This window comes from Rosa chinensis, chromosome 1, assembly GCF_002994745.2.
Source record: "Rosa chinensis cultivar Old Blush chromosome 1, RchiOBHm-V2, whole genome shotgun sequence".
NCBI lineage: Eukaryota > Viridiplantae > Streptophyta > Magnoliopsida > Rosales > Rosaceae > Rosa > Rosa chinensis.
The window spans coordinates 65,779,157-65,845,635 of record NC_037088.1 but is presented as its reverse complement, the minus strand read 5'-3'; the positions used below and the strand labels follow the sequence as shown (position 1 = coordinate 65,845,635).

Below are 66,479 nucleotides of genomic sequence, written 5' to 3'. Positions count from 1 at the left end.
TCATTACAGTACTACATTATGGACCTTCAGCCTACCCTTCAGCCTACTCTCACTCATCATTCGGTTCTGGTAGTTCTATATGTCTGACATTGACACTATTTTCCATTTGGGCTATTTAGGGATGTCATTTCATTAAAGCCCAAAGCAAGGCAGAAGTGTAAGCCAGATGGCTATTTAGGCCTTCCCTAGTTTTTTTTTTTTTTTTGGTTACATAAAAGTTTAGGAGAGAAAGAGACTACCGCCACTACCAAGGTCGGAGGCTCAGAACAAACCCCAAATCTTTATCAGGAATGACGTATGCAAATAGGATCAGGATCCTCTCCAAAGCACCTTCCCCTCCTATCCTACCTAAGATTTACAAAGAAATTTTACAGATTACTCACCAAACACAAGATTGCTGGCAATGGGACTTGAAAACTAGTAGGGTGTCACCATCTGTTAGCCCCAACCTTACAAACTGAACCAATCTATGTTGGCAACCATCCCTAGAAATTGATAATGCCCTAACAAATTTCAAAGCCGAATTAGGCATCAAAATCACTTACTTATTTAGTTAATTGACCTTACTTCGTACGACAACGAAGTGTGAAAGGTCCATAGTGCTCAAATTAGAACTCCAATATCAGTTTGAAGGAATATGACCTTTGCTCTTTGGGGATGAGACTAAGGTTTAAATGATATATGCAAATATATTAAGCATATTCGACCAAAATATTAAGAGCAAAATACGTACAAGACAAGACCTTGTCACAACAAGAATCTCCGAAATGAAACTCATATTGACATATTAAGGTCGATTAAACCTTACCCTGTGATGTAAAGATAGCTACCCAATGCCAAAACTAGGAGGAAACAAAAAATGATTTTAACTAAAGGAAAGCTAGCTTCTAAACCCTAAAGTTATTCCGGGGTTCGACCAATTAATATTAACTGCTAGGATACAAACAAGACCCAGAAACTGATCGATATGTTTGTCTAATAAGATCGAGATAAAACTCCATCTCCTAGTATGTCACCACCATCCAATTAATTTAATTGATTGACCAATTAATAACCTTTTATTACACTACCCTTGTCAACAGAGAAATGTTAAGGTCAATCTGTAGCTATAGTAAAATAGCTAGCTGTCACCTAATATATTGTATTTGTATTTGAGGGAACAAGATAGTGTTACTAACTTATTAGACCATAATATAAGGCTTCTAATCACCCACAAAGTATATGCACAGCATATCCTTGATGGGATACCCTTTGTGATTTTCTTGTAGGTCCCCCGAAGCATAGGTATAAACGTCCTACGTTGTTTTAGCTGATAATGATCCATAATCACTTCCTACAATATATATAGTCAGGAGCTAAACCAATGATATAATAAACACAAAACAGACTAGAATTCTAGGCACCAAGCTAGAGCAAGATGGCGATTGCCGTGTTGAATGCTTTGGATACTGCTCGAACACAATGGTACCACATGACGGCCATTGTCATTGCCGGAATGGGCTTCTTCACCGACGCCTATGACCTCTTCTGCATATCCACCGTTTCAAAACTCCTCGGCCGACTGTACTATTATGACCCCAGTACCGGAAAGCCCGGAAAGCTCCCCGTAAGCGTCAACAACTTGGTGACCGGAGTTGCCCTAGTCGGAACCCTATCGGGCCAACTATTCTTTGGCTACCTTGGAGACAAGCTTGGCCGCAAGAAAGTGTACGGCATCACCCTCATCATGATGGTCATCTGCGCCATTTGCTCCGGCCTATCCTTCGGGTCTACAGCGGGTTCCGTGATGACAACCCTTTGTTTCTTTAGGTTTTGGCTTGGTTTTGGCATCGGAGGAGATTATCCCCTCTCCGCCACCATCATGTCGGAATATGCCAACAAATCAACACGTGGTGCTTTTATAGCGGCCGTGTTTGCCATGCAAGGAGTAGGGATTATCTTTGCGGGTTTGGTTTCCATGACACTCTCAGCACTCTTCCTCCACTACTGCGACGCTCCTGCATTCAAAACAAAACCCCCTGTAGAGTATTCTGACGTGTTCTCCACGCAGCCGGAGGCCGACTACATGTGGAGGATTGTACTAATGATCGGGGCTTTGCCTGCTATTGTCACGTTTTACTGGAGGATGAAAATGCCGGAAACGGCGCGTTACACGGCGTTGATCGAAGGCAACGCCAAGCAAGCAGCGACTGACATGGGTCAGGTCCTGGAGATTGAAATCCAAGCCGAACAGGACAAGGTGGCGCAGTTCAAAGCAGCAAACGAGTACACTTTGCTCTCCGGAGAGTTCTTAAGGCGGCACGGGAAGCATCTCATCGGAACAACGACTACTTGGTTCTTGTTGGACATTGCATTCTACAGCCAAAACCTTACTCAGAAGGATATCTTCCCTCTTATGGGTCTCACTGACAAAGCTGAAAATGTCAATGCTCTTATGGAAGTCTTCCAAACCTCCAAAGCCATGTTTATAGTTGCAATGTTCGGAACTTTTCCGGGTTACTGGGTCACCGTCCTCCTCATTGAGAAGCTCGGACGGTTCAAAATCCAACTCATCGGGTTTTTTATGATGTCCTTGTTCATGTTCATCATAGGGGTCAAGTATGTTGAACTCAAGGGCCACAAGTACTGGTTTGCCATTCTATACGGTTTGACATTTTTCTTCGCCAACTTTGGCCCCAACAGCACCACGTTTGTGCTTCCCGCCGAGCTGTTCCCTACCCGGGTGAGGTCCACGTGTCACGCGATAAGCGCGGCGTGCGGGAAGGCAGGTGCGATGGTTGGTGCATTTGGGGTGCAAACCTATACTTTGGATGCAAACCAGAACAAAATTAGGAAGGCTATGTTGTTCCTGGCGTTCAGCAACATGTTAGGGTTTTTCTTCACGTTCTTGGTCACCGAGACCAAAGGCAGGTCCTTGGAGGAGATCTCTGGAGAGGATGGCGGCAATGGTAGCAATGGCGTCACCGGAAGCCAATATGAAGCACAAATGACCCCTAAACCGGTGACCAGCTAGGTAGGGAAGGGTTTTAGTATTTTCTATATTAGGGTAATCGAATAAGTGAGCAATATCTTATTTTGCTCTAATATATACATATGTATTTCTGGAACTACCAATAAGAGCTCAGAGTTTTATAAATATTTCCAGAATGTTACCATACATGCATGGTGCATGTCAATCGTTCTCACGTCAGAGCTGATCGACTATGTCATTAATTAATTATGTCCTTGAACTGTAATGAGTGTAAATTATTACTTATCCGAAACTGCCAATATATCTTATTTTCTCTGATACATGTACTTCTGTATCAGAACTACCACTACGGCCTTTTTTAATAGGAACTTGCTAGGAAGTTGTTATTACGTTTTTTTTTCTTATGTCATTATGCAATCAAAAGTCAATGTTTATTTCCTTAATTTCAAAAAATAAAGTTTTTGTAACAAGTCTTCCACATTAACACTTAACAAAAATTAGATTGAGGTTTTAATTTTGAACGACATTGAAATAGTTTGAAAAGTATCAAAAAGTAAATTTTTAAAATTAAAGTTGAATGATTTTTTCTTTTGGGGACAATGTACATACAAGGAAGTGGAATGTGATCATTTGAGCTCTAGTTTTTCTAAACACCAACAAAGGAGTGCAAGTTACTTTTTCGGAGTATCATTACCATTTCTTAATTTTTATATAAACTCCCACAACTTAGAATAATGCATACATCCACTCTCCCAAAACAATATAGTCCAATTATTAAATGAGTTAGGCGATATCAGAAAATGAGCAATTATATCTCATTGCATTTCGATATTCAGAAAATGAGCAATCAAGCGTAAGCCATGAGAAACCCTAGCGAGAGCGAAAACTCTCGACACCTAAGCGCCGCCGACACCAGGCGTCACCGATGGGAGCCCTCAGCGCCTCCCCACCAGTGGTCCCTCCAGCTACCAAGCACGGCGGAGGCTGCTCCGCCGCCTACCATTTTCAAGCCTTAATTTGCTGCGGTGGATGGCGATGATTGGGCTGGGCGACTTCTGGCTGCGGCCTAAGCGTGAGCGTCTCCGGCAATGTCCTCAATTTCTAAACGGTAGTTGGTTCGGGATTTGGTGGCTATGGTGGATGTGCAGAGTTGAGATGGCGCTGGAAGTGCTGACAGTTATGAAGATGGTGGCGTTGGTTGGAAACCCGGCAGATGGGATGGTCTGCTATTGCTGGGGCTGGCGGAGATGTTTCAACTCTCAAGGAGATTGTGGGCCGCGGAGTTGGTGGCTGGGAAGGTCGAAGACGACGCCGCCCGATGGGCTGCTGCAACTGGTGTCCAGATCAGTCTGGGTTACCTGGATTTTGGGTTGTCTTTAGGCCCATTTCACCCATTTGGTGGGCCAGCTCTATCCATGGGTCTGGATTTCACCCTTTTACTTGGTCTTTTGCGCGCTCTGCTGTCAAGGGTAAAAGGAAGTTCTCAATTTCCTGTTTCTCAGTACCTAGCATTTGGATTCTAGTCTTTTGCTATTTAAGTTCAGCTTCTCTAATTGTACACTAATTGAGGTCTCTAGGCCATTAGGGTTGCTCTGGCAAGGGTTTAGGTAGTGTTGGCTTCTCTAATTGTACACTAATTGAGGTCTCTAGGCCATTAGGATTGCTCTGGCAAGAGTTTAGGTAGTGTTGGATTTGTGTTCATATGGCTAGGTCTCAAAATTGTGCTCATTTTGTTTACAATGAGGGTTACCTGTCATTTGATTGGTAGCTTAGACTATCTTGGTTTTATTTAGTGTCAGACAGCATACAGCATATGATGTACGTGCCCTCTGACTGCGGATAAGCAATGAAATTATCTATTCCTAAAAATAAAAATAAAACAATTATATATATCTCATTGCATTTTCGGACATGACAAAGTACGCATACTTTCTATTCGAAAATGGAGAGAGGTTTTATTGTTTTAATATGGTCTCAGATATTATGACCTTGATCTCGATCTTATGTGACAATCCATATTGATTTGATGGCCTTGATCTTCTGTGACATTCCGAATAGGTCGAACATAATCAGTTCAAATCAAATGAAGCTATTCCCGTCTCTTGGAACCATCAAAGGACACATGATTATAAACTTGGTTGGATCTTCTGGATGGAACCTAGGTTTAAATGACCGATGTAAATTACAGCATATTCGACCGAAATACCAATCGAGACATTGTACCTACAGGTTGTCAAACCCAAGAACTTCCATGAGTGAAAATATCACCGAGGGGGTCAGAGCTGTAAGGTTGATTATACGTACACAATTAGAACTTCATTGTAGTTGATTACCATACCATGATAGTAACCCTCTAAAACCAAAACTTCCAGCTTCATTAGTAGATTAGTGGGCCAAAATTAACAGCCAAAGCATGCAGACAAAACCCAGAAACTGATGTGTTTGTCTTGAATGATAGAAATGAAACCGAGCTCCTTGTATGTCTCAACCATGCACCAATAATTTGTTAGACCTACCGGAAACCAATTATCTTACCCTTTGCAATTTGTAAAAGAAGTTACAAAGACAAACAGAGCTTATATATACGTAATTACGTGTGTACGTATGTTGTAGATAGCTAGCTAAAAGTTAATTAGTTATCAACTTATTAGGTCATAAGAACAGAGTATATGTTTGCAGGATATGCTTGATAGCTAGATACCCGTCTACCTTATGTGATGTTCTTGTTGTATTCCCACAAAACTTAGGTATAAACGTCCCTTGTTGTATTAGCTATATATATGATCGGGTCATTTCTAAACGATGTACCTTATATGAAATCATGAGCTAATTAAGCTAGACAGGAAACCAGTACAGAACAAATTAGTGTCTAAGGCAGCAAGCAAGCAAAGCAAAGCAAGATGGCCATAGCCGTACTGGATGCTCTGGACAATGCTCGAACGCAATGGTACCACATGACAGCCATTGTCATAGCCGGAATGGGCTTCTTTACCGACGCCTATGACCTCTTCTGCATCTCCACCGTTTCTAAGCTCCTAGGCCGGCTTTACTACTACGACCCCAAAACAGGAGCCCCCGGAAAGCTTCCCCAAAACATCAACAACTTGGTGACCGGAGTTGCCCTAGTCGGAACCCTATCGGGCCAACTATTCTTCGGCTACCTTGGGGACAAGCTTGGCCGCAAGAGAGTGTACGGCATCACCCTCATCATGATGGTCTTCTGCGCCATTTGCTCCGGCCTCTCCTTCGGGTCCACACCAAGCGCCGTAATGACAACCCTTTGTTTCTTTAGGTTTTGGCTTGGATTCGGCATTGGCGGAGATTATCCCCTCTCCGCCACAATCATGTCGGAATATGCCAACAAATCAACACGCGGCGCTTTCATAGCGGCGGTGTTCGCGATGCAAGGCGTGGGGATTATCTTTGCCGGTTTGGTTTCCATGACACTCTCGGCAATCTTCCTTAGTCGTTACCCAGCACCAGCATTCGATGCAAACCCTAAAGACTATTCTGACGTGTTATCCACTCAACCGGAGGCGGACTTCTTGTGGAGGATTGTCCTTATGATCGGGGCTCTGCCAGCCATTGTCACGTTCTACTGGCGCATGAAAATGCCCGAAACGGCGCGCTACACGGCCTTGATCGAAGGAAACGCCAAGCAAGCCGCGAGCGATATGGGCAATGTTTTGGAGATCGAAATCACAGCCGAGCAGGACAAGGTGGCGCAGTTCAAAGCGGCAAACGAGTACACTTTGCTCTCCGGAGAGTTCTTCAGGCGGCACGGGAAACATCTCATTGGAACGATGACGACTTGGTTCTTATTGGACATTGCGTTTTACAGCCAAAACTTGACTCAAAAGGACATTTTCCCTGCGATGGGTTTGACTGACCCACCTAAAAAGGTCAACGCTCTTATGGAAGTCTTCCAAACCTCTAGGGCCATGTTTGTGGTTGCGTTACTAGGGACATTCCCTGGTTACTGGTTCACAGTGGCTTTCATCGAAAAGCTCGGACGATTCAGGATCCAACTCGTCGGGTTCTTCATGATGTCTGTGTTCATGCTTATCATTGGGTTCAAATACGCGTGGCTAAAAGATCACCCAGCAATATTCGCAACTCTGTATGGTCTGACATTTTTTTTCGCCAACTTTGGTCCGAACAGCACAACTTTCGTGCTTCCAGCCGAGCTGTTTCCGACGAGGGTGAGGTCCACGTGCCATGCGATAAGTGCAGCGTCCGGGAAGGCTGGGGCGATGATCGGTGCATTTGGTATACAAGACATAACTTTGGATGGAAAAGCCAAGTCGATTAAAAAGGCTATGATGATTTTGGCGTTTACCAACATGTTAGGGTTTTGTTTCACGTTCATGGTCACCGAGACCAAAGGGCGGTCCTTGGAGGAGATCTCCGGCGAAGATGGTGACAACGGCGGCGAAAATGGAATACATATGGATGCACCGGTGTCTAAGTAGCTAAAAGATTTTCTTTTTGATTAGTTAGTCAAATAAATGAGCAATATCTTATTTGCTGGAAAGGTGTTATATTTACAGTAGTAGCAATAAGAGCCATAAGGTTGTGAACCAGTTTGAAGTGCTAGTTTAAGATGAAGTGGAAGGCATCACAATGTATCTTTTCTTTCAACAATGTTTTTTTTTTTTTTTTTTTTTTTTACAGTGAAGATGTGTGTGTATGTTTGCTACAAAATGAAGATTGAATCTTATTCTATATACTTAGTTTCCAGTAATTGTAGAGTTTATTTTATTTTTATCCTTTTATGCAACATTTGATTTTCTATATAAGACGAACCTCTCATCAATAAAATGAAGACTGACAGTGAGATAGTCTGATATCACCACACTAAGAAGTAACTCATTTGCTTTATGATTAGAAACTTGAGACCAAGACAATATTTTGCTTACCGAAAACTGCAAAAACCCCAACCCTAATTTCTTATAGGTTTAGTAAGTAACTTCCGGTTAATAGTACTTACAACTCAAAAAAAAAAAATGGCGACTATTGTGGTTAGAATTCAAGCCTTATTCATCCATTACGTTTATAACTACCACTTTTATGTTCTTTTACACCCCCGCTAGGAATGTTCGTGAGTTTTGGATACAATAATCTTTTTTATCACCAGCACCATAATATGAAGACCTGAAATTCCATATTAAGTGTTGAATTACTTGCATTATCCGTGAAGTGAAGAAGAGAAATAGTAGTTATTTTCCTCCACTTGAAGCTTGGGACTAGTGAATGAGGTTTCTTCTTCGTGATTATCTAGCGGCCCAGAGTCTCCATGAGATGATGGCCCAAAAAAACCCAAACTTGAAATTTGAATGAGATACACCAAAAATAAATACATGATAATGATTTTCCAGCGTTGCAGAAAAGGTATGAAATATTAATATCAACCTGTCCGGCTCTAACAAAGCCACCTGCAAATTCGAAACCCTAGAAATTTGCAGACCTCATCTTCTTCTCCCCCAAACTTCCTCCCTCCATGAAATGGGACATGGAAATCGAGGAAATCGAGGCCGTGCTGGAGAGGATTTGGGACCTCCACGATAAGCTCAGCGACGCCATCCACTCCATTTCCCGCGCTCACTTCCTCAACTCCGTCAAGGCGCTGCGCAACTCGTCGGAGAAGAAGAAGAAGAGCGGCCTCCACCACGTCTACGGTGGAAACGACGCCGTCGCGGCGGCGGAGGAGAAAGGGGCCGGGTTCGTGTTCGTGAAGGACTTCCGACTCGAGCAGGACGATGAGTTAAGGGAGGCGAAGAGCCTCAATGCTATAAGGACCGCGCTCGAGAACCTGGAGGACCAGCTCGAGTTTTTCCATGTGAGTGAGTTTTATGGCTTTGCTAGGGTTTCGTTTTGGTGTTCGAATTTGAAGATTTAAATGTTTGATTGTAATTAAAGGCTTATCCGGATTTGGAAATTGTTTAAAGATTGATGGTGTTTGTTGGTTTAGTTTCTCAGTAAGAAAATTGAACCGAGTTAACATATGGTTTTATGCTGGTTAAATTTCTGCAATGCTGTGTTAGATGGTTATATGATTTTGAGTTTTCGAGTCTGTTCTGCTTGGGTTGCTTTTAGATATGATTTGCTATGTGAATTTTAAAATGCCGAAGAATGGTGTTTCGAGCAGAGGAAAATGAGAGTTCTTAACATGAAGAGAGTAGGTTAGACGGTTAGGAATTAGGATTGTGTGTGATTTCCATGGGGGAAAAAGTGGTGAGGGATGAGAAACAAATGGTTGTGAGGATTACTGACCGTGGGGTAACCTTGACTTGCTAATTAGTTTATTGCTTTTGGAATTATCTATACTTGTTTAGGTGAGGTAAGCGCGTGAAATTCACTTGAGCTGGATTCATTAAGAACAGCAACTTTTAGGAAAGAATTGGGGAATCATGGAGCTTAGGTTCTGGAGGTATAATGAAAGCTAAAGATTTGTATGTCCATTAGTATAAGCTTTGTTTCGGGGGCAGACCTGTCATAGGTCAGGAAGAGGATGAACAGCTAAACATGAAGAAAAAATATAGTTGTTGAACTTTGTATTGTTATACTTTTGCAGAGATGAAAGCTTATGATCTATGGTTCAGTGCAAATAGCTTTATTTGTGTCAATAGGGATGTGTTTCAACTGTTCAACCTTTACTTTTACATAGATTGTTAATGAATTGGGCTGTTTAGTTAGTCTTGAATGATTCTTTTGGGGGTGATTTCGAGTTGAACTGGAATGGCCAGGTGGCTTGGTTCTGGTTAACTGAGTTCGGATTAGTTGATCAGGTCTGCTTTTGGAAATCATGACTGAATGTTGTACTGTGACTTTGCATATAGGTGCAGTAGTATTGCTTTTAAAGGGGGAGGGGGGGGGGGGGGGGGGGGAAGTCCTCTGTTCTGTTATTGTTGTATGGGTTTGAAACTCTCTCTGTGTATTCTAATCCTGGTATTTTAAGACATTCCAAGCTCAGCTATTTATGTCAATTTGTTTTCTCTTAAAGACTGTGCAGGTTCAGCAGCGGGCTGAGAGAGATGCTGCAATTGCACGCTTGGAGCAAAGCCGCATTGTTCTAGCACTAAGATTATCTGAACACCATGGTAAGAAATACAAGGTTATTGAAGAAGCCCTCGCCTTTGTTGGAGATGTCTGTGATGCAAATGGCTTTGTTTCTCCCGAAAATCTCTATGGTCCTCCAGTCACTCCTGGTGACAACTTGGCAAACTCTGAAGGGAAGTCTAATATTATAATGAAAGTTCTTGTTTCAAGTGTAAATTTTGCCAAGAAGACTCTTAAGTTGGATAACATGGGTGGACTACTGGGAAATGCTGCTTTGGTGGCAGTCAGCATGATCGCATTGGTGCATATGCAGCAGGTGGCAGTTAAGGAGCATCCGCAGATGCTGGAAGATAAAATCTACGTGAACAGGAGTGCTAGAAAAACTTCCCGGATGGAGGGGGCTTCATCTACTGGTCGTCTCAGCAACTTGGATGTGCTATTAGCCAGGGGTTAAGGCAGACATCCGAAAATTTTTGTAGCAGGGAGTTGAATGATGGGTGGTCTTATTTCATAGTTCCATTGGGTTTGAAGAATTAGTCGAGAGGTGTGGTAATGTGTAATCTAGTAGGCTGTTCTTATTCAAATTTTAGTTGACACGAACTGTCTCACAAGATATTCGAGGTTGCCCCCCTCTTTTCTGTAGTCATCTGAAATCGGTTGTGCATATTACAAGTTCTGATATTCACTGTTAATGTTGACGTGTTTCTGTTTCTTGCTCCCTTTCTCTCGTTCCTAAGGCTGGGAATGTAACAAACGGAGCTACCCACTAAAACTCCAACCCCATTTGTACAGCACATGTACCTTAGCTACTGAAACCTGCTAGTCTGTGTTCTGAAATGTACCAGACTAGTGGAAGCTCCATAAATACCCTAATCTCAGGAAATGGCACTGCAGATTATGGATGCAAGTCAGAGAAGGCTCGTAACTCTATAACCCAATTCCCAATTTCTAGCAGAGATGACGGTGGAGGGCACAAGATTGTCAAAACTTCCATAGAATATAGTGACTAAGTAGGGTCTGCCCTCTGAGACTTTGGAGCCCCTGACATGTGAGGAACAGGCACGGAATAAAGGCTTGAATCTCATCTCGGTCAGCCCAATTTGAACACAAATAATGTATATATTTCAGTACAAGTTTGTTTAGCCAACTTTAGCCACTAATGTCAAGACTAATTAGAAGTAAAAAATGGGAGTTGTTGCATATAATGGGAGGATAATACCTAATTGCAAAAGGAATGTCGAAAAGCTATGTAATCTTTAGGCTTTATGAGGTGGGATTGTGACTTTAATTTGGTTTTTGGTCGCAGAAGAATGAAAAGGTTTAAAGGGTTTGAACACATAATTAGCCTCATAATTTGCAGCTGCGTGTATAAACACTTTCTTTGACTTGCTATTGGATGCATGACTAAGGGGCCTACTTAATTAGGAAGCGCAAAGAGAAAAGAAATTTCCCTTTCAAGGACAAGGTGAAAAACATTACTTCCATTTTGTCCAACTTTTCTTCCTTTGTCGATCCTTTTGTGATCTCAAAATTGACCACCAAGATTTTGTGTCGTTCGTGGAGAATGTCAACCAAACGAGGCAATAGGTACTAGGTCAACTGGAAAAATAATGAGTTGAATTTGTGAAAGTTTAAGTGTAAATGAATGTCTGAATCGTGGGTTAATTTTAGTGATGTAGAATGTTAAGTAAAATAGTCGGTTTTGCAAATGATGAAGGTGTTGAAACTAAAGATTTAGATTGTTGGGAATCAACTTCAAGGATTTGAACACGGCCAAGGGAAGCTTAGATCTTTCCTAACATTATTTGAAAACCTCAATCTTAAACATTTAAAGAGAGGAAACGACGAAAAATGTACACACAATTATCAGTAACAATAAACTCCTCTAAAGTTGTAAGATCCACAATTATAGAGTCACTCAACGTGGGATTGGAAGCAAGACTCTTTAACTATCTCTCCAGTGCTAGACATTGAATATTCATGCTTCTCCGAAAATCTTAAGATCCACAACCGTAGAGTCACTCAACGCGAGTTTGGAAGCATGACTCTTAACCATCTCTTCAATGCTAGATATTGAAGAATGTGGTTCTCAAGAAAACCTTAAAAACAAATCGTAGCACAACTTTTGAAACTGCTAACAATTTGTTACGTTCATATACTTAGATGATTATAATCTATTGAAATTTTAATATATTAACATTGTAACACTAATATATGATACATTGATTACACGAGATTTAGATGTTACATTAAATACACAAACATAAAGGGAAGAAGCTGGACATTGCTTTGGTTCCAAGCTTCATGAGTACACACACTGTCCAAATCAAATCTTCTCAATCAAAAGGACCATACATGGACCATGCCCCAAATCAATATACCAAGTATATATATATAATTATATAGAGGAAAAGAATTTCCATGAACAAAATTAAATTAAGGAATCTCAGTCACACATTCACTCCCATGACGTTCATAAGCGTCGCTGTCGGTAGGTGAAATAGAAATGGAGGAAAGTTGGATCCTATATTTGGTGGGACCCACTTACACGTGTCTACTTATAAGCAGTGCTGACTCTTCACAGGAGCGCCACGCGAGCAGCACCCAGAGTCGATAGGGGCAATTGGCTGCAGCGGCCCCCATACATATTTTCACGTGTTGCCCCCGCCCCATTTGTCTTCTTGGGCCGGCCTGGCCCACTTGAGTTTTTAGGGTGGAGAAAATTTTAGTGGACATGGCTCGCCGTACATCGAGAACGTGGGGGGCGGGGCGGTGAGCAGAAGTCCGACCGACCGTGATATCCTTAGTCAACCTTTGATCGGATAAAAGTCATAATTGGCTTTTATTAAGCATGATTTGGTGGACTCGACGGGACTATAGAAAGTCTTCTTTAGTCTAGTCCGTTCGACCGTACCATCATATTTGTAAGTTCGTCTAACCGTCTAATCAGATCTAACTACGTTAAAAAACAAAATATATAAACGTCTCATGAATAATTTTGGAAAACGAAACCCTCCAACCCTTGATGGGTTTTAACTTTGTTTTGAAACTTCAACGTACATATTCCACAGTGGTCCCTCAAACCAAAAAAAAGGCAAGAAGGAAAGCAAATGAGAAAGGGAAACCAATGCGCAATCTTACAAAGGGGGCACATCAGAGAGAGCTAGGTGTTGTCACCGTTCATTAATTTGAATTTGTTGTTTACTTGTTACAACACTTGGAATAAGAAACAGTACGTGAGCAAAAACCCACTTGCATATACTCTCGGTCAGCTAGCAAAGTAGGCACCACATCATCCATGCATGGCAAAATGGCAACTTGTTTCTGACATTAAATATACGCACAATCTTAGCATTGAGCCTCCTTCTAAAGGCTGCGACTTTTATCGATCTGATACATCACTTAGCTCCAACTTTTATCGATCTGATACATCACTTAGCTCCAACTTAACTCAGTTCAGTAGTTTAGTGCTTGCTTAATCTGCTAAGTAAGCATTCATAGACATATATTAGAGGAGTGCCTATGGACCAAAACTGTATCTGGTCTCGTACTAGTCATATATATATATATGATCTGTATCCGTATTCGTACCCTTATATATCTTCTGTTAAGTAGATATACCATAGCCACAGTACGTAGTCGATAGTGTATGGAATACATTTTCAATTGATCAACGTTACACATTGTCTTTGACATCGTGTGTGTATGTGTGTATCCGTATATCGTATTACAAACTAATTCTATTATTAATCTACTTTCAGTTTTAAGGTTTGTTAAATTGTATGAAACATGTATAAGAGACGAAAATACTAACCTCATCAAGCATGGAGGATTGTCCATGGCTTGGCTTGCATTTTCTTCAATTATACAATTATAATTGATAAAGGGAAGAAACATTTGTGTTTGTTGAATTACTTGAATACTAGGGAGGTGAGGTAGTGTATCACGCCGTTGGAGAGTGATGGATGACATTTAGGTCAATTTGAAGGCAAGGGCCGCAAGGAAGTGTGTGCCCTCAGGTCATGCACGTTGCAACTATGTAGTATATATAAATATTTCCACATTGAACAGTGTCCCCAGAATAGAACAAAACAAACATAAAATTCAAGAAACTCTTGTAGTTATATATATTCTGTGTACGATTACTGGATTTTTCTTAAGTACTTAAATAGTGGTACTCCGTGCATCTGCCGAAAATCGTTAAATTAATTTTCAGCTTTTACAAGACCAAGTACATGAACGTTGCCTGTTTAAAATAGCCGATGCGTGACAGAAGATGATAATATTTCAAACTGGCCACAGTTGGCTTCTCTATTAGAGTAAATTAAGGTTGACTTGACTGACTGTAAATTATGATGTTGATTTTACAAAACTTGCTTAGCTATGTTTTTCGATCCCTCCTCCTCTTGTGTTTGGATTTTCAGTTTTGTTTCATTAATTCCTTTGTTTTATGGGGTTTGAATAACAAAAAAAGCGGCCGCGAGCTGGAATTTGAATTGGTTTTGTCAAGCTTCTTAGATAAACTAACTACACTATATATATAAATCACGTTAACTTTCAAATATTAGCATCCTTTTTCTGGATAATTAAGTAAACCATCACATGTATATATGGATGAGAACTTAATTGGTCTTTCCCAAAAATCAATCATCAACACGCTTAATATATATGGATGAAGATGTGATGTTTCGTTGCCATGAACTTGAACTTGAAAGAAACTTGTTAAGCTCATCAATGCGTACTGTTGAACCTTGAATTCAAGCTCTTAAGTCTTAACCCTATAAAAAAAAAATTATAAAAAAAAAAAATGAAAGCCATTTTGAAAATCAAAAACCCAAAGATATATATATATATATATATGTGTGTGTGTGATATAAACCACGATGATAATGATGCCCTAAACTTGCAAGTTGCAAACTTATCTGCTAGTTTATATACTTCTATCTAATTAGACAACTAGACATAGCCAGCTAGCGAAAAGTGGATTATGAGAGGAGTCTTTAGTCAAATAATAGAAATTATTTTATACACGGATGGTGCAAATAATTAAACACTTATAAAATGATCTCAATATTTATAATTAATATTTTTATTAATAACCTAAGAGTATATTTAATATAATTTAATCATCCATTTATGTCGGTGCACTAAATTGTCCCTCTTCAAACAGTGGTTAAACTGTTAAATTACACACTTATCATTTATGGACATACCAGAGTGAACAACCCCATAGAAATACGTAATACGATTCACTGAACAGAGTACTAGCTATAGGTAACAGAATAATTGCATGTGTCTATATGTATTTACAAACCCAAGTTACATGTCCTGGGGAAGAGGAACAAACAAAGTTGAAATAATGATGAGTCCATTCCATTTACATGTAGCGATACAAGCAAAAGAGAGAGAGATAATAATGCGTTGGCAACCAGCCTAGATCAATTCTATTAATTGATCAACTATGAACTAACATGGTAGTTAAAAGAAAAGTTGTTGCAACAAATTGAATTGGTTACCAACAAGTGTCAGATTGTGTTTAAGTTTTTGGTAAAAGTTGTCAGCAGTGAAGCTGCTAAGGATTATGACCATCACCAACTTGCTTCAGACACAAAAACTACATACATTTGCAGAAGTAAAATTAAAGTGATTTAAGAAACTGGATTTAACAGGTTCTCACGTGAAAGAGAAAACATCATGAAACAGATACAGAAGCTTGCGGAGCGAAATAACACTCTTAAGCACAGAGATAACGTTGTTTAATTTTCTAAACCCTAGTTTAATTAACTTGCAATCATTCTGTGATGATTGATTCTTGAGAATGCAATCTTTTAATGTAACCATGCATTCATGTCAACTACCACCGAACAGTGACATTATACAAATTACCTTGCATGGTTTGCATAGACACATTGGGTTAACTAAATTAATAATATCTTAAGAGTCTATCATCGCGTGAATACACATTTATAATTAACATGAGAAATTAATTAGTGCACAACAATATTTCAATCGCTTAACATAATGTGTTTATGACATGAATGTGAACATGAGTCAAACTATTCTCATTTTCGCATGGAGCTGCCAGCTACATATACAATCATCGATGCAATTAATTCCCATGTGAGATTATCAAAATCTTCAATTATCTCATAGACAATGACTAAAATATCGAATATTGAGAAAATATCGATAGTCCAAAAAATAGAAATTTCGATAGAAATATCGAGGAAATTTCGATCTAAATAAATTTTTGAAAAAAAATGATGGAAATTTAGAAAGTAACATGAAAATCATTAATGAATTTTCATGAAATGTTTTCATGATCAGTTACTTATAGTATTTCAAAAAAAAAATGTTTGATAAACTTAATTGTATAATTATTGTACTAATTTGGAGTATAACAAGATACAATGACATGACTCTTTCTACATGAGAAATCTCAAAAATGATTTAAATAGGAGATTTAATTATTAATTATAATAATATTTTACAATTAAATATATATATGTTAAAAAAAACATCGGTCTTCAAATAAACAGAACAAGAAGTAGAAAATGGTCCCTTTTTTTTTTAAAGGAGAAAGTGGTCCTTAGAAATACATAGAAGAGATTTTTTTTAATAGAGCCGAATGTTTTCTAGTTAGCAAATTAGATAATTAGAAGAATTTGGAGGGAAAAGACTCAAAGAGCGATACATGACGTCATGACCCTACAAATTTTTAGATGTTATTCAGTTTAGTCGGATTGGATAAGAACAAGGACTAGTTTTCACGAGCAACATATAATGAGATGTGACGATAATCTCGGAATTTCGGGAGAATATCAAGAATTTCACAAAAATTTAGAATATTTCCTTAAATATCGGGAAAATTTCGAATATTTCCAGAAATATCGCGAAATTTCAAAAATTTCTCCCGATATTCTCTTGGTAAGTCAAAGATATATCGAAACCCTAAAAAAAGGAAATATAGTGGAAATTTTGAGAATATTATCGATTTTTCAAATTTTTCAGTCCTTGCTCATAGATGAGAAGACGTTAAAAAAAAAAAATTATTAACCACCGCAATGTCCCCGTATTTTATTCCGCAGCACAACTCTAACACCATCTATACTGCTTTATGGAGTACCAAGCACCATCGATGTTCATCTTAAGTCTCCCCTACACCATTTGATGACGGATAGACATCCTTTTTATAACATGTAATTACTGTTTTAATAGCTGATCATAATGTAATTAGCGTATCCCATCTTACTCTATGAAGTTGTTTCTCATCACTTTTTGTAATAAGTGATTATTATAGGTGGGGAGATTTGGGTGTGTAGTGGAACGGCGAATAAAAGCCGTCGACAATTTAACACACCGTCGAAGTGTATGTTGTACTTTTCACAATGCATGCATGTATTATTAGCTTCAATAAATCTTTGTGGTAATTGAAGGAAGATGTATAATAAATACCTAATCCACAAACTTGCCAGAAAATCAGTCCTATCGTCGGCAGTATATCAATTTCTATCAATGGAGAAGATTCATCTTCTGCATCAATCACCTTTCCACGAATCACATACTATAAAAACATAGCCCGTATAGTCACCTACAACTACAACTCTAGTAAGCCTAGAGTTCTTAATTATTTCTAGCAGATGGACATCCACGATGCTGCGGGTTTGTTTTTTTTTTTCCAAGTTTTAGATATAATAGATGAATACTCGCAATCTAAAAAACATCAGCGCTATTTAGAATATGATTTGTCTTGTTATTGATAATAGATTAGCAACAAATGAGATACAACAGAATGCTTTTCCTTTTAAAAATAAAAAAATAAAAGGGTATGGCATAATTGTTAAAAAAAAAATGTTGGAATTGTAATTTCAGTCAAAAGTGGGGGCAAAACTGTGATTTATGATAAACAGTGATGATAAGTACTTATAAACAGTGTAGGAGCTTTAGTATATAGTAAATATGTTTTATATGGATATAGGTATCTATCAAGAAAAACATTTACCATGTGTCATTATAGAGAAAATTTCTCATGTGATATAAATATTTATAAGTTTTATCTCTACTTGTAATGAACTCTCAAAGCGTAAATATGATATGTTGATATACATCTCATCTTTTCGTTTTATTTATTTATTTACTTATTTTATCAAATCAATCGGCAAAAATACAATATTACTTTAAAGACTATTAGTAAATAAACTAAAACAAAAGTGACGAGCTTAAACGGAACAAAAATCACCCTAAAAACTACATTAATTTGATAAATATTGACACACATCCCTCGTTTTCTTTTCGACATTTTTAGCCAGCTGGTAAAGGTCTGTTCCAGATCAATGACGATAATTAACGATCCGTTTTACAGTTTATGAGTTAGCTAGCCTGGGGTGTATCACTTTTGACAGCTAGAGTTTTGACCGTTGAAACTTGAAAGCCCATTAGGAAAAGGCTCTTGAACGCCAATTTTCAGAGAAGCCAGTAACTTGTTTAACTTTTGCGTGGTATTCTCATTGTCACTGACTCACTGCAAAGCACATAGTGCATGTAATGTGCAGAAGTCCCCATTGTGTTCCAGCAATATATACACCAGTTCTCCATAGTCGACGCCGGACTCTTAAACAGTCTCTATTAGTCCCCACTGTGTGAAAAGAAGAGCATGATGCAGGTGCCTTTTAGCAATTTCTGGGTCACCCGATAATTTATAGAAAAGGACCCCAACTGATCATTTTTTACCAACCGGCAAGCAGCAAAAAAAGGACCCCCCCAGCCTCTCCCTCCCTTTATAGTGCTCGATCGTATTACAAATATGGAGCCCTTAGAATAAAATCAATAATACTAGTGGTCAAACTCAAACTCAAACCCATATCAAACTTATCTATCTTAACCTCTAAATCGAAAGCAAAATCGATTTTCACGTCCCATTCATGTGGAAAGATAAATCTAGCACTGGTACAAATTATATCAGCTGCATGCATTAGCTAGCTTTTACGGCGTACGAACCAAAAGTATTATAATTAACTGAATAATTCTTAGTTTCATTATTAAGATGAACCAGCGTATTCACTCAATTTTCAACTAACGTATTTTTACTTAATAATTTTATAATTCAACGGTCCATATCTTAAATTAGCCTTTAAAGATCATATATGTAATAAATCAATCGAATTAGAAATCATTTAATTATCTAATTAAATCAAACTAATTGATGGTTCTAACAACACTTACTACTATTATGCTGAACCGATCATGTATTTCATATAAATGAATAATTAGAAAGTCATCAATTTGATTGATTTTTTACATAGCTAATATTTGTATTACGTTATATAACATGAATGGTTTGATTAAAAAATTATAAAGTTATTATTCGTTAATCCCAATAAATTGTGAATATGCTCATTCACCCAAGGATTGAACTTAAAAATTGTCCAATCAAGTGTAGGAAATAATTATGGTGATAAATTAAATTAGTACTTCTTTACTGTTCTCAATTTTAATAAAGATGGGCGGAAATATGATATCAACTGGTTTATTTGAGACATAATCATTGGGCGCTCCTATTTTTCTTTGAGTAATACGCAAGCAATGCAGGCAGGGAGGGTATGCTCTCTTAATTAAACACAATCCAATGAGAAACATTTATATCTTTCTAAGGGCCCCTTAATTAGTTAATTATTCATCACCAATCTATCAAAATTTAATAATTAAATCTTACAAACTTGGAAAATGATGGAAAACATGGCTGCCGTGAAATTCTTATACACATGACGAAAATTAAGTACGAAAACACATGACCCTCAAAGATGGGGTGTTACTTGCCCACAGTTCAAGTCAAGCACTTGAGTAGTTGAAGACCTGTAGTACTATATAATTTTCTGATTGATTTGATGCTAATGATAAATAGGCACATGCATGCTATACAAACCTAGATAAGGAATAATGGAGGCGGCCTCTAAACTATTTTCAAAAATCATTTGATAAAAATGCGTGAGAATTATTTTGATATAAAAGAAATTATTTTAAAGAAATCACTAAATCAATACAACACTCTTAACTATATCATAAATAACAATCAAATGGTTCTAAATTTTGATTCTTACAATTTGGCTGTGTTGTAAACATGGTTCGATTCTAATACACTAATATTACAAGCGAACAAGCAAAGAGCGCGATTCACATAAACCAGCTTGGTATCCATTCTAAATTAACAAACTTGCCATAAATTACAATTCAAAAAAGTTGATTTGGTAGAAAACATATGCTTGTTTCTCATCAAGCCGATTAATGTCAACCTCGCGAAACAGGAAATTATGTCAAACAATGGTTTCCAATTATTTTTGAATGCCAGATTCTTCGCACCAAATTATGTTGCCATCTCTGATTTCAACCCCCTTATTAGTCAATTGCAGTTCATATGGCAAGTCTCAAAAGTGCTTTAACATGGTCTATTCACCGCAAAATCCCACATTCATTTTGTTCCCATTTGAGGCTCCCTCGTGTGTAACTGTGTATAGGACATCTCAATAGTATCCAAAGTCTTGGATATTTATGTGAACGTGTAAACATATATTACAAATTTGCTGGAAAAAAAAAAGTGTAAAGTAAAAAGGAAAATATTGGAGGCTGAGAATTCAGACCTAGTTGGACTCGATCTCTTACCGGCCATGGACCGCTAATCACGCCAACTCAATTGGCAAAAGGAATGCCACGTTTAGTTCATGAATTGAAAATGCAATTTAAAATTATGTTCACTATGAGATTTTTTACTATACATATAGTTTTTTTTACTGTACACACATAACATAGATACAAAGTTTGACGGTAAATTATTAGTAGCATTCATTTCTCATCACTAAACGTTAGATTTATGCGTGCGTGACATAGACGTGTATATAGCAAAAATTTCAAACAAATATATAAATATTTAAATGAAAATCTCCATTAAGATTTTTTTCAAAATTAATAATTATACATAGATACACTCTAATTAAACAGTCGGAGCAAAACTGGGCACTCAATTCTCCATTAATTTTTACGGAGACACTTAATTAATTAATATTGCGATAACAAAAAGGAAAGCCGGTTTCGACGGCCTGAAACAAAATCTGCCGTGAAAAATCACCGGCGGCCAAAAACACTGTGGCGAAAAAGAGATGTCAGTCGGCCACTGCCTACTGCCAGCTGCCACCTCTCTCAAACAGTCTCAGTACTCTTCAGAGGACCACTAGAGGGTCTGAACCAAAAATGTCTTGAAAACAGTCATCTCCTTGACACGTCATCATCGACGACGTCGCCTGAGCAGAAAAGGACGAGTCGGCGAACGCGTACAAGTCGCAGAAGTCATCAAACAGGAGCGGTCCGGCCACGGCGGCGGAGTCGTCGAAGAAGGGCGACTCGAAGAAGAGCGGTGACTCGAACAAGGGGGACTCTGGTGTTGGGAACCTGAACGCGTCTTCTTCCATGTACCGCAACTCCACTGGAATTTGACTGTGTTCCACTCCACACTCTCGAACATGATTTACTTTCTCGGTTGGTTTTGAGAGTAGTGCTGTCTTCTCTAGTTGCGGTGGCTCGGCCTCTTCGATTGGATGAGTTCGGAACTGTAGGACGGAGGTAGGGGAGGAGAGATGATGAGTTTCCTCACCGGAATCATAGCCAGAAACCGAGACGGTCACGTTTGGTGTTGTTTCCGGCTCAATCTCCACTTCATTGACAATATTCTGATCATCAACCTTGTCCGCAACGGTCCCAACCATTTGCGGTGGTGAGAAGTTCGTTTGAGCATCAGGGCCTCGGAGTTTAATGGCGGCATTATCGTACACCATAGCGGCTTCCTCAGCTGTGTCGAAGGTCCCCAACCACAGTCTTACACGTTTGCCGGGATCTCTAATCTCGGCCGCCCATTTACCCCAAGGACGTTGTCGTACGCCTCTGAACTTCCGGTTGCCGCCGCCATTGGCCGGTGGACAAGAGCTCTTCTGTGCTGGCCGCCTAGTAGCCGGCCGTGTCTCTAAGGCCGGCCTTTTCCGGCCATTGTTGGTGATCGCCGGATTAGTTCTCAAGTCGGTTTCTATGCTGATTTCGTTGATATATTTCTTCACTCTCCGGCGACCAAAGTAGTACTCGGTCTCTTCTTCATCGCTGGATGAGTCCGTGGCGTCGTGATCGGTCATCGATATCCGAATGATTTTTGGGGCGATGGAAGTGCCGGGCTCTATTTTCCGGGACGGTTTAGTTAATTTCTTGGTGGTGTTTCTGTGTTGGGTGTATTTGATGGGGCAAAGAAAACTACTAGACTCCATTTCCATGTTTCTTTCCTTTTGGGGTTGGTTGAATTCTATTTTGGCATCGAAAGAAAAAGGAGGAGGAGAAACCAAAAGGGGGGTTAGAAAGAGAGAATAAAGAGATTGAAGAAAGCAGAACAAAGTAAAACCGTGAGGAAGAAGACTCAAGAACTTGGAGATAAACAAAGGCCAAAGCAGAGTGTTCCAAAAATCTGCCAAAAAGACATAAAAAGTCGCACACGGATAGATACCTCTTGGAGAGTGGACTCTAATAGAGGGAGGGAGCAAGCCCCTGCGTTTTGAACAGAGGAAAATATCACAGAGGGCCTTATATGGGAAGAATCAAAGGTATGGTGAACAGAGTAGAAAAGGAAAATAGAGAAGGACAGATTCAGTGTCGATTCTGGAGGAATGGAAATCGGAAAATCTGGTAGATTCTGAAAATCTCAAGTATATAAAGAGAATGAGAGAGAGTGTGTTTGTAGGTTGAGAAAAGAGGAGAGGAGAGTGTGTTGGGGGAGACTAGTAGGAAAGAGTTGAAGACCAAAACACCGATCGAAAATCGCTATTTTATAGGATCCGGATTCCGGACAGCCGAAATTAGTAGAAGACCCGAATACATAGGCCCTTTCATATTTAATTATTTGCTTTTACATTCTATTCATATTTAATACCTTTTTTGTTTTTGAATATTTTTATAAATATGGACAAAAATGGAGAAAAATGACCAAAGGGGAAGTCAAATCAGAAGCCGGTCAATAGTTCCGGTCACTAGATACCGTCCGACACATCCTCAAAGAGACATTCAGTTTAGTTTCGATGATTACAAACAGTCTGATAATATCTTAATAAGGTATCGATTTTTATCATGAATATGTTAGGGTGACGATTCGTACTTGTGACTGGTATAATAATGACTTCGATCCTTTTTAGTTCAAATTTGACAACCTAGATTATTCTAACATGCATCCTCAACCGGACATTTAGTTTAGGAGAAAGACTTGCGTGGGGCACCCGCACCACGTGGCAATAGGGCAGACCAATCACTGCCTAACAGGAGGGTCTTTTGGATATTGTATATTGACGGGGCGAGGGCAGTTTCGGAAAAGAGAAAAAAATTTCTTTGTTCTGATTGGGTGGCACTAAAGCCACGTGGTGGGGAAACCCTCACCTAAGAATTTCTCTTAGTTTAGTTCGGTGATTACAGACGGTGAGACATATCTAAATAAGGTATCGATTTTTGTCATGAATATGTTAGGGTGACGATTCATATTTGTGACTGGTATATAATTATTCCCTTTAAGTTCAAATTTGACAACCGAGGTTGTTCTGACATACATCTCATAATTTGTTGTCGGTTTTGTACACACACACGCTCATAATCTAAAAAACATTAAAAGAGAGTGTATAACTCTGTCCGAGAAAATAATAATGACATTAAATATTAGTATTGAATAATAGTCATAATATAATTTGTAAGTGTCTAATGGCTAGTCAAAAACACAACTAGCTTGTTTGTGATCAACACTAGTCTAAAGCTCAACAGTTACAAGTTTTTTTTTTTTAATTACAAATTAATAAGTTACAAGTTTACAAGTCAATAATCCAAACAAAAGAGAAGGATCAGAGTCAAATATCACAAATTTCGGTTCCCACCAACAAAAAACCATTAGAATGATATAGTTAAAATCATCATACATATCGGTTTCAATTTCAGCTCCACATTTAATTCCTTTTATATAACCAGATTTTCTTATGTGATTAACGTACAATGTATAATTATAATAAATATTGCACCTTTAAAAGAATTACAGTTTGTTACCGCACAGATTAGTCCCCAAGAGATAAAACCCAAACTTATTCCCAAGAAATGGAGCACTCAAAGTTTCCAATGATTTTTTTTTTGAGTGGTTTTTGCTCATGTATCAAAACTTTAGAAGATTTATCAGTTTCTTGAGTATGTAGAACAACGGTTATCCGATACTACTCTTACACCAAAAGACAAATTTTATGAATATATCAAACTAGTTAGATTTGAGATAAAAGTCCTTTATAAAAGATCATATATGGCAAGTTTGACTCTCTTCTTCACTACAACAAAACTTGAACAAAAGAACTCTCTTTCATCAGTTTCATGTATATAGAGTCGTCCAAGCCATTAACGTACGTGTAAACAAAAGTTAATTATCTAATTAGTAATTATAGTACAACACTTGCTAATTAGCATGGTAGTTGTTAAGGATGTTTTAGGATTGGGGATGTGTTTTGTCGTAGTAATAACATCAAAATTGTCACCGGCCGTCAAATCTCAGGCCGTAACAAAAGCTCCAATGACTAAGGAACTCGATCATAAACAGGCCAGTAGCTAAAATACACATTTCACGATATTTTCTTGCCTACAACAATGAAGACAGAGATGGCTTTGATTCAACACTGCTTTGACCATTGCCACTTTCCTTTCTCTTTCCAAAGAAGCATAAGATGAGCCGAGAATAATTAGAATTTAATTAGTTTCTTTGTTAGGAAAAAAAGGGGGTTAATCTCTTGTCTTGGTTGAGGATTAGATGCTCCACCGTTAGAGCTGTCAATACGTACATACTAAATACTTATTGTGTGAAATTTCAAATCGAAATCTAATTCTTTAAAGTTTGATATTGATGAATTTAAAATAAAAAATTTGATGAATTATACTTCTGTCTTATAAAGTGAATGAGAACTCTAATCTACCGGATTGTATACAACAATCATAGCAGAGCTACTATTTAATAGTAAGGCTTAATTTGCATTGATTTATACCGAAACAATTCTGTTCAGAAGGATTGTATATATCTGTGGTTGCATGCAAAGGTTTGAACGATAAACAATGATATAAGACATTGGCTCCAAACGGTGCTACAAACAAAAAAGGCCGACTGACTTTGTTGTTTTGGCCTTGAACTCGAAAAATCAAATACTAAAAGGTCACACATAGAGTTCTTGTTTCCGGTAACCAGGCGTATTCATAGCTCCAGCCATGCGCTGTGTCACTATGTGGCAGCAAATGATAGGTGGTTAGGCCCTCACAATCACAGACGCCTCACGGAGTCCAGAGGCAAGTAGCTTAGCTGGGTAGGCTTTTGCCGATCTGGGAAAATGTCGTTTTTGGTTTACATAACATCTGTATTCGTTTGAAAATACATGGTTTCGAAGCATACATATAACTAAGCAATCTGCTCAAATTGAGCAAGAACGGTCCAATAGAGAGCACCACTCGTAAAAATTTGAGAGACTAAGGAGGAAGAGTATAGTAGTAGTATATGATGCATCTGTTTCAGTGTGTGGAGTTAATAATGAAAATGGTGGCGGTGATGATGAAGGAGATGACGAAGTGTGCTACTAACTCTTACAAGTTTGATTATTTTGGTACCATGAATTTATATCCTTTGGAAGGGTTTGGAACACATTTCTAGGACTTTCTGGTGTTGGTGTGGGGAACTAGACCTAATAAGCTTACTTTGATCATGTGTACATGTGAGAATCGAGTGTTGCTCGCTATCGGTGTTATTGCGGTTTGATAAAAAGTCATTTTCCATGCTTCACCTTCGGTGCATCATATTAAGAGACTTTTATTCTTCTTTTAGTCATGTACTAAATTTGAAATATTAAGACGTTTAGAATACTGAGAACTTCTTTTCAAAAAAGAATACTTAGAACTTTTATTTATTTTTAAATGAAAATTGAATTTAGCACCATAACTTGTTTTGTTAGACTAATTACTTTCATTTTAATTTTTCTATAAGACAATTTTTTTTTGAGAGAATTAGTCAACCACTTCATTAATAATAATCATAAGAAAATTTACAATTTTTTTTTTTTTTAAAGGGTCGGTGCGGCTACCCTTACGCCTTATCCATTAATGAAACCATAGAATACATGAGGGGGACATAGTGCCTTAACCCCAAATTACAATCACCTGAAATAATAACAGGCGTCTCACCTAACGAAATGCATTCTAATATGCACCATTTAACGAAGAGTGCACCATAGACTACTCTATTCTCTTTACAATTGTGGTGACAAACCGGAAAGACAATGCTCACGTGGAGCCATAAGTTAAAATAAGCTTTCCCAATATGTTGCCACCAGAAATATAACTCGGTCATTCTGCCACTAGGAGGCTGTGACCATTTGACAAAGCAAGGAACTTGCCGCCTACCTAGACCAGACATGGCACGCAAGGTGCACAGGTCGGGACAAAGCCCACATCTCCAAACAATGTCCACATCTCCAAACAATGTAGAGTTCAGAACTTATTGAAAGCAGAAAATAAACTACAATTAAAAAAACAAAATAGCTAAAAACAAAGAACAACCTAGCCCAGATTGGGCCCAACATGCGAACCCAGGTCCAAGATCCGTCCAAGAATGTGGGAAGGCCCCACCCGGCCCAAGCGAGCTCCTGCCGCCTCCCTACCATTGCACTACCACCCCCATTCGCCCATCCAGCCCTCACTGCCGTCGAAGCACCACTGTTAATGCCGCATGGCTCGCCAGACCTGAGATGCAGACCGTCGTTGGCTAGATACCAGATCTGATATGGCACCACTGATCGACTGAGATCGGATCGATCGCCCTAAGGCAGAAAGACCTCCTATCCCATCTTCCCTTCGTTGCGGCCCCTACTACTCCATCGAGCCTCGGCGCTACATAGCGGTGTAGGCCATCTGCATCCTCCTTTCAACCCTATCCGCCACCATCGACTCTGAACTCTCTTCTGGGTATCAGAAAGTACCTTCCCCATCCTTAACCAGGGCAGGAATCTAGACCCAAGGCCTCACCACCAACCAACAAAGCAGCCACGAAAATCGCTAAACCAAACGGTCTCGTCCTACAATGTCGCCGCTAGGACGTGTTGCTGGACGGAGAAGAAAACCAAAAAGAGGTTACAACTTATAGATGTAGAAACTACATCAAAATATAAAATAACAAAAACAATACTACATGAAATTAAGCGTTTGATTAAGCCCCGGACATAATCCGGGCTATGTAAAACGGTACCAATAGTATGGCCGACCATACTTCCATACAAACATATACGTTGAATAGAGGGTAACCTTCTATCAAGATAACCAGTGGTAATGTGACCGATTTTACCTACTCCATGCAAAAAAATACACCGAATAGAGAGCAATCTCCTACCTAAGTAACCAAAGAAGCATATCCAAAACTCATAACAATTTAGGGTCCATAAAAAGTCTCTTGGATCCCAAATGTAAATCCGAACAGCAATGGGCTCATACACCAGTTGCAAAGCCCCAATAATGAAGACCCAACCCAAAACCCTACTTGGGCCGTCCAAAAGAGCAAAGGCCCAAATCCACAACCTGCTTTGGACACCCAAAATCTCTCTTGGCACCCATCCCTCCCCTGACCACGGCCTCGAACTCTGCTCCACCGCCCTTTGTCGGAGAAGGAGCATCCCAGCCTCACCAACTCGACGCCGATCTCCGCCACCAATACCACCAACCGGAACGCGGATCCAGCCCAGAGTCCAATTTCTGCTCTGCTCCAAATGCAACTCCAGCGCACCAGGAAACTGGACCGAGACCTGGCAAACCTGATTCGAGAAAGCAGCGCAGCCACGACTTCTCCCCTTTGAACGACGACCCAGTCAGAGAAGATCTGAGAAGAAGAAACTATCATAGGGCGAGATGCAAACCACGACCTGATAATGGGCGCGACAGGAGCCGTGCGCAAGGTAACCGACACCGAGAGCGGTACCAGAACAACACTCCATTGATGATGGAGGAAGGTACAGAGAGGCCGGAGGCGGCACTCTCCCAACTCCAGCAGAGCAAACCCTCTAGGTAACATTTGTTCTCATTGTGTTATGTACGTTTTAATAATAGCTCTTTCTATAAGACAATTCGTTAAATATCTTATTTTGATATTTTTAGAACGAATCCACAATATATAAAGTGGTAGCGGAATTAAATGTTCCGAGGGAAATTAGTTAGTTTCACTAAGCAAACCAAAGTAATATCTCTATAATTAAGACAACTATCTCATCAGATAAAAGTATATATTCATTATCATATATGCATGCAAGGAAATACTACAATTGCCAGTCCATGTATTGAAATTATGAATAGTAGAAAGCCGTCTGATTATGAAGGAAGGTTTCCAGAGGCCACTGTTGTACGTGTATGTATTATCTGCACAAATTTAATGATTAGATATTAAAATTTGAAGATACTTCTCAAAGTCTCAAACACTTGCTCCCATTTTACGAAAAAGAAGAAAACAAGCATAGAATTACGTTTGACTGTGGTCCTCTGAATTAAGTCCCATTATACGACGAAGCTAATCAATGTTCTTGTTTGGGGAAGAGACAGAATTCACAACCAAAAACAACAGAAAGAGACAGAATGCCACTGCTATTTTGGGAAACCAGTGAATAGTCTATTGGGATGGTTATATGTTCTAGTTCATGAACTGTTTTGCCGTTAAGTATCAATCTATATTTTATGGCTTCCCCAACTCTCCACATTTTCGCGTTAGCTCTCAGTTTGTATAGCAATTAGGCACAGACGTCAACAAATATCCTAATTTGTAATTAAGCAATAATTTGGTATAATACTCACCACTTGATTGTTGTTTTGTTGTAATGCAATATTGGGATTATGAAGTCGATCCCCCAAAACAGCCTAACCGTACTTTTACATAATTATCAGGCTTCAAAACGACGAGAGAAGGAATATATACATCTATAGGAATCGGTTCTTAAATAGACCTGTGAACTGTTGAAATTTTGAGCATTGTTCGACGTATAACAGCTTATTTGATCGAATTAAACTTGGCGGCATTTTAGCAAAAGTTTATAGGTCCATAATCTGCCTCTCGGCGCCCTTTCTGCAATTAAGCAAGCAATGTTGTATAAAACCAGGACAAGATCAAGACTGAAAAACGTATCTTATATAGTTGCAAACCCACATTTTCTTATTCTGTGCAATTTCTTTGACGCATCTCCACGAACACATTACTATCGGTCTGATGCTTCTTGCACTCGCCGGATATAATTTCTTAAACTCTCTGTGTTTCGTTAGGGAGGTAATCGATCCCATGCTTGGTTGGGAGATTAAATATAATGATTAGATAAATATGGATTGGGGAAATTAGACAAAATCAAAGTAGTAGCGGAGGTGGGTCTTGGAGTTTGGCCCGGGGCCATTGAGCCAAGTGAAGCATTATCAAAAGGACAGCTAAGGGAAGAACATCAAGTTCGACAAATCACCGGGAGGCTTGCGTCTTATACAAATACTTGAACTTGTATAATATTAACGCTGGTGTTTGTTTGCTCTAGCTCTTTTTATCAGTGGCATTCTTGTTTTTTGTTATTACATATTTGGAATTATTGGTGGTGGTTTAATTTGCATTGCATTGCCCCCCCCCCCCCCCCCCCCCAAAAAAAAAAAAAAAAAAACCCAAAGAGTGGCAATGTTTGAGTCTTTGAGATATATTCATGAGTCATGAAGTCAATTTGAGATAAATATCTGGTTAATTAAACTAAGCATCAAGGTCCAAGATTCTTGTTTGATTCTTTTTGCTCATTAGCAACGTATCCTCACTCCTAAATATTATGTTAATCGTCCTCGTAATGCCCTAGACCCCTTGGTTTATGTGTTACCGGCTTATCATCCTCCTCATGTTTTCAACTACTTGTTCATTTTAAACTTACTTTGTCCACAAGAAAAAAGGAAAATAAGAAAGCTTGTTTACATTTTATAACAAAGCTTGAAAGATATTTTTAAGCACTTTTACAATTTGGAGCTTTTATTATAAAGACATGTTACGCATGCACTTAGTTCTTCCCTCCAATTAAGGAAATTTTCAAAGCGTTTTTCAAGTGATAGCTAGCTAATTAAATAGAAGAACATGTATTGTTTTTAGTTTTGTTAGAAGTGCTTCTTGCACTAGTTATAATACACGTACGCGGTTACAATATAGAGCAAACAAGATTAACAAACGATCATAAGTGAAGTTATTTTTTTCTTCGAGACCTGAGTTTATATGACCAAGAACTTATTGGAGCATTATATACGATAAAATGTCCTAAGCACCAACACGTAAAATATAGGGAGAGAATTCAGAGCACCGATGTACACTTACACCGACATGAATGGATGGTTAGATTATATCACACACTTTTTGGATATTAAAAAAAAGTTGAGTATAAATATCAAAAGTCAAGATCATCTTATAAGTGTTGGGTTACTTGCATCATCGGTGCAAAAAATAATTTTCATAAATGATGAATTTCTGCATATCAGGATCTTCTTCATCCATTTGTTTTGCATTGAGAGAAGTAAATGAATCCGATATGTTTTACATAAATATACTCTAATACTACCTACGGCTTGGAAAACAACAATTGTGGTACTATCTTAATTTGCCTTCACCATATTCATCATGGAAATGAAAATATTGATACGAACAAAGATTAGAATTAGTTGCTACATTGGAAACAAAAAAAAAAAATTACAAAATCACCTAGGGGATCAGAGCTATAACAGGAAAAATCACAATCTTGCAAATGGCAATAGAAAATAGAAATACATTATTGGTGAGTAACTCCAAGAACCCACGATGGAGTGCATTAATTAACAGGGATAAAAAGCGAACAAATTATTGTGCCGAAGAATGAATTGAAGTTGGTTCAAAATTTATTAAGAAGGATGAAAGGATGATGATAAGAGTAGGGGTTAAATTAATAAGGTGTTTGGGTACGTATTTATTACTACTACTTCCTCTAAACTTGTAGTTTTTTATGGTATAAGCTGGAACAAGATCTATTGCGAAAAGAAGGGCCATCTCCACCTCCAGACTCCATACACGACTTCGAAGCAGGAGGTGTGTGTGTGTGTAGCTTTATTATTGTGTCGGTCTTAACTATATATTTAGTCAAATATAAATGTGCGTGTGTTTCTGCTGCAACAAACAACTTTGCTCAGACTTTCATGGATGGCTTCAAATTTAAAAGAGCAAGCAGCTCAGTTACAGCTAGTAAAAAACTAAAGCACACCGAATTAATATAATCTTTCATTGAAGCAAGTCACAAGCTTCTCTTTGAAGGAAGAGATGTTGGTCTCTCTCTGTCATCTTCCTCAACAAGCACACACTAGACAATTCGAAGTAATAAAGAAACTAGAACATTAATCCCATAGTGAGATTATTATTTACGGTTTCACCGTTGCAATGATAGTTTTTGTGAAATATATGGAGAATCATAGCTTCCATTTATATTTTCAGTACAGCAAGATGAAGTAATATTTTAATATTTGTTTCACGGCATGCTACTCTCTTCTTGGTCTAGTCAATTAATGTAGTGAAATTAATTTACTTTCGTATACTTCATTTCTTGCAAAACTGTGTATGTCATCATATTTTCAGTCAAGGCTACTATATACCTGGAATCTTCAGTGTTTAGTGTATAATGTATTTAATTTAATAGACTATAAAACGTTCAAATGTACCTGTAATATTTCTTCTTTTAAAGTGTAAGAGTTAACTCTATTTGTTGAGAAAAAACTAATCTCACGTCCGAAAAGTTCAGATTTACAAAGCAATGTATAAAATCTTAACGTCTCTGCTAAGTTTTGACCGGTGTTAAGTGTGTGTGTGTATTTTAGAATAGAAGAAATTCATTAATCCAAGAAAATACAATGACGGGGATGACTCTGTAAAATCCCAATTACTCCACTAGAGAAGATGAACTACTCATACCCCAAATGTAGAACCAGTCAACCAGCAGTTAGAGAATCCATGAGCCGATAGGGGCCCAACTTTAACCATCAACCTTTTCCAGGGGTCCCGCACATCCTTATAGCCAACCTTAAGAAGAAACAATCCCCTTCTGACACCATATACCAAAACCGCCAGTATACGTGTAGGGGCGTCTCCCAATCACATTGACAACAAGAAAACATCGAAATTAAAACAAATAGTCCCTAGAATTGACACCATGACAATGGCACAACCACGAACACAAGACACTAAACCCTCGCTCAATTGAGGAAGGACTATTAGACCTAACCAAAAACCAGAAAATAAAACCTAACCAAACAACAAAATAGACTGCAGCTATTAACTTTCCTCATCCACGATGTCAGCTCCAGCGCCGCAATAGAGTCAAGGTGCACAGCTCCGGTAAGCTCGACTCCAATAATAACACACCTTGGCCAAAGAACAAACCTCCACCACCAACCCCGTGGAAAGATCTTGAAATCAATCAAGCCACCAACAATCAGAGCAATATACCCGAAGAAACATCAATTCCAGAACACCCAAAGTTTCCCCCAAATCCATATACTCACTAGCCACTTTATCAATCCCCTCCAAAACTAATGTAGTCTGCAAAGATCAACCTAGGTTTTGGTGCCCACCAAACCTACTTTGACCGTGCACTTCAATCGAACCGACCAAACCATGCTTCCTCGACAACCGGGAAGCAGCCCTCCACATGCAAACCAAGCAACTGTGTGATCAGAACCCATCGCTGCCACCCAGCGCCTCACTTGCGGCTGACCACCAAAACTTGAACCATGAAGCCACTGTCGCCACCGTCATAAGATGAAAGAGAATTTCTTGCCGCAGCCCCTCCGCTGACCACCACCCAACCACGCTTGTTCGGCAGCACACACCTCCCGCCGACGACACCAGGGGCCACCGTCGGAGTAGGGGCACCGCCGGACAAGCAAATGACCAAATCCTATTTTTTACGAACCCTAAGACTCCCCTGTTTTTATGGACAGAAAGAAGTAGTTTCGTGTCACCACTTTATTGGCGTTAAGTAGTATATATGTCTTGATTTTCACAATAATGGAACAAAATTCTAGAGTATATGGGTCTTTCCTTTCACTTTCTTTGTTATATATATCCGGTAAACTACCTAACTATAACCCTAATTTTTTTTTTCCTAGAGATTTTAGCATGATGCGGGTATATATCTATATATGACATGTACGTGTATAACACCGTGACATATATTCAATGTCGGAAGTGTTTTCATGGATGGCTCGATATGTGATCACACGTAAAAGGGGTGTCTCGGGAGAATATAATTATAAAAAAAAACCAAAATAGCTAAATACTATCCGATTACTATATCTTTTCAGTGTAATGTCAAACATGTTCTGCGTATTCATATAGCTTTGCATATAGATATCAAATCTATTTTGTTCGAGTCTCTCTTTGGATACTTGTTCTGATGCAGAGGCATTAAGTTTCCTAGCATGTAGTCTAATATATACAAACCTGCTTTGGTGAAGAGCAGTCACATGCATGATGCATTTCTGGATCGATCTTTTGCACACCAACAGAAAAAGAAGAAAAAAAAACTTGAAAATGCCTTAAATTGCTGACTCTAGAAACGTGCGGGCATGGTGTGCGGGTCAAATACTCAAATGTTCGGAGAAGAACACCTGGTTTTCTTTTTTCTCGTGAGAAGAACACCTGGACTCTTATTTGTCCTAGCTAGTTGCTGAAACTAACGTTTACAGATCGATTACTGGCCCCTCTTCAGATCATACACGAACCACTCCTCAAAGGGCACACTAACAAAACCCTAAAATATCTTCTTTGATTGTGTAAACCATTCCGTTGTCTAGTTCTTTATGCATTGTGTAGAATCTATTATATTATCTCCTGCAGGGTTGAAAAGGTTTTGGGAAGCCCTACAGATATATACATACCATTGCCATTTAGGCATTTAGCTCCAGCAAGCGTGTATATAAATGGAGATTTGTCTCGAGACTCGACGCGCGACAGTTGGTGAAGGGCTGATGGCTTTGCAGTAGGCCCACCACACTGACCCCGCTTCAGTCCGGTGACCGGCGGCGTTCGCGGCCTTGACGGTGACCGTGGGAGGGAGGTCACGTGTGAGACTCCCATGTGGGCTGATGTGGACATCAGTCGGATTAGCCACTAAAATATGGCCCATACAATTACAAAACCTTATTAAAGAGATTTTGTATTTGTGTGTGGGTGACCAACTAAATTTATACTTGGACCAAAATAAAAAGATGAAAATAAATCAACATTGTACGATTGCACCTTTTTGCTAATTGGGATTGGAATCTATATAATGCTGGCTAAGTTCTGACAGTTTTGAGGGAAATGAGGAACCTGAACTTTGTAGAATGGAAGGCAAGGCAATATTTGTGTTGTTTTTGTACGTAGGGGGATTTGGTGGAGGGGCTTGTTTCATGAGTTCATCCTTGCAAGACTTTATTTAGAATTAGCTAGTTTATGGGTTTAGTGAAAAATAGAGTATATGGAATTTGATATTCATTCCCAAAAGACCTAAAAATGGGGCAAATGTTTGAGGGATTTGTTAGCTGTAGCTAAAAAAGCATTTTGCCCCTAACACATACACAACGTAACCAAGGCTGGCTAAGTTATATAATTCATACACCTGTAATAGACTGCACCATTTTCCATAGATTTTAACATTGATTGGGGAAAAGGGAACTGACATGGTAAATTAAGAAAATGCACATTTCATTAGAGTTGCGACTCAATAATTGTAATGTACGTATTTTTCTTCACGATTGATTCATATGCCCATGTTTTTCATTTTATATTTTATGAACTTGATTTCACTTTTATTTGAAAGCATGTCTTCATAGCTTATATGATCAAAGAAAGATGATCTTTCCAAAGTACAAACAATTATTCCGACTATTTATCATTGCAAATGGCCATAAAATAACATGTAAAAAAGTTGCAAAGAATACTATCCTCTTAGAAGCATCCTCATATATTCATAAACAAGCATATATTTCAGGGATTGATTAATTAACCCATTCTATTAATTAATCAAGCTATGCGGAAACTCGGTGGTCTGCATGAGAGGCCCTTAATTAGTCCTCTACTCTTCTGCGTTAATATATATTAGACTACAATTAGACAATAGTTACTTGTTAGTGAATGAGTAATGACCTGAACCATGCATGATTAACCAATTATAAAGAGTACCATATACAATTTTTTTTTTCGGCTAAAAAAGAGACAAGAGAGGTAAAGAAACCTCCACACCACCCCAAATTAATAAAGATACAAAAAGAGAGGACCATATATAATTAAACTAATATGGATTATTGATCGACATGTTCTGCTTAGAAAGTACTGGTTTTTGATGCGGCAAACAGTACTACTGGTTTTGACACCTATAACTCCACCAAGAAGTCTAGAGTGGATCTCTAACTCATACTTTGTTTCCGAGCTAGGGCTTGTCTTCGAGTCTTCTGGCAGTACAGAGACAAAGACCAAAGCAAGTACATGAATAAACTGAGATTAGCTAATAATGTTTCTGGCTTTAAATCTGATTAATGAACCAGATTTCAGGGACCATGCTTCACTCACTTCCCACCCCACTCGTGCCCACGACCAGTTAGCCTGTGTTTAATTAATCTCAGAAGATAAGCAACTCAGATTTGTGCACAGATGAAGATTCGACGCGTGTAAATTTATTACTATACTAATGTATTTAACATATAGGAGGACATGGGTCACCATGTCCCTTTTGGTTCTTGAGTTTGGTTTTTGGGCAGTACCTAAAGTTCAATGGGCATGAATGGTTACTGATTTGATTTGATCAAAAAAAGTTCAATGGGCATACCTATTTTTTTTATGGGGAACTTGAACTTGGAAGTACATATTAAATGGATTTTGGCATTCCCAGGTATTGTTCTTCATTTCATTTGTGACTTTCTGGACTCTTCTTCCTTGATTCGGGCAAGATATTAGCAACGATTCTTTTTTAGTTTCTAACTTAAGATCCCACGACATGAAGAAAGCTCGAGGTATGACTAAGAACCATGAAACCAAAACCAGAGGTACAATATTAAATTCTGGTATTAATAGTTTATTAATACTTCAGTGTAATTTTTGAGACTCTGATGGTCATATATACAAAGTCAGTTGACATGGGATTATAGTTTGAAACTAACAGGGACATGCACTCTTTTATCTAATTAAAAAAAATCCAAGATTTAATGCAAAGTCAGTAGATTTTGTTTTTAATTAACTCTAAGATTTACACTTCGCAGATCGGGAAAAAAAATACAAGATTTTTTTGTTACCATGATATGATCCTACCATCTTGTAAACTTCTGCGACTGTGACCTTTGAGAAGTTCATTGGACAAATGCTAGATGTGATTAATGCTGTGCCGATAAATCTGACATTTACAATATACATAGCTAGTTTAATACTGGTGGGGGAAGTCGGTTCTTTCTACTATTTTTTCAATTTCAGTTTCAGTTTCGTTATGTGTACCAGTGTATGATGGAACTCCCATCTCACTTGGTTACAGAAATCAGATATTCGATCTCCTCTAACATAATAAAAGAAGTTCATTCATAAGGTCAAACTACATTAGCCGATCGCTCGAGACGTGAGAAGAGCCCGGCCCACATAAAAACCTGTAACATGGCCGATGCCGAACTTCAGAGTCCGATTACAGGCCAAGGTAATTTAAATACAAGAAATTGAGCCCAGTTCTGCCTCATATAGTAAGACGGGTCCAGTCTGGCCCAAACCGGAGATTTTCAGAAAGTAGAAAATGGTAAGAAATCAGAATTATGAAGAAGAATTGTGAAGGTTGTACTCAAAGTGGATTGTAATACTCTCTGAGCTAAATACTTGCCAGTTTAGGAAGCCATGGCAATTGTCTAAACTGTTTCAGCTCATACTAAACTTCAATTCTTCGAAATTTTGCAGGAGGGCAGTTGAAATAGTGTCAAATATGATACGAGAAAGAAGGAAACAAGATTACAAGACCAGATGAATAGGATAGGGGGTGTGATAAGCAAAAAGAAAGACAATGATCAAACTGGGGGCACAATTGATTGTTCTAAAGATCACTATTTAATTCATACAAACAATAAGAAACGCAACATCTGTTGACATTTCTTTTTCGAATCGAGGACATGTTATGGAACTCTCCTGTAGTCCATTTTTAGGATTCAAGAGACATCGTTCATTCATACACAGCTGAAACAGTGAAAATATAAGGACACCCTCGTATGCCACATACCGCAGCTCATTTTAGCCCATGGCATATTTTTGGGTCCAGCTTCTTGCTGTTGTCTCATACTTGTTCCTGTCTGTCTTGTACATGTGAGCAATCTCTGGCACCAATGGATCATCGGGATTTGGATCCGTCAACAGTGAACAGATTGAAAGCAACACCTAATCAACAAAACAATTCTCAATCAGAACAGGATTTCTGAATTAACACAACTGTCTAGAGTAAAAACCAATATTCCGATGTGAACATCAAAATAATCACTTTTCTGACTTCAAGAACAAAGATTTTGTCATTTTCTAAGTTAGAGATTGCACCTTGGAAATGGTTAGAGCAGGACTCCATTGCTCCTTCAAGATGTCAAGGCAAATGCTCCCATTGCTGTTAATGTTTGGGTGGAATACCTTTGTTCTAAATGCCACCTACAATTGACCATCAACTTATCAGAGACAGAAGTAAAAAAAAGAGAAACTAGACCTCCCTTATCATAAGGAAAGATAAATATTGGGTGGAATACCTTGCTGAATGCAATTATTTTGCCATAGGACCTCTATTTTCCCTTTTCTGGAAAAGTTGGCGTCAATGTATCAATTGTTCTTAGTACAATAGCTGCTAATGTGAGGGATGGATTTAAAACAAGAGGTGGTGGAGGTGGTGAGTAGAAGAACAAATTTTAATTGGTAATAATACAAAAAAATTCAAACAAAAGTGGCCTCTCTATTTGTCCAAACCATCAAATAGTTTTTTTTTTTTTGGCAGAGGTTGCTCTAAGAGGGTAGAAAGAAGATGGCTCAGAGAGCTTTCATATCATTCCAAAATGAAAGTTCACTACAGTTCAAACCCAGAAACCCTTCATAACACCACCCAAAAGAATAGTGAATGTTCGCAGCAATTAAGAACGGACATAAAACATATGTGGGCAATTTGAAGTTATAAGAGAACAACATAATTTGTTGTTAAAAGTGGATGATAATTACCTTTGGTGGCTTAAATGGATAATCTGGCGGAAAATGAATAGTAACTAGAAAAACTCCACCAGCATAAGGACTATCTGGGGGACCCATAATTGTTGCTTGCCAATGAAACATGTCTTCGGCAACAGGACCTGCAACAATCCCAGAGATGAGAAGGCATATCAACAAAAGTAATATGTAATGAAAGATAAAAGGAACAATAACAGATAGCTCAAAAAGGTCTTAGTTTGAACAACGGAAGAAAGCTCTTGAAGTAACATTATCTGTCTAAGGAGGAAGTAGTTAAGCAAACCAGAGTATCAACTATGACAATAAAAAATAAATTGCATATGAAAATCGATTCTCAATGCTGTGTAAGAAAAAGAAACAATTTTGAATGATCCAAGTCATGCAGACGAAACTTTACAACAGAACATCTAACCAGGTAGATAAGCTGGACTAATAGAATCATTTCATTTTTAAAAAAGTGAAAATCTGCATCAACAATGTACTAAATATCAGATATTAAGTAGAATCAATCTAACTAGGAAAGCTAACTCTTTGGCTCTCACTTTATCTCCCACATGGAAATGCCAATACCATGTGTATGAATACTAAAGAACCGTGAGAACATTGGCCAAATGCAAAAAGTTGGCAGTCCATATAAAACAGATCAATTTGCATCTACAGTCCACCCTAAACATCTATCTAGTTTCATGGCACCCCACACAACACATCCTAACAGTTGCGCAATTTTACGATGACAACACCTTTTTTTTTATTATTCCTTCATTATTCATCTGCACCCACCATGTACACAAACCTACATACCCTAGTGATATAGCCATACTCTCACACCCGAGCACGGCTGACACATCAATATACATGATCCACACCAGAAATGACATGTCGACACACCACAATTCCGAACCATAACATCAATTTTGCACCAATTCCACGTCGCTTACGCAAAATAACACTAGAAATAATATCGATTCCGAAGAACCGATAGGTATAGCCTTTGTAAGCTTAGAGACCTTTTCTAATGTTTATCAAATCATGTTTCAACCTAGAATCAAACAGATTTGCAATGATCACAGATCATCATCCACTACATATTAACCGCACGAACTAATCATAATCGGCACAATTTCAATTCCAAAACTACCAACAAAAGCTTCAATTTCCAACAGAAACCACAGCAATCAACCAAAACAAGCAGCTGTAAAATACGGAAATGAAAATAGAGATACCTGCGCTGCATGACGTAGGAGGATCCTTCTGCAAATCCTTAAGCTCCTTCAGGATCCGCTTCGACGCCATCTGCGAAACCCTGACTCACCAGATCCAAAAAAATCATCATCAAAATTCAAAATTCCAAAACCAAAAACGCCTACAGCTAACTAACTCAAACTTCTCACCGAACAGACTACACGTACCTGATGCAGAGATCGAGAAAGAGAAAGAGAAAGAGAGATCGTTCTACGTGAAGAAGAAGAAGAAGAAGAAGATGATTGATGGAGGAGAAAGGAAGAAGCGACTTTTATATATAATGCTTTTCTGGAATCGACCTGGTTTTGCTTTTTTCTCATTGGGGTTAAATTCTATTCCCTCTTCTCGCGTGGGGCCCTCACCTGGCGTTTTTTTTTTTTTTTCGGGTTTTCTTTTTATTTGTTTTTTGGCGCCGAAAGTGGCCAAAGAATAAAGGTTCTTTGTGTGATTCTTTGGGGAAGGGGGGGGGGGAGAGAAACGGCGTCGTTTCTCTGGGGGTCTCCTCCCGGTAAAAAGCGCGTTGTTTGAAACAACTTGGAAAGGTCCTTGGTCGTTGCCGCCATTGGGAAGAAGATGTAAATACAATTGGCGGTCAACCACACGGTGGTGGCTGAATGGGTCCATAAGAGTCCGTTCACCGTCAAACATCGAATCCATCGACCTTTTTCTTTTTTTCTTTTTACAAATTATTTTTTAACTATATGATTTGTTACCTTAAGGGTGTTTTATTTTGGTGAGGAGTCTCGTCCACCTTGTCACCGTATGACTAGAGAAATTTTGGTAATACTAAAAGTTGAAATTAGATCAGGATAACGACCGGACTTTATATTTATTATTTTTATAACTGTGGCGGCACATTGTTTATGTAATTTTTTTTATCACACTTATCTCAATTGTTAGATTAAAATATTTTATCTTGAAAGTTTGAGGACAGTGCTTATAACTATTTGATTTAATGACATGAGTCTTTTATTTGTAGTGAAAGGTAGCGCAGGGCAAGCTATTAGCTCAGCGGTAGAGCGCACCCTTGATAATTACATCGTTGTTGTGAGGGTTTTCAACCACATGGATAGTTCAATGTGCTCATTAACGCCTGATCCTGAGATGTGGATAATTCCTTCTCCTATCTGAACCGGGGATTGAAACCAAACCTCTCCTCAGGAGGATGGATGAGGCGATTCAGGTGTGATCTAATGTGGATCCAACTATCTTTTCACTCAACTCACTTAAATTGGGAAAAGAAAAGAAAAAAAAATTACTGTACAAATTGCATCAGCGCCCATGACAGTTGTCCTACGCACTACACCTCTGATCCACCAGCAAAACAATTGGCGGTGATTACAATAGAACAAAAACTCTGGCCATCATCTAGATCCCACGGCGGACTCGCATGTCGGCCACTTCGCCACGTAATCCAACGACTCAGATCACACACATCCCCTACACTCGACCACACGTACACAGCCCCTTCCCTCCCAACGGACCCAAACGTGGCTAACGTGCGCCGTTTCGTAGCTTAAACGATTAATCTCGAATCTCTCGAATCCAAGCTTATTGCACATGGTGCGCAGTGCACGCCCGGAGCAATCTAACCGCCGCACGCCACTCGCCGCGCGTCGCTGACCGTCCGATATAACCCGGTCCGGCCCGCAAAGATGGACAGGTTCAATCTCCAGAGGCGGGTCAAGATGAACGAATCCAAGTACGCCTTCGCCGACGAAGAGCAATCCCAAAACGACGACGCACAAGGCACCAGGATGCGGCCGTCGGCGAGCAACGTCACCGAGGATCAGGAGCCATTCATGGGAGTCAAGGTCCGCCGGAAAGCCTCGTTTCACCGTCAGTTCAACGGCGACTACATCGACGTCCGCTCCAATCCGTACTTGATGAAAATCTTGCGGAAACAAGGTACCTAATCTCAACGTATTCGATCAAATTCTCGTAATTCCGTCGATTTTCGAAGTTTAGGTTCAGAAATACTGCTAGAAATGCTAGAATTTGTGGATGAAATTTGATTAGATTGTGTTGTAATGCTTTTTCTAGGTGACAAGGAAGTTTTGTTTGCTGATAAGGTGTTGAAATTTACTAGTACTGGAAAAATGAAGCGGCGGATTTTGATGATCACTGACTTTGCTATCTACATTGTTGATCCTGAGGCCGATGCGCTGAAGCGGAGGATAGCTCTTGCGGCTGTGGAGAAAATGTGCTTGAGTGAGTTGAGTGATAATTTTTTCGCAGTGATTATTCCCACAGAGTATGATTTGCTCATGGCTAGTACTCGCAAGACGGAGATCGTTACTGTCTTGGTTGAGGCTACTAAGAGTGCTTCTGATTACGAGCTTGAAGTTTGTTTCGGTAACAGGTAATGCACCTCTATGGTTCGTATTATGAGTTTTTGTTACATGCATAGCCTGCATTTTGTTTCCGACTGTTACTTGGTTCATTCATGGAAGAGGAAAGCGCAGATTGATATGGTTCATTAGTAACTGTCGGCCGTGTTCATTTCTAGTTTATAGGTAGCATGAGGCATCTTGGACAAGTTTCTAGACACACAGTCTACCTTTTTGTTTTCTACTTGACAATCCTTCGTGATATCTGTCACAATTAGGGACAATGGGAGTGAGTCAAGAGATTCATTTCTTAGTGCAGCATATAACTCCATTCGTCCCACTCACTTCTTAGATGCTGTGAGATGGGAATATAAGCTTTACTTTTAGAGAAGGGGATATTTAGGATATGAGTTCTCTGGTTCATATGTGAGTTATCTTTATTCTGGGAAAATTAAAGGAGAAAGGTGGCTTGGTTGGGTGGCTGCTTTGGCCATATAATCTTCATGATATAAGACAGTGCTGTACCTTCAATATAATCAAAATCTTCATGGTAGAGACAATACCTTTAGTGTAATGTTTGAAAGAATCCTTCTTGGGAGAGCCTAGTTTCTTTTTAGTTCTTTACTTTTCCTGGGACAATACCCCATAATACTTTTATTAAGATATTGCTGACTTCATCAGCATTTTTCTTATGCTGAAATATTTTGAAATTACAAAACTTTTTGACCTTTGAGTTACCTTCGCAATTGTTCTTAAGGATCTTATAACTGAATGGATGCCGTCTGTTTCTTTTTTTTTTTGCAGTTTTGAGTATAATGCAGATGCAGAGTTAGTGAAGGAGGTTCAGTTTGAAGAAGTTGAAGGTGGGGCTCCTTTTTGTTTCAGGATCTTTTTAGCTTCTAATGTATCCCAGCTACTCCTGTGATTTGGTATACTGAATTACATAATCCTGAATTGTTTCAATTTATCTGAATTTCAGGAGGTGTTAAAACAAGAATCCTGAGGAAGTAATTGCAGGGCCAGCAAAGGTTGTAGGTTCTTAGACTCTGCTGGGTATCAGTTCTGAGCCTTGTAAAGATGAAATCATTCTTTATCTATTGCATGCCAAGGTTCTGCTCAGCATCAAGTCCAACCTCAAAGGAACTATTGTCGTTTGTTCTCATTTGTGTGTGATTCTTATACCAAGAAAGGTACATGTAATTGTTTCAGACTTTTAGCCAGTTTGATCTGGATGTGTGAAATCATTGATATGTCACTAAAGATAAATATTATTCAGAATTGAGCAAAGATTGTTTGCAATTGCAGACATTGCCTGTAGTGCACATTTCCTTTTTTCTTTCAATATTATTCATAATCGAGCAAAGATTGTTTGCAATTGCAGACATTGCCTGTATTGCACATTTCCTTTTTTCTTTCAATTTTCTTCTTTTCGAGTGTACCGCAATGTAGCATTACAGTCCTGTATATTCTGCCTTTCTTCAATCTATCTCTCAGAGTCGGAGATCTGTTTTATTGATTAGCAAAAGAACCTTGAATATCACCGTACACTGAACAAGGAACATAATAAGCAATGACTGCAGCAGCAACAGCTTTGATAAAAATATAAGTTTCACATACAGTTACAAGGAGAAAACCATTTTGCCCAATTCTGATGGAATTTCAATTAAAAGATAAAAAATCATAGGATCATAATTGCTGACTATGAAGAAAGAATTTCACTTTGGTTGTGCTTGTGGTTGTGCTTGTGCTGCTTGTGTTGCTTGTGCTGAGGTTGATGCTATGATAACTGCTTGTGCTTGTGCTTGTGCTTGTGCTTGTGCTTGTGCTTGTGCTTGTGCTTGTTCTTGTGCTTGTGCTTGCCCTTGTCCTTGTCCTTGTCCTTGTCCTTGTCCTTGTCCTTGTCCTTGTCCTTGTCCTTGTCCTGGTCCTGGTCCTGGTCCTGGTCCTGGTCCTGGTCCTTTCCCTTGCCCTTGCCCTTGTGCTTGTGCTTGTGCTTGTGCTTGTTCTTGTGCTTGTGCTTGTCCTTGTGCTTGTGCTTGTGCTTGAGAGGTTGATGCTATGAGCCCTGTATCAGCTACAGAAGGTATTATGGCTGGAGTAGATATTTCTGATGGAGATGGTTGATTAACTGGAGTCGCAGTATTTACTTGACGAATTTCCTCCACCTTCTTCACGACATCAAGCATTTTTGGTCGCTGCTCGGGCATTCTGGCCACGCAAGACATTCCTATCTGTAACATCTCGACCATCTCCTCCTCGATGTTTTGGTACCTCAGTAGCTCCACATCAAACACTTCTGCTGTCCATTCCTCTCTGACCACCGAGTTCACCCACCTCACCAAGTGAACAACCTCTTCGCCACCTGTTGTATGTATTGGGCTTTTTCCAGTGAGAAGCTCGAGCAACAGCACCCCGAAACTATAAACATCAGATGCAGGGGTAGATTTCCGAGTGTCTCCCACTTCCGGGGCTCGATATCCTCCATTGCGCACTGCTGGTGGAGGCATTGGACTCATCAGTGTTGGTAAGCCGACATCAGACACACAACCATATCCTTGAGGGTTAAGGAAAACGTTCGAGGCCTTTATGTTTCCATGGACAAGCTTCCCACCATTGTGTGTGTGGATATGAGCAATGCCTCTCGCTGTACCAACTGCTATTTTGAGTCGGGTGTCCCAGTCGAGTGGAGTCCTGCCCTGTCCTCTTTTAACTGCAAAATCAAACATAAGTAAACATCATTAAAGCTCAAAATTAAGTAGGCAACAGTTTCTGTGCTTCAATTCATACCATGTAACATTGCTGAGGTGCTTCCCTGCTCAAAGTAATCATACACAACAAGCTTCTCATCCTTGGAGTAGTAATACGCCCTCAGCGGGGCGACATTCTCATGGCTGATGCTTCCCACAATCTGCATCTGCTGCTCAAATTCCTTCTTTCCGACACTTACTTCTTTCAACCTCTTCACCGCAACAGTATTTGCATCTTCCAAAGCCGCCTTATACGTTGTCCCAAAGGTTCCCTTACCAAGAACCTCAGCAGATGCCCTCAGCAAGTCCTCTAAATCAAATGCAAAATTGGAACCCTCAAAGAAGGAAAGCCTGTTATCCTTGTCTAGGTTCCCTGAAACACCCTTCTTTAAAACCGCTTGTTTCTTCTGTGCTTTTGCAACCCCTCCATTATCATCACCATCTGATTTCTTGGAGCAGCAAATGATCATGAAAAAGGATATCACTACAAACCCCAGAACACACCCGCCAATCGCAATTCCCAATATTGCAGGCTCACCCAACTTCTTGTCACTATTTGGTTGAGAAGAACTAGGTGGTTGAACTGGAAGAGCTGGGGGAAGGGCTAGTGAAGAAAGATTGTTACCCGAAAAGGCCGAACTTGGGAATCTTTCAAGAGACTTGGGCACACTGCCTGTGAGATTGTTGTTGGCTAGATCAAGCTGTTGCAAACTAGGAACATTGAGGTCAGGAATTTCACCCGAAAGCGAGTTGTTAGCAAGACTCAGATATGTCACGTGAGTCAAGTTGGAAATCGAAGAAGGGATGCTCCCACTAAATGCATTGTTTGAGAGATTCAGGACAGTGAGATTCTTCCAAACCGAAAAATCCGAAGGCAATGGCCCTGTGAACTTGTTGGATTGAAGATAAAGGGAGGTTAACTTTCCAAGTTTAGCAAAATCAGAAGGGAATGGACCTGTGAAGCTATTCAATCTGAGACTCAGAACCGAAAGCGAAGACAGACGGCTGAGAGTGTTGGGTGGGATTGGACCATTTAAGCCAACTCCAGGCAAATGAAGCTCTATGATTCTGGACTTATCTTTGTTGCAGATCACAGCGGTCCAATTTCCGCATACAGATGAGTTTTCACTCCAATTTAGAGGGCGTGTGTGGGAAACATTGTGAAGGAAATCAAGCAAAGCTTGCTTATCTTCAACTGGATCACCATTCACAATATGAAAGATTGTCCCAATGATCAAGAAAATGAACAAAGCCTCTACTCTCTTGCCCATTTTCTCAGCCAAAACCTCAATCTTGATCCCAACTACGTACATGAATATGAACAAATGGAAATTTACATCAAAAAACTATGCAAAACAGCTAATTTCCAGAAGTATTCCAAATATAGTTGACTAGAATTTGGAGATCAGTCAAAAAAAGCAGTTATAGCTAAGTTTGAATTAGGAGAAGATGAAGCATATACGTTTCTTCTTTTACCAACTTTGTTAGGTACTTAGCTAAGAAAAACCCCCACTAATTTTATTTAATATGCTTTCACTTTCACTTTCACATCAAGATCAAATAAACAGCTTCCAGCTCAAACTCATCAACCCCATAAAATCATTAAAAAAAAAAAAAACTTACTTGCTTGCTGGTCTCAGATCACACCATAGCTCTCTTTGCTCGACCTTTTAGTAGTGGGTTTATTTAGAAACACACTGCTTGTAGTTTCAGAGAGAGAGAGAGAGAGAGAGAGAGAGAAGAGAGAGACAGAGGAAAAAAAAACCAAGTGGGGAATGATGGTGGAGAAGTGATGATGATCGATGATGATGATTATGAGCTGGGATTTGCTTGCTTGTGGAAGCAGCATGGCCACATGCAAAGAAGGTAGGAAGAAGCCATTAGAATTAGATTATAATTATTCATGATTGATGTGGGAGAAAGGCCAATATAGAAGAAGAAGCTAGCTACTGCTCTGTGCTTGCTAGCTTTTATTTTATAGCGCAGGAACAGGAAGCTGCATGTGGACAATTTGAGGAGGAGACCAAGAGATCGGGGTCAGAGAGAGATTGAGACATCAAGGAAATCCAAAGCAGAACTCTGCAGAAGCTACTGCTTTATGCCATTTTATATTAAAGAATGATGTGCAGCGTTTTTTGTCTTTAGCAATTGGGTGTTAGTTTTTGAAACTATGAAGCTAGGTTCTTGTAGTTTTCTATCTTATCATATTCGGTAATTGCGTACCGAAAGAAGATTTGTATTCTTATTGTTGTTTATGTAGTTTGAACATGTTTTTGTTATCGATCGTGGGTGGTGATGATGTATATATGGATTATAGAAAGAGCAAACAAATCGTCATAGATTTTTCAAGATCAAGTAATTATGATCGTACGTGTTTTATGATTATTAAATTAAAATAATTAGATAAGAAATTATACGTCTTATTTAAAAATTAAAATAAGATACCCACTAAATTTTAATTAGGCAAGTGATATATGCACCAAAGTTGTTCACCAATTGTTATTTCACATAATGGTAAACAATGATAGAATAAATTTTATGGATAGAAGTTAAGTGATGGCACTTGAATGAAAACTACAAAATGTCATGTTTACATGGATTGTCACGCAAAGTTCATATTATCGAGGATTTCACTCGTTTAATGATTACGATTGACTAAAACCATATACAATAGTAGACGATTTAATATAAATATTGATTAGTTAGAGTTAGTATGTCATCACAAGTAATTCAAATCATCTACGAACATTCAAAATTAATGCATAATTGCTAAATTTCCATTATTATCACCACCGTTATCATCTCATCGATGGATTCACTCTTTCTTCTTCCTAACTTATTGATATATTCAATTCAATACCTAAATCATCAAAAACTGAAATTGTTATGACCTCTCAATTCAAAGATCCCCATACCTTTGCACTGGTCACCTACCCATGAAAATACGACACCAACCGAAAGTGGCGCCAAAATTTGACCCTTCAAGTACCAATCAGACGGTGATAGGCGATGTGACACTCCAGGTGAAGATGCCACGTGTGGGGCCCGGTAAATCAGAGCCACACGTTTGTGTTTTCCAATAGTACCACTGTTCAAAAATGGCATCCAGCGGTCACAATTTTATTAATCATCATTATTGAACTACCTGGCAGTCATTATCTTCGATTTAATATTTCCATGCAAATTTATAGATAGAGGAGATGAATCTCAAAGTATTTATTAAACAAAGTTAGAACTTGTCAACGGGGATACAATTAATGAAGGTATAGATTCCTAACACGTGTTATTAAATAGGACAATGATATCTTAAACTTTGTTAAATGGATCTTTATATTCTATTGGTGAAGGTAAATTTGAAGTTACATATATTGGTACTGCAATCGATCAAGTGTAAGCTTGACATGTTTTGCTTTATTGTAGTTTAATCCAATTTAAAAGTGACAATTTTTTACTGCATTCGTGAATACTATTTAAAATTAGATATTTTGAAATCTGAATTAATGATGATGATACTGCATGTAGTTTGCATTTCGTATTAAAATGAGTCGACGCACTAAATAAACGGATCGTGTTTGATTGATATGCATAACTTGAATTTTGATTCTTTTTTAGCCTCTCTTTTTTAGCTTTTGTTATTGTCTGGCAAAGTTAGTACTAATTGAGTTCAAATGGGTCCAACAAATAAATTCAAAATTGATTGACATAATTAGTTCAACAAGTGACAAGACTCGTTGATCATAAACAAGATCCTAATATACTTGAGTTAAGTTTGACACTTTACTCTACCAAAGTAGCTTATTCACACCACCAAATGCTGGTTTACTTTCTCATAACAAAATTTTCATCAATTTATAACTAAATTGAGCCCTTTGTTTCTCACGGCTGGATTTACATTAAAATGTGATTAATTGAGTATAATTTTTCTGTTAATAAGTATGGGTGAACACCGCTTACAACTAAATTACTATGAAAGAAATTTTAAGTTTTAATCAGATGAGACACGTGTCAGCATATGACTGCGTTGAGGTCCTCTCACCAGTCCGCGATATATCGCCAAAAAACGCAAACAGAAAATAAATAAATAAATAAAGAAAACGAAATTGAAAAATCGAAAAAGAAGGAGACGAGAAGAGAGAAAAGGATAAAAAGAAACAGAGAAGTTTGCTTTACCTTCCTCCACGAAACCCTAAAATACAGATTCAAAATCTCGCGATAAAATTAAAATCCCCTGAAAAATCTGCTCGGCTTTGCCGCCTCCGTCTCTTCTGCCCTGTAAGTCACTCAAATTTCTCGTCTCTCTTTTTTCAATTTCTTCTTTAATTCTCAGATCCCAATTTTCCCTGACTACTTTTTCTTGAGCTCATTGAATATTTGTGTACTTGAATTCTGGGTTTGGTTGGTCACCTTCCCCAGAAAAAATATATATGAATTTGGGTTCTTCAAGTTTTTGTCTTTTTTTTGTGAAAATTGTTGAAGGAAACTTGGCTAAAGATTATAAATTTGGAACTTCCAACTAATTTGGTGGATTAAAGATATGGGTTTGGATGGTAATGAGGATTTGGGTATTAAAGATTAGAAATTTGGATTTTTAGAAATCAGAATGAGGAATAATTGAAGCTAAAGTTATAGCATTTATGTGCAAGTCATGCAGAAGCCTTGTGATATTTAATCAGCATTTGCTTCTAAGCTGGATTTTGCTCATATCTAAAGACCCAACTGTTTCATCAGAATCACTACTTGAGTTTTCTGGCTCTTCTATAATGCATGTAATTTAAGCTTTGAGCACATATATAAACTCAACACAGACAGAATGATCAGCTACTTACTCTTGAATTTTGCTTCCTCCTGTAGGTTGGTGTCCAGTGCTGAAGAAGTAAGTTCAATTTGTTAATTTTTTTTTTTTTTTTTTTTTTTTTTTTACGATAATTTTCGTTGCAGTTAGCACCATTTTGGATAGAAAGAAAGATGTTGGTTTTACTATTATCAACCTTACATGATTAGTGTTTTGATGTGAGATCATGTAGAGTTTATTACCATATAAACGGACTGGTCTTGTGCATGTGGCAGTGGTTCGAGAGAAAGATATATGTTGGGAATATGCTGAGAAATTAGACGGGAACAAGGTGAAATGCAAGTTCTGCCAGAGAATTCTGAATGGCGGCATTAGTAGATTGAAGCATCATCTATCTCGGCTTCCAAGTAAGGGTGTAAATCCATGTAGTAAAGTAAGAGATGATGTTACTGATAAGGTGAGGACCATCATAGCATCGAAGGAGGAGGTGAAGGAAACTTCTAGTAGTAGTAAGAAGCAAAAGTTTGTCGAAGTTAAATCTCCTCCTGTAAGTGTCTCTCCGGTTAAAGCTCTCATGTCTGTGGAGACACCGTCTACAATTCAGAAGGTTTTCCCTACTGTCACTCCAATGGCCCCTTCCTCCTTGAATAACCAGGAGAATGCAGAGAGAAGTATTGCTTTGTTCTTTTTTGAGAACAAGATTGACTTCAGTATAGCCCGTACTTCATCATATCAGCTAATGATCGATGCCATAGCAAAGTGCGGTCCTGGATTTACAGGTCCATCTGCAGAAACTCTGAAGACTACATGGCTGGAAAGGGTCAAGTCTGAAATGAGTCTACAATCTAAAGATATTGAGAAAGAGTGGACTACCACAGGTTGCACTATCATTGCTGATACATGGACTGACAATAAGTCGAGAGCTTTGATCAACTTCTTGGTTTCATCACCCTCGCGGACCTTTTTTCACAAGTCTGTGGATGCATCTGCATATTTCAAGAACACAAAATGCCTTGCCGAGTTATTTGATTCAGTCATACAAGATTTTGGCGCAGAGAATGTTGTGCAGATAATCATGGATAGTAGTTTCAACTATACTGGGGTTGCAAACCATATCCTTCAGAATTATACAACCATTTTTGTGTCTCCTTGTGCCTCTCAGTGTTTAAATCTTATTTTAGAGGAATTCTCCAAGGTAGATTGGGTGAACAGATGCTTCCTACAAGCACAAACCATCTCAAAGTTCATATACAACAATGCCTCAATGCTCGATCTGATGAAAAGGTTCACTGGAGGACAGGACCTCATTAGAACTGGCATCACAAAGTCTGTGTCCAGCTTCCTCTCATTGCAAATCATTTTGAAGCAAAGATCAAGGCTGAAGCACATGTTCAATAGCCCTGAGTTCTGTACCAACTCCTCTTATGCAAATAAAACACACAGCATTTCATGTATCTCCATTATTGAGGACAATGATTTCTGGAGGGCAGCAGAAGAGTGTGTGGCCATCTCCGAGCCATTTCTCAAAGTTTTGAGGGAAGTATCTGGAGGGAAACCTGCTGTGGGTTCTATATATGAGCTAATGACCCGGGCCAAGGAATCAATAAGGACATACTACATTATGGATGAGAACAAGTGCAAGGTATTTTTAGATATTGTTGATCGAAAGTGGCGGGATCAGCTCCATTCTCCTCTACATGCAGCAGCAGCGTTTTTGAACCCCAGCATTCAATACAATCCGGAAATTAAGTTCCTCACATCTATAAAGGAGGACTTCTTTAAGGTTCTAGAGAAGCTATTGCCTTCGCCTGAAATGAGGCGCGACATCACTAATCAAATATTTACATTTACAAAGGCAACTGGGATGTTTGGTTGTAGCCTAGCAATGGAAGCAAGAGATGTAGTTTCACCTGGTGAGTCTAGGAATATTCATACAAGAAAATGTTGTCATTGTTGTGCTTATGTGTGTGACCTATTTGTTTCATTGCAGGGCTTTGGTGGGAACAATATGGCGATTCTGCACCAGTGTTACAACGAGTTGCCATCAGAATACTGAGTCAAGTTTGCAGCACTTTCACCTTTGAGAAGCATTGGAGTGCATTCCAGCAGATTCACTCTGAGAAGCGCAATAAGATCGATAGAGAGACACTGAATGACCTTGTGTACATAAACTACAACCTCAAGTTATCAAGGCAGACGAGAAACAAGAGTTTGGATGCTGATCCTATTCAGTTTGATGATATTGACATGACTTCCGAGTGGGTGGAGGAGAGTGATAGCCCAAGCCCGACTCAATGGCTTGATCGATTTGGTTCTGCTCTGGATGGGAATGACTTGAATACGAGACAGTTTAACGCTGCCATGTTTGGTTCAAATGACCAACTATTTGGTTTATGAATTTGAAAATCATTTCAGCAATTGTTGTCCAATATTTGCTTGTAAATGTAGTTATTCTCTAGCTCTCTGTGTATAAGCATCCTCTTTTGTAATGTGCATGTGTTGATTTCTAAGTGACCATGGGTTTAGGGTTTTAGGGTGAGTGGTCCTCTTGAACATCAAATTTGTAGGCAATAGCCTCTAACTTTTTGTAGTTGGTTCATGACAGTTTTACCGAAGGAGGGTTTTTTAGACTTATTTTCTCAAGTTGCACCGCTCAACTATCATTCTATGGTTTCTGTGCATTAGAGAGGGGGACAAACACCAAAACCTCTCATACAAAACCAACACTATTGAAATCAAAAATCAGGAAGCCCAACCTATCTCTATTATAGAGAGAACGAACAAAATCCAGAGGCGTATCTCATCAAGTATCAGAAGATAAGGTGCCAAAACTTGCAAGAACATCGGCTTATTATTGGATTTCTTTCCTGATATATATGAGGAGCAAAAATGCAGCATTGAAATCCGGTGCAAATAATTCTTCCACAACACACAAATTTTACCTACATTGTCAACATATATACATAGATTAACTCTGATGCAGTTATAAATTAATTTAGACAAATGATACGCATGAAATTGATCTACATTAATATATCGATTAACTAATGCACCAAAAAACCCCAAAGGCAATCGAATGTTATTCCAACGGCATGTCGTTCTAGAAGCAAAATGTCGTTGTTAGACCCCGCTTAATAAAACGCGCTCACGCGTCCCCGCCTTCTTCTTCTCTAAAGATTTCACTTTTCTTAATCAAATCACTCTTTCGTCGAAATCGAAAAACCCTCTCCTTCGTCTCTGTGATTCCGTCTCCGATCTCCGATCAATGGACTACGATTACCGCAAAACCTCATCCTACGGCGCGCAGATCCCGCCCTACCGCCCCGCCTCGTCATCACAGCCGATGTACGGACCGCCACAGCCGTCGTCGTCGCTGTACCCCAGGGTCGGTCAACAACACGGTCAAGCGCCGGTTCCTACGCCGTCTCACGGCGGCGGAGGTCACCGTCCCGTCCCTCATCACCAGACCGCAACCACCTCAGCGCCTTCTTCTTGTAAGTTTGAATCTTGTTTTGTTTATTCCGAATTGATTGAAGTTCAATGTTTGATTTAGGGTTTCCGATTGAGATTTTGTTTCAGCAGCGGGGTTGGGCATTCGAGTTATGATAAAGCCAGAGTATCGGATCACTCCTCCGGTAAGCTTCGGAGTTTCAATTGTGGCTATTAGTGTTCAAAATGTTCGATTTTGTTGTAGAAAATGGTTTGCATAGTTGGTATTTTGATAAATGTAGGCTGTTCTTGAAGATCGTATTTTGTATATGCATTATTTTGTTGAGTTGGGGTAACTTTTCGTGTCTGATATGATTGGGTTTTGGTTTGGGTGGTGTTGTTTTAGCCTCAATTGTTGACGCAAGTCGGAGACATACCCCGAAGCAATTTCCAATTTGACTTTGATTTCGAGAGGAAAGTTTTGGCTGAAGCGCAGAAGGAAACCCCGAATTGGGGCAAGCTGGGGTTGGAAAACCTTCCACCACCTAAGGCTGTGGAGCCGCCGTCTTCTGCTTCCTCCTCCTCGGTAAGACATTTGTTAGTGATCTAGAAAGCCATTGTTATAGTAGTGTTTTCAATTGCTTTATCATTTCAGTTGAAGAGGATGTCACTCGGTGGATATGCTTTTGGAAATTAAATTTTGAGTGGATGTTATTACTTTTGCAGGGTTCTATTGGTAACCCCGTCGTGAGGAAGTATGTCACTTCAGGGCTCAGCCAAGATGTGGTACCTCGGGCAGTTGCAACTTATGGTGACAATCCTGAGAAGGTTTTTTTCTTGAGCTCTTTGCCTGTGTAATAAGCTTTGATTGTCACCACCAAGTACTGGGGTGGTGCTGGTAGTTATCGTGATTACTTAGCTATATAACTGAATGAATGCTTTTCTTTCCACTCTCCAGGTTCGGGAATTTGTCCATGGGTTCAACGCTTTACATGAGATGGGGTTTCCTTCAGACAGTGTTGCCGATGCCCTTCTCATGTATGATAATGACAAGGAGAAAGCACTTGCCTATCTAATCAACAGTTCATCATGAGGTGTTGTCATGCAGAATTTCTGTTCTGTTTTAGTTGTGTTATTCTTGTTTTACTCTGATTGTAAAGAATTGCTCTTGGGCTTCACATATGATAGTCGCCATAGTTCTGTCTTAATTCTAGGTTTGCCATGTTGTAGTATACACTCCTGTGATGTATATTCTGAGTTAAATGTCGACAATTGGATGGTGCTACAACTATACTAGTTAAAATGATAATTCTTATGTTTCAGATAAACATAACAATGTTTCAATGTACAAGCTCTAGATCTGTGCGCTTGTTTATCTTGGGGAATGTTAAGCCCCGGTGTTTCTTCTAGTTTCTCATTTACCTTGGTCTTATGGTCTGTACTCTGAGGAGGAAGATTGAGAAATCTGTGTTTTTGTTTCTCCATCTCATGAAATCATAATTAACTTGGCAAACAATTAAGAGTTTTGATATGGTAATATCAGCTAGGGTTCTTCAGGTTCCAGAAAAGGTCTATTCAGGTAGTTTAGGTATCCCAATATCAATGCATAGGATGCTATCCTTAATTGGCCAAGGGATTCCTCAAAATGAAGAGGAACTTGGGGCACGAAGAGGAATACCAATAGAAGAATGTACCAATGTTGACCATCAGTCCAGAGGTGAGTTCATATTTTCAAAGGAATTAAATTTTTTTATTGCTCTGAATAAAGAATAACCCAAGGAGAATTAACATGCTACAAAAGATGTGTGATTATGTTGCAATAAGAACACCCTCTATTACGCTGTAAAATTTGTGTTACCATACCTATAGAGCTATACCGACTGCCTTCTCTAGGCATAGTTTGTTGAAATCCCATCTTTCCTATCTGCCGTGCACTGTAATGGGAACAAAGCTACTTCATCTATGGGCAAGACTCCGAATAAATTCCCGATCACAGCTATGATTTTTCCTCAAGCTTTATACCCTACGTCCTGTAAGCTGCAAACATCTCACGGATGTGAATCCAATGTCTTTTAAACGAAGCTTGCGGATGGAGAAAAGTATGGTCTGGTTCTGAGTCCTCTCAAGTTCTTGAAGGGTCCAAAAAAACTGTTCTTGTTAATTTCATGGAGTACTGTAGGAGTGTGGTTAGGCAGCCGGATCATGTAATGAGTTTCATGCTTGCGGAATTGGACACGAATGGATCGCTTGATGGACAGCTGAGGTTAGTTGTGGAGGGAAGATTTTCGACTATGAAGATCGGAGCAGTCTTTCGGAAATATGTCTATCAATATGTGATTTGCGGAAATAGTTAAAATGATAATTTTTAATTGTTTCAGATAAACATATCAATGTTTGAATGTACTAGCTCTAGATGTGTGCTTTTGTTTATATCTTGGGGAATGTCAGGCTGTGGGTTTCTTCTTGTGCATTGGTCTTATGGTCTGTACTCTGAGGAAGATGGAAAAATCTTTGTTATTGTTTCCCTGTCTCATGAAATTGTATTTAACTTGGGGAACAATTAAGATGATATCCACCATTTTTTGACATTACCGTACAAAGGAACCAGAAAAAGTAGCTAGGGGTTCTTGCGGTTGAAAAGGTCCATTAGTGTAATTAGTTTAGGTATCTCAGCAGTGCACAGGATCCTATCCTTAATTGGCCAAAGGGATTCCTGAAAATGAAGAGGAACTTGGGGCAGAAAGAGGAATACCAATACAAGTATGTACCAAACTTGACCATCATTCCACAGGTGAGTGCATGTTTTCAAAGGAATCAAATTATTTCATTGCTCTGAATAAAGAATAACCCAAGGAGAGTTTACATGCTACAACAGAAATGTGTGATTATGTGGCAATACGAACACCCTCTATTACACTGTAAAAATTTGTGTTACTAAACCTATAAAGCTATACCGACTGCCTTCTCTAGGCATAGTTTGTTGAAATCCCATCATCCTGTACTGTAATGGGAACAAAGCTACTTCATCTATGGGCAAGACACTCGGAATAAATTCTCAATCAGAGCTATGATTTTTCTTCAAGCTTCATACTCTACATCGTGCAGGCTGCAAACATCTCATGGATGTGAATCCAATTTCTTTTAAACCATCTCCCTGTATCTGGTTTTACATTTATCCACGACCTCAAAGCAAACCAAATCACACACCAGCACAAATAGCTCCTGTGACAACAAAAAGCACCTTAAGAAGTAAATAAACTGAATCGGCACAGGCTGGCACCAAATTTTATATAGTAACACACGTGAGGGAGAGAGACAGACCTCCCGTCCAAGAGGAGCAGCAAAACTTGGCATCATTAAGATGTTTAACATCAAGCCCAATAAACCAAGATCCGACACTGACATCATCATGGGCGTAGGTACGGAGAATATCTCTGCAGAACTCACCAGAATTCAAGTTAGTGCTCTGCATAATGATAAATGAAGGAACCAGTTTATCGGAAAGAATTCAAACCAAAAAAAGTTTAGCGGAAGGAAGACTCACCTATTTATTGAAACAAATTTGGCCAGAGCTTGAGATATGACATACATCTCAGCTGAAGCATGGCGAAAATATCTGTTGGATGCAGAAACATAATTTTCAGTATAAAATCTTCAGGATTAGGCATGAAATGCATGGCCGTAAATCTGTGACTCATACCATATTTCATGTCAAGATGTGATTATTATATGTAGTTGGCAGGATCTCTGAAGAATTAACAAACCAAGAGTGGTTCCTGAACTTGATAAAATTTTGTTGGTTGTTCTTGCTATGAGAATACAGAAAATAGATCTAGATAAAACTGTCTAGAATGGAATGAATGTGCACAAACCTCCAAAAGCGTGCATATCTCATGAAGCTATGCAAAACAAAACCTATTACCAAGTGAATTTACAAAGACAATATTATGACAGAAACTGCATATCTTCAAACTGATACATCGGATGTTCTACTCAACAGGATGTAAGTCATGCAACTAATAACTTATAGAGTTTATCAATTTTAGTCCAAGTGAATTGCTCCCATTAGTTAAACAGTTGATTATAATACTTTGATAAGAAGTTACTAGTAATCAGGATATAGTCTACTTTCACTTAAATGATGAAATAAGTTGAAGTACAACTTACGATTTTTTATCACCAAACTTCCACCATTCAGGTTCATACCACTTGTGACTCCTGTCAAACACCAGCAAGCAGTAATATGAGACATAAAAAGATCATGAACTTCTTATGATTGTTAACACTTGTTTCTGAAGTTCGAGACTATACTCACGGCTCAGAGAAAACTTCGCCTGACTTCATGCACCCAATATAAACACGAGGCTTGTCTAAATGAGTTGCAAGTGTAGCTCCCAGAACATCTGTGCAGAACAAAAAAGAAGAAGAAGAAGAAGATAAATCATAAGGAGCCATGTGCAGTGTAAATATGTGCCAATGAGAAAGATCTCTAATATTCATCATTGGTAAAAGCAAATTTTCATTGAGAACTATTAGACACAATCTTCTCTATTGACAAAGAATGGTGTTTTCCAATCTACTTTTATAGAAATCATACCAAAAGAACATGATAAACACATTAAATAATAGAATATTAGCTAAAACAAAGTGAGGGGGGTAGCAATTGTGAGGAAGCAGAGCTGGTACAGAAACAAATTGGATTTTCCAGTTGGATATAAAGTATCATGAAAATGCCTTTTGAAAAATGAGTCCATGTAATACTTACCAATATTTACATAAACATCATCATTGACTTTGGCATAAAACTCAGCATCCCATTTATCAGCACCATGAGCGAAGAACAGTTTAGCCTTCTTCGAGAACTCTTCAGGTGCCTCCAGATGGGTATCCTGCCAACAGTGGGGTGAAAATAATCAGAATACTGACAATAGTATTCCATATATTTGCCGCACACCTCCAAATTACAGAAAGTAAGTTTTACTTGATGCAATGACCCCTAAAATGTACCAGAATAAGGAAGTCTTTGGTCTGCCTGTTTTCATTGTCAATGGCTATGTCCAAACTATCCCCGCGATTTGCACTGCAGGACAACATATCAACAGACAAGGGCTCTAAATCATAATGGATTTGGCATGGAGCATGAGATAATAAAGGGGACACGATGAGATGTAAACCTTCTTCCAATAACAAATCTTGCAATTACTCCCTTCTGATTCTCCATATTTTTCAAAGCAGAACCTACAGAAATGAACATGCAAACTTTAAGGACCTCCAGAAGTCATAACTTTCAGTATGCTGACTATCATAACTACCACGTTTGGAAAAGATCATTCAAGAATTTCAAGATTAGTACATTACCAGTTCCCATCCACGCCTTACGAATTGCATCTCTATTGTTCTTACGACCAAACTTTGTGAAAATTCCAATCACCACCAGTGGCCTGGTTCCATTTCCCAGTGTTGAACGCTTTAGACTAAAACCCTCTTGTTTGGCTGCAGCCAACTCCATCTCAACTGCTGATAATTTCTTATGCTGTTCCCTAACAAAGAACCTTTCCTTATCAGAACCATAGATTTATACCTAACTATAGAGTCATAAACACAAATCTTGAATCACACCAGAGATCAAATGACTACAATCTTACCTGCAAGCTATGATTTTCAACGTATCATCCACTGATATGACAGAACCCCCCTAAAACAACAAGAAACAAGAATCACGTGTCATTGCTCAACTTCAATCCTCAGAAGTTCACTTATCCATGCAATTATACATCAGAGTTTGAACATGAACAATAATACTTCTGTATCCAAAACCCACCATCAACTTTAAGCTGGGCAGCAACCTCATTCTGAATTAAACCCACTAAATACATCACAGAACCAAACCAAATGTGAAAAAAGCTTTCATTTTTTTCATTGCACACAACACTAAAAATAGAAAAATCGAATCCCAAATACAAAACCAAGAAATGCCCACCTTCCCAGTAATCCTATCAAGCTCTTTAATCAAATAAACCCTGTTCTCCGAGTCCTGCCACAACCTGCATCCAACCCCAAAATTCAAAACCCAGTTTTTCAATTTGGGGATAAATCAGAGTCTCTGAAATATTGAGACACCAAACAGAAACGAACCGTCCGGCGACGTAGATTGAGGCGAAGCTGGCGAACATTGAGACCAGCAGAGTCGGAATCCGGGATCGGAAAACCTTTCCGGAGACACGTGGAGGAGCCTTGCTCGGCATTTTCTCTCTGAAACTTGAATGCAATCAATCTGGGTCGCCTAAAGATCAAAACTTTGAAATGCTGGAGTAGTGAATAATGGTGGGTATTGGACCAAGTCGGAAACAGATCTAGGGTTTTTGACTGGAATTTGGGATTTCAATGTCGGAAAGACGACTGAGACTGAGGAACGTTGCTTCTGTATGAAGTCGTTAAAGTTAGGTACTCGATGTTTTGAGTTGGTTACTTTTTATTTTCTTTTTGAATTTACATATATTGGTAATGCAATCGATCAACTGATCAAGTGTAAGCTTGACACATTTTGCTTAATTGTAGTTTAATTCAATTTAATGGTGACAATTTTTTACAGCATTCGTGAAAGCTAAAGTTAGATACTCTAAATTCGTTGCGATGACTTAATGTTTGTAATTTCATATCAAAATGAATTAACTCACTAAATAAGATGATCATTTTTTATTTTTTTTAAGCGAAAGATAGAAGTTTCGTTTTCGATTATAAAGATAGAAGTTTCATTCAATCAATCGGAAAACATACTTTTTGTTTTTTTAGTGAGAGGAGGGGGTTTACATGTATCATCGGATCGTTTGATTGATCTGCATAACTTGAATTTTAAGTCATTCTAGGCCACTCTTTTTTCTTCTTTTAGTTTTTTTTATTGTCTAACAAAGTTAATCCAGATTTGTCCACCAATCAAATTCAAAATTGATTGGACATAATTAGCTCAACCAGTGACAAGACTCATATTATGACATGGTCCCAATTTGAGGAGGGGACACGTAAACCAAAACCCCAAGAAATCACAGTTACATGTACCATCAAGCCAATGTGTCAAACTCTACCACCATACACTCATTTTCAAGGCTACTTTGATCATATGATCCCGAATGTTCTACTAGCTGCCGAGGACAAAATCTAGGGTTAGGTTTTGGAAGGATGGGTGGAGGAGCAAGGTCTCGGGCGAGGGCCAAGAAGAGGGCGGGAGAGAGTAGGAAAGCCTACGAGGCTCGGGAAAGGAAGAAACCCGACGAGGCTGAACCATTGCTGTATCTATGCACTTTCGAGATCTACCGTGGAGGTTTAGCCGGATACCGTGTCCAGGTCATCAGATTGAGCGACTTGTTCATTCCTTCCGATACTCCCATCACTATATTTTGCCCCAAATCTCAAGCCCCCAACTCTAACTCCACCGAGGTGCTACGACAATTTGCTTTTTTAGACGGCGAACACGTTCCCGGCCATATGGGTTTTGGTTTCTTGGGCTCTCGAATTGTTCTGGCCGGCGGCCGGTTTCTCAATCCGTGGATGAGACACAAACCTAAACCAACCTATGTTTTGGAGACTGATCAGAGTGTGGAACCCAACCCCAGGTTCATCAGCACCAGAGGTACTCCTAATCCTAAACCCCCCTATATGATTCCGGAATTGGAACCGGAAAAACGTCGTCCCTGGATGCGGGAGATCGACGGTAAGCTATACGCTCTCTCTGGCGATCACATAGGATATGCGGCTTTTGAGGTTTTTGACCCCAGAACCGACCATGTATGGGCTTCTCTCCCATCGCTTCCAATTAGGAATCTTCCAATTGGGATTGACGGGCTTTCTTTATCCTCGTGTGCCGCTGTGGGCACCAAGATCTTGATCACACTTCCGTTAAAGTCTAGGGTGGCAGTAGTCAAGATACTCTGCTTCGACGTGGCTCACCCTGAGAGATCATGGACTACACTTGAAGAACCACCCTGGTGGCAGTTTAATAGTGTTTTCCCCGACTTTTACAACGAGGTTTTAGTTTTAGACTTGGAGGATGACGACTGTGAGAAGCTACTGTTTACTTATGATTTTGAATATTGCCAAATACGAGTCTCCAGCATGAAGCTGTCCAATGAAGGTGAACCTAAGTGTATTCAACCGCTAGATGAGATAGATTTGCCTGATGCGTTTAAGAACTTGGATGATTTTTTAGCAACTTCATACAGCTGTGCTCATCTTGGAGGTCGAAGAGTATGCTTTTCATTCGTGCATTTGCTAACTCTTCTTGTGTTCACCTTCGAATTTTCCTATTCGATTTCTGGAATATTCTCTGTCAAAGCCCTGGGTCATCGCCTGTTCGACTACTACTCGAATGAGGAACTTCGTTCTATCGTTTTGGGTGGTTGCTTTGTGCTGTAACTCCATCTCTCGGTAAGCCCTTTTATTTACTTAATCATAAGCATTCCGTATTTCAAGATTTCTAGTACTAATTTTTGTTTCAAGGTATGTAGATTTCTTTTAATCAAGCTTTTACATCACATAGGATAGCTGGATAGGTATATACATATGCACACGTACACATGTTTCTCTGTGCTTGATATGTTAGTATCTAGACTCTAGAGTGTAACAATGTCAATTTATGCATACAGTTTTTAATTCCTATTGTCGTCCATGATCTTAAACTTGAGTTAAATGGACACTGATTGAGTCATCAATTTCAAACAGTATATCAATCATACCCATCAACTATAATATACCATCCTCTTCATTATCTCATTTTGCATGCGTAGTCTAGCTTTAGGGCAAGTGTGTTAGGTAACTATAGTTGAGCGTTTTGAGCTGCTATTCAACATTATGAAGCTTGTCGCTGGAACAGAAGCTATCGGTGGTTTTTATTGTTAGATATATGGGCATAGACCCTGTTGGTGTTGAGTGTGCCTACTACTGCAGTAGGTGAGGTTAGGACTGAAGAAAACAAATATGCTCTATAATGTCAATTTAATCATAGTACGTACGCAGGTAAAAAAATTCATCTACTCATCTGCTTTGACCAAATCATCTAATTATATGCTTTGAATAAATCGGGGCATTTCTTGCCTTCTTTCAAACTTAGTCTATTGCTGTTAATATGACTGTTATTTCTTTGCTATACTTGAGATATGTTCTAAAGGATTAGTCAATTTAATTTAATCACACCAGCTTAAAGAATTCATCTACTCATCTGTGTTGATATCAACATCTACTTTTCTGCTTTGATTGAATTGGTGTTTCAATTCTTCTTTCAAACAGTCTATGCATGCCTGTCAATGTGACTGTTATTTCTTTGTTATAATTAATGGGGGTCTATGCCCTAAAGGATTAGCCAATATAATTTTATGTGAACATAATTTCAGTAAGAAGAAGTGTGACATGGCGCTGACGTGCCTGACCTATTTCTGGCCGTCGGGGCAAGTGCCTAACCCTGATGTGCAGGAGGACACGGTTGTTGCCGCAAAAGCTGGGCCATCAGCCTTGTTGGGGCGGCCGTCCCTGTGGACATAGATGAAGATGTGTGTCTGTGGACATTGATGAAGATGTAGGAGGAATAATTTTTTTGTGTTCAAGAAATTTGAGTGCATTAATTTGATTGATTGGTTGTGTAGTTTAATTTGGGGATATTTCTACTTTGGAACAGGTAAGCACACAAGTCAAGACCCGCCTGCTGGTGAATGAGAAGGACAAGTTGCGCACTTGCGCTGCACCACCAACTACATGCTCTTGTAATATATAAATGTTTTATTTCGCTCGACTACGTTTTTAGCCTATCATCATTTGTATTTTGTAATGTAACATCACTTCTATTAGCTTGTCCAACTCTTTTGCGTGTTTCTTTAACTTCTTTAAAAATCTTTTGCAACTATTATGCTTTAATCATTGATTTTGACCTACTATTTAGCGCTGCCTGACTGAATGCCAACTGATGCTTTATATTTAGTAAACTTATTTTTTGATAATTGAAACGAGTAAAACTGAAATAAATTATTGAAAATGTTGGTTTGATTTTGGCAAATACTGAATTTACCGATTATCTGAATATTAACTTTATATATATAACTATAGTTTTCAATACAAATACATGTATATTAAGAAATAATTAAAAAAAATCATAATAATATGAACATTACTACATATACTACATTAATGGTACATGTATTTTAAGTAACCTGGTTAAATATGATTAAATAATCTAGTTTTATTGAAAATGATTAAAAATTAAAAATTGTTAAAACTTGATGTCATATGTACAAATAAGTAGATGAATACATAATTTACGACTATAAAATTGAAAAATCTAGCTCTATTTATTCTAATTTATATTACAAAGAATTAGTCGTTCCAAAGTTGGTAATGCAGAAAATCAAAATATCGAATTTGGTAGATATGATTAAAAATCGAAAAGCTTTGGTTTTGAAGTTGGTAATACCTATAACTGATTCAAACGGATCAAGTAACAGCCTTATTGCGGGATTCAGGTGTAGGGGTATTGAATTTAGGATAAAATAAAAACCAGGATCAGTCAGAAATATGGTTTAGGATCAAGTACAAAAAATATGTAATTGCACTCATCCTGGAACTAACGGCTCTTCCATCATCATTTCTTCTTCTTCAATTTGTCTTGGCCTCCACGGTAAGTGATTTATGTCGTCTCCATCTTAAGACACAGCGCCGGATGAAAGTATAACATTGCAAAATCCCTTGAAAAATATAAATAAAGTCAATGGACAAATAATTAGTTTTACAATTAAGACTTAATATTTATGTAGTGAGCTGCATGCATATGATCTAACTATTTTTATGTCGTCTCCATCTTCGAACACAGCGCCGGATGAAAGTATAACATTGCAAAATCCATTGAAAAATATAAATAAAGTCAATGGACAAATAATTTGTTTTAAAATTAAGACTTAAGATTTTTGTAGTGATTGCATGCATATGATCTAACTATTTGTCAATCAAGAGAATTGTGTACGAGAGTATAAGATTTCATTAACAAAACTCATTGCCGACCGGTCGCTTTTGAGAGGAACATGTTAAGATGGTGGATGGTGTGACCAAAATTGAGCGAATCCATAAATCCAAGAAAAACCTCGGTGTCCCTCAAGATTGTTATAGACAAAGTTCTTGAAAACCATTCCGCATCTATTGAGCGGGATAAGAGAATACACAAACTAAAGCAATAACAAAACATAGCACCTTATGAGAGCCGGATAAAAGATGCTATGATTGTCTCTCCACCCATTTCAAGACCTATGTTACAGTCAATTAGTTAGCTCTACTGAAATAAATAAAAACAAGAACTTTGACATGCATGAAGCTAGGAGATGAGGGATGAGAGAATACACAAACTAAAGCAATAACAAAACATAGCACAAATAGACCAGCACAACCGAAAGAAAGCTTAAAACAATCCATGTGCATGATTAAAAACCAACTTTTTCTATCTTCAGTTTTTTTGTATCAGGGATTATTAAATTTTGGTCAGCCTCTTTTAGAAATCCACTTTCCAATTAAAGGCACAGAAAAACAACAATTATACAAACCTCAAACATTTTGCTATGTGATTTGATACTCACTAACTCAGTGACTTTTGCTGTTCATTGCAGGGACATGTATGAACAACTGATTCTTCATCCTCTCAACCAGTACAATAGAGAAAAAATACTCTTTATCTATCACTTTTGGCTCAAGATGACAGAAGATCAAGGTTGGAAAGACAATTTTAAGTCTACAATTCAAAAATACAACAGCTATCACAAGATCCAAGAACGTATCATCGGATTGTCAGGAAAAACGAAGGGACTGTTAAGAGATAAATTGGGAAGATCCTTTCAAAGGATCTATGACAACAGACAAGATGATGGCGAACCGTATGAGGAAAATGCTACAGGAGTATTGGAGTTTGCAAAAAATTTGATTACTCACTGTAACTATAAGTGCCCTGTAACAGAGAAGCTCACCCTAGAACAGCTTGAGCATGGCATCACAAACACCTTCCCTGAGTTGGCACTGTACATCTTCAATTACTGCCTGATCAACAATATCAAGGTGAAGGATCTGCTAATCTACGGGATCAAGAAAGAAGAGAATGAACCACAAAATCTCAGGTAAGTTACAATGAGTTTCAATTGAAAAATATATATATATATAAATTCTGAATACTATAATGAGTTCGAGTTCATCGTTATACATCATCGTCTGTGATGGATGCGATAGCTGCTACGCTGATGAAGATGTTTGAGAGCCGCCAAAGTCAAAGAAAAAAGCCAGCCGCAAACACAATTGAACATAAACCGGGAGAAGACAAAAGATTGCACATTATAGGAATATCAGTGAGCATCAGGAACAGAAGGGATATGTAATAAATGAATACTGACATTATTGTTAACAGCAAAAAAGAAAAAATAGAGCCTCCAGCATCTCCAGATTCCCATCATCTTTGCCAAAACCAACAATTTAACACTGTTATTCACTTTCTTCCCAATCAATTCCAATAGTCCTTTCATGTCTGACACAAGTGAACAAACAGCAAATAAGTTAAATGTGAATAATAAGTCCTTTTGTGAAGGAAATAAGTCAGAAATTAGCAAAATCTAGCTTACAGCACAAACTATGATACTTTGCTATTGATTTTTGTTTTGCGATTGCTTATGACTTTATTTATATTTTTCAAGGGATTTTGCAATGTTATATATACTTTCATCCGGCGCTGTGTTCTAAGATGGAGACGTCATAAAAATAGTTAGATCATATACATGCAGCTCACTACATAAATCTTAAGTCTTAATTTTAAAACTAATTATTTGTCCATTGACTTTATTTATATTTTTCAAGGGATTTTGCAATGTTATACTTTCATCCGGCTCTCTGTTCTAAGATGGAGACGACATACTTTTTGTTAGATTTCGCTCTTATAGCGGACCTTTATGTAACATACAAGCCGTTTATTGCTTAGTTCTATCCAGACGTTGGACGACGTTTTGATTATGTGCCAAACATTGACAAACTTAAAAAGAAACTTCTACGTAAGAGCCAATTTCGGAACACTTACGGCGGAACCCTAAATTGTGCCAAAACAATCTGTCATTATTTTAATGAATTAGTTAGGACAAAGCTGGTAAGTTTATCTGATATTTTCAAATTAATTGTATATAAATTTATAGAAAAAGTTTTTACATGTATATATGTGTGTGTGTGTATAATCTTTGACAGTCTTTGGAAGAAGCAATGACAAAATTCTTAGTGGCGTTCCCATCCATGCCGTTGGATTTTTATGACAACTTAGCAGGAATTGGTTTTCCCTTCAACGATTTTATGAGTGGCTAGAGGTGGTAAGTGGTATCCTCATGTGTGATTGTGATTTATGTTTCATTATCTTAAATCTCATAATGTACTTTGAATCTTACTGTTTTAACTTTCATTATTTTTTATGATTTTGAATAGGCCACTGCCATTGGCACTCCACTTGTTAGATTATCAAGAAGTTGGAACAAGTTTGATTGTTGTTGAATAAAAAGAAAAGTCTGTCTGCATTTTAAATGTGATCATAGGA

General features: G+C 38.6%; 11 protein-coding genes across 17 annotated transcripts; 7 read left to right on the top strand and 4 right to left on the bottom strand.

Annotated features, from left to right (window-relative positions):
- Nucleotides 1-1,394: 1,394 nt before the first annotated feature.
- LOC112182583 (low affinity inorganic phosphate transporter 4) lies at nt 1,395-3,050 on the top strand. Its single transcript, XM_024321090.2, has one exon. The coding sequence runs from the start codon at nt 1,418-1,420 to the stop codon at nt 3,011-3,013; it is 1,596 nt and encodes a 531-aa protein (XP_024176858.1). The 5' UTR covers nt 1,395-1,417; the 3' UTR covers nt 3,014-3,050.
- A 2,821-nt stretch (nt 3,051-5,871) lies between these two features.
- LOC112174656 (low affinity inorganic phosphate transporter 4) lies at nt 5,872-7,579 on the top strand. Its single transcript, XM_024312458.2, has one exon. It carries the CDS (start codon nt 5,872-5,874, stop codon nt 7,441-7,443), a length of 1,572 nt encoding a protein of 523 aa, XP_024168226.1. The 3' UTR covers nt 7,444-7,579.
- Nucleotides 7,580-8,352: 773 nt separating this feature from the next.
- On the top strand, nt 8,353-10,741 carry LOC112182572 (plastid division protein PDV1). 2 transcript variants are annotated; one of them, XM_024321081.2, is made up of 2 exons: nt 8,353-8,810; nt 9,984-10,741. In XM_024321081.2, exons 1-2 carry the CDS (start codon nt 8,472-8,474, stop codon nt 10,482-10,484), a joined length of 840 nt encoding a protein of 279 aa, XP_024176849.1. In that variant the 5' UTR covers nt 8,353-8,471; the 3' UTR covers nt 10,485-10,741. The 2 variants fall into 2 exon arrangements, with proteins under 2 accessions (XP_024176849.1, XP_040368856.1); XM_040512922.1 differs by having other exon boundaries at nt 8,356-8,810; nt 9,975-10,741.
- A 10,293-nt stretch (nt 10,742-21,034) lies between these two features.
- Nucleotides 21,035-22,872, bottom strand: LOC112173384 (ethylene-responsive transcription factor CRF4). The gene has a single exon (XM_024310996.2). It carries the CDS (start codon nt 22,333-22,335, stop codon nt 21,241-21,243), a length of 1,095 nt encoding a protein of 364 aa, XP_024166764.1. The 5' UTR covers nt 22,336-22,872; the 3' UTR covers nt 21,035-21,240.
- A 14,262-nt stretch (nt 22,873-37,134) lies between these two features.
- LOC112182560 (ubiquitin-conjugating enzyme E2 10) lies at nt 37,135-39,907 on the bottom strand. Its single transcript, XM_024321072.2, has 5 exons — nt 39,770-39,907; nt 39,584-39,663; nt 38,355-38,482; nt 37,695-37,799; nt 37,135-37,541 (listed from the first exon to the last, which is right to left on the bottom strand). Exons 2-5 carry the CDS (start codon nt 39,651-39,653, stop codon nt 37,398-37,400), a joined length of 447 nt encoding a protein of 148 aa, XP_024176840.1. The 5' UTR covers nt 39,654-39,663; nt 39,770-39,907; the 3' UTR covers nt 37,135-37,397.
- A 748-nt stretch (nt 39,908-40,655) lies between these two features.
- On the top strand, nt 40,656-43,238 carry LOC112182552 (myosin heavy chain IB). 2 transcript variants are annotated; one of them, XM_040512478.1, is made up of 4 exons: nt 40,656-41,510; nt 41,622-41,964; nt 42,737-42,795; nt 42,912-43,238. In XM_040512478.1, exons 1-4 carry the CDS (start codon nt 41,258-41,260, stop codon nt 42,941-42,943), a joined length of 687 nt encoding a protein of 228 aa, XP_040368412.1. In that variant the 5' UTR covers nt 40,656-41,257; the 3' UTR covers nt 42,944-43,238. The 2 variants fall into 2 exon arrangements, with proteins under 2 accessions (XP_040368412.1, XP_024176833.1); XM_024321065.2 differs by having other exon boundaries at nt 40,956-41,510; nt 41,646-41,964.
- Nucleotides 43,239-43,488: 250 nt separating this feature from the next.
- On the bottom strand, nt 43,489-46,741 carry LOC112182532 (probable inactive receptor kinase At4g23740). Of its 2 annotated transcripts, XM_024321042.2 has the most exons (3): nt 46,303-46,741; nt 44,720-45,982; nt 43,489-44,642 (listed from the first exon to the last, which is right to left on the bottom strand). In XM_024321042.2, exons 2-3 carry the CDS (start codon nt 45,948-45,950, stop codon nt 43,648-43,650), a joined length of 2,226 nt encoding a protein of 741 aa, XP_024176810.1. In that variant the 5' UTR covers nt 45,951-45,982; nt 46,303-46,741; the 3' UTR covers nt 43,489-43,647. The 2 variants fall into 2 exon arrangements, with proteins under 2 accessions (XP_024176810.1, XP_024176801.1); XM_024321033.2 differs by lacking the exon at nt 46,303-46,741 and having other exon boundaries at nt 44,720-46,265.
- A 2,034-nt stretch (nt 46,742-48,775) lies between these two features.
- On the top strand, nt 48,776-52,086 carry LOC112182545. The gene is made up of 4 exons (XM_024321052.2): nt 48,776-48,951; nt 49,531-49,552; nt 49,747-51,384; nt 51,462-52,086. Coding segments are annotated over exons 2-4 (2,046 nt in total). The 5' UTR covers nt 48,776-48,951; nt 49,531-49,551; the 3' UTR covers nt 51,869-52,086.
- Nucleotides 52,087-52,613: 527 nt separating this feature from the next.
- On the top strand, nt 52,614-54,275 carry LOC112182524. 3 transcript variants are annotated; one of them, XM_040512476.1, is made up of 5 exons: nt 52,614-52,965; nt 53,039-53,106; nt 53,307-53,486; nt 53,627-53,728; nt 53,859-54,275. In XM_040512476.1, the coding sequence occupies exons 1-5, from the start codon at nt 52,737-52,739 to the stop codon at nt 53,991-53,993; spliced, it is 714 nt and encodes a 237-aa protein (XP_040368410.1). In that variant the 5' UTR covers nt 52,614-52,736; the 3' UTR covers nt 53,994-54,275. The 3 variants fall into 3 exon arrangements, with proteins under 3 accessions (XP_040368410.1, XP_040368411.1, XP_024176795.1); XM_040512477.1 differs by having other exon boundaries at nt 52,618-52,965; nt 53,051-53,106; XM_024321027.2 differs by having other exon boundaries at nt 52,621-52,965; nt 53,054-53,106.
- A 1,423-nt stretch (nt 54,276-55,698) lies between these two features.
- LOC112182516 (hydroxyproline O-galactosyltransferase HPGT1) lies at nt 55,699-59,374 on the bottom strand. The gene is made up of 12 exons (XM_024321014.2): nt 59,036-59,374; nt 58,881-58,944; nt 58,546-58,595; nt 58,259-58,440; nt 58,075-58,138; nt 57,908-57,980; nt 57,666-57,789; nt 57,216-57,303; nt 57,068-57,118; nt 56,445-56,516; nt 56,222-56,334; nt 55,699-56,122 (listed from the first exon to the last, which is right to left on the bottom strand). The coding sequence occupies exons 1-12, from the start codon at nt 59,143-59,145 to the stop codon at nt 56,100-56,102; spliced, it is 1,014 nt and encodes a 337-aa protein (XP_024176782.1). The 5' UTR covers nt 59,146-59,374; the 3' UTR covers nt 55,699-56,099.
- A 555-nt stretch (nt 59,375-59,929) lies between these two features.
- Nucleotides 59,930-62,814, top strand: LOC112181754. Of its 2 annotated transcripts, XR_005804327.1 has the most exons (3): nt 59,930-61,321; nt 62,284-62,465; nt 62,565-62,814. XR_005804327.1 is itself a non-coding variant. In XM_024320153.2 (2 exons), exon 1 carries the CDS (start codon nt 60,077-60,079, stop codon nt 61,307-61,309), a length of 1,233 nt encoding a protein of 410 aa, XP_024175921.1. In that variant the 5' UTR covers nt 59,931-60,076; the 3' UTR covers nt 61,310-61,321; nt 62,565-62,814. The 2 variants fall into 2 exon arrangements, 1 of the variants encoding a protein (XP_024175921.1); XM_024320153.2 differs by lacking the exon at nt 62,284-62,465 and having other exon boundaries at nt 59,931-61,321.
- The last annotated feature ends 3,665 nt before the right edge of the window (nt 62,815-66,479 follow it).

Bases quoted from the DNA above. Each gene is read 5' to 3' on its own strand.
- LOC112182524 (XM_040512476.1), top strand. From the start codon at position 52,737: ATGGACTACGATTACCGCAAAACCTCATCCTACGGCGCGCAGATCCCG. The intron at 52,966-53,038 runs GTAAGTTTGAAT...TTTCCGATTGAG, and splicing joins CACCTCAGCGCCTTCTTCTT to ATTTTGTTTCAGCAGCGGGG. The intron at 53,487-53,626 runs GTAAGACATTTG...TTACTTTTGCAG, and splicing joins CTTCTGCTTCCTCCTCCTCG to GGTTCTATTGGTAACCCCGT.
- LOC112182516 (XM_024321014.2), bottom strand. From the start codon at position 59,145: ATGCCGAGCAAGGCTCCTCCACGTGTCTCCGGAAAGGTTTTCCGATCC. The intron at 58,139-58,258 runs GTAATGTACTAA...TCATTTCTGTAG, and splicing joins TAAGGCGTGGATGGGAACTG to GTTCTGCTTTGAAAAATATG. The intron at 57,119-57,215 runs GTGAGTATAGTC...GGTGTTTGACAG, and splicing joins GGCGAAGTTTTCTCTGAGCC to GAGTCACAAGTGGTATGAAC.
- LOC112182545 (XM_024321052.2), top strand. The intron at 51,385-51,461 runs GTGAGTCTAGGA...GTTTCATTGCAG, and splicing joins AAGAGATGTAGTTTCACCTG to GGCTTTGGTGGGAACAATAT.
- LOC112182532 (XM_024321033.2), bottom strand. From the start codon at position 45,992: ATGTACGTAGTTGGGATCAAGATTGAGGTTTTGGCTGAGAAAATGGGC. The intron at 44,643-44,719 runs GTATGAATTGAA...TTGATTTTGCAG, and splicing joins CACCTCAGCAATGTTACATG to TTAAAAGAGGACAGGGCAGG.
- LOC112182572 (XM_040512922.1), top strand. From the start codon at position 8,472: ATGAAATGGGACATGGAAATCGAGGAAATCGAGGCCGTGCTGGAGAGG. The intron at 8,811-9,974 runs GTGAGTGAGTTT...TTTCTCTTAAAG, and splicing joins ACCAGCTCGAGTTTTTCCAT to ACTGTGCAGGTTCAGCAGCG.
- LOC112182560 (XM_024321072.2), bottom strand. From the start codon at position 39,653: ATGGCGTCGAAGCGGATCCTGAAGGAGCTTAAGGATTTGCAGAAGGAT. The intron at 37,800-38,354 runs GTAATTATCATC...GGTCAATTGTAG, and splicing joins ATCCATTTAAGCCACCAAAG to GTGGCATTTAGAACAAAGGT. The intron at 37,542-37,694 runs GTGCAATCTCTA...TTTGTTGATTAG, and splicing joins CTGCTCTAACCATTTCCAAG to GTGTTGCTTTCAATCTGTTC.
- LOC112182552 (XM_040512478.1), top strand. From the start codon at position 41,258: ATGGACAGGTTCAATCTCCAGAGGCGGGTCAAGATGAACGAATCCAAG. The intron at 41,511-41,621 runs GTACCTAATCTC...AAATTTGATTAG, and splicing joins GAAAATCTTGCGGAAACAAG to ATTGTGTTGTAATGCTTTTT. The intron at 41,965-42,736 runs GTAATGCACCTC...TTTTTTTTGCAG, and splicing joins GAAGTTTGTTTCGGTAACAG to TTTTGAGTATAATGCAGATG.
- LOC112173384 (XM_024310996.2), bottom strand. From the start codon at position 22,335: ATGGAAATGGAGTCTAGTAGTTTTCTTTGCCCCATCAAATACACCCAA.
- LOC112174656 (XM_024312458.2), top strand. From the start codon at position 5,872: ATGGCCATAGCCGTACTGGATGCTCTGGACAATGCTCGAACGCAATGG.
- LOC112181754 (XM_024320153.2), top strand. From the start codon at position 60,077: ATGGGTGGAGGAGCAAGGTCTCGGGCGAGGGCCAAGAAGAGGGCGGGA.
- LOC112182583 (XM_024321090.2), top strand. From the start codon at position 1,418: ATGGCGATTGCCGTGTTGAATGCTTTGGATACTGCTCGAACACAATGG.